Source organism: Chrysochloris asiatica, unplaced genomic scaffold (genome assembly GCF_000296735.1).
Source record: "Chrysochloris asiatica unplaced genomic scaffold, ChrAsi1.0 scaffold00228, whole genome shotgun sequence".
Lineage (NCBI taxonomy): Eukaryota > Metazoa > Chordata > Mammalia > Afrosoricida > Chrysochloridae > Chrysochloris > Chrysochloris asiatica.
The window spans coordinates 91,364-163,452 of NW_006408746.1; the positions used below are offsets into that span (position 1 = coordinate 91,364).

Below are 72,089 nucleotides of genomic sequence, written 5' to 3' on the forward strand. Positions count from 1 at the left end.
TCCATTTTGCAAGAAGTGCAGCCAGAGTGCTCCTTGGAGGCCATGATGGCCAAACTTCGTCTCTCATACGTAGGACATATTGTCATGAAGGCCCAGTCACTGGAGAAGGATATCATGTTTGGTAAGGTGGAGGGTCAGAGAAAAAGAGGATGACCCCCAAAGAGATGGATTGACCAAGTGGCAGCATTAATGGACTCAAGTGTGGCAACAGTAGTGAGATTTGTCCAGGATTGGGCAGTGTTTCGTTCTGCTGTGCATAATGTCGCTGTGAGTCGGTACCAACTCAATGGCATCTAACAACAAATATTTGAATATGAAGTCCTGGTGTGGCACTGTGGACTAATGCGTCAGACTGCAAAGTTGTTTGAACTGTAAGGTTGGTGGTTCAAGGTCGGAATTGCCTTGACAGCACTTAACAACAACATATTTGAATATATCTAATTACATGCATATTATAAGTGTACTTGTTTTAGGTCCATTTTGTAACATTCTCTATTCAGTCAACTCATGTTTATTCCAATATAACTAGTGTATTGAAAATCTGGATAAATTTCCATATTTTTTAAGCAATTCTATAAATTCTAGAAAGATGCACAAATGTTGTTGTTGTTGTTGTTAAGTGCCATCGAGTCGGGTCCGACCCATAGCGACCCTGTACAGGGTTTCCGAGGGTGTAAATCTTTACAGGAGTAGAAAGCCTCATCTTTCTCCCGCGGAGCGGCTGGTAGTTTCGAACCGCTGACCTTAAGGTTCGCAGCCCGATTCGTAACCACTACAAATACATTTTGATAATTTTGTTTGCTTTTTTATAACCTATATTTATAATGTTTGTGTCAAAATTAACTTGATTTTAGTATTTTATTATTATTAAAGTAATTGATCATTATACTTATTGGCAAACAAGAGTCCTGGTGTAGTGCTGTGGGTTAATATGCTGGAACAAAATGTCAGTTTGAACTGCAAGGTCAGTAGCTCAAACCCACTAGTCACTCCGTGAAAACCATATACAGGGTCACTATGGGTTGGAACCAACTCAACGGCACTTAACAACAACATTGGTAAACACATACAAATAATTCAAAATATTTTAAAAATTAAGTCATTTCAGTTTGTCATTGTTCATATGGAGTGACTGGTGAGCTTGAACACCCAACCTTGTAGTTCAAACTGACTTTGCAGTCAGCCCATTAACCCACAATGCTAAAAAAGGAACTGTGTATGATGGCTTCCTTTATAGATAAAAAAAAACAAAACTTGAATTTTAAACCAATAGAAGAGACAATTGAAAAATACCCAATTTACACTACAGACTCTACAGGCTCAGAATCTGTCAGATTTAACTAATTCTGGATTTGGGGAAGAATTAGCCCTAAATTTTGTGGGAATAATGAAAAACACTGCAGGGGCTGGTGGATTGTGAAGTAGTTAGATCAATAAGTATATCCTCATAGTCACATTGCAAGGAACTTTTCCTTTTCCTTATCGCAACTGATATTTGTGGATTTACTCTTTGGTTGGAGGGACATCATACATAGCTGAAAGCATACGTAGCTACCAGTAATTTCAGACTGGATGTTTAAATTCATTTTCACATCTGAAGACAAAGACTGTAATTTTGCTTCCAGAAATTCAGTACCCAGATTGTTACCCTGGTGGCCCTTTGGATAAACACTGGGAAGGAGAGGTGGCAATTCAAATCCACCATCCATTCCATGGGAGAAAGATGTGGTTTTTGCCCCCATAAGATTTATAGCCTCAAACGCCCTATACAGGGTCTCTATGAGCCTAAATTGACTCAATGGCAAAGGGTTTATTTGTTTTTAGTTTTGGTAAACAGAAATTGTATTGTTCTTCTCTAAAGAATATGACTAGTCCAAGAGGAAAAGCTTAGAGGTACTTTCATTAGTGATTTCGCCTACAATGTCCACCTAATTTATCCTGCAGTCAAAAAGTCCCACCTGTGGGACTGGAAGTTAACAACTTCCAGTCAGCACTGTGGAGCTCTACTTTTAATCATTAGCAGACACTCAGGGGAAAAACTCTAACCTAGAATGTAGTGACCAAACTCAAGCAGGAACAACAAAAGAAACAGGCCCTGTAATAAAAGAAAATCTTAAATGATTTGTTTACATTAGTATATTTGATCAGATGAAAAAAAGAGATTTCAAAACAGACTATAAAAAGCATCCAGAGTGCAATAAACTCTAGAAAAAAATTTAAATGATGGCAGAAAAATGAAAACCCATTGGAAGTATTTGTAGATTAAGAGGACAAAACGGTCTCAGAAAGTAGAACAAAGGACAAAGATGAAACATAGCTGTGAAAAGATAAGAAAATTAGGAAGAATAATTCCTAAAGTGCTACATTCAAATAATAGATGCTCCAAAGGATAACAGAGAAAATAGAGGGTAAGATATTACAAATAAAACTATGCAAGAAATTTTCCTAGAACTAAAAGCCTCAAGTTGTCAGATTTAAATGGTCCACTGAATACTCAGCACAATGAATCTAAAGAGGCGTATACCAAGATATGTCTTGATTTTGCAAAACATTAATAACAAAGAGAAAATTCACCATGTTTCTGTCGGGGTGAGGGAAAGCGGGTAAGAATGCATTTCATAGACAGAATCAGAAATCAGAATATCTTTGAATTTATCAACAGCAACCTTGAAAGGAACAAGGCAGAAGAGAAATGCCTTCAAAATTTGAAGGATAATGATTTTCAAAATAGAACTATATACCAGTGAAATTATCAATCAAGTATGATAGTAAGACTTGGAAGGTCTTAAAAAGTACAAGTTCCTTGTTTCTTCTCTCAATAAGCTACTAGTGGATATGTGATAACAAAACAAGAAAGAAAATACAAAGAAGCAAATAAAAAAAGAAAAAGTATTGAGAAACAGGAGACTAAACCCAGGAGAGGCAAAGAGGTGAAAGGAATCCTCAGGATAGAAAGGAGAGATCCCAGGATGGCAACTATGCAAAGGCATAGAGATTCTGGCTAGAGAAGAGTAACTAAATATTCAAGGTTTTAATCATATAGTCTCATTTACCAAAGGATAAAATTTCTGAATAATGCTGGCCCATCCATGTTTTTGCCTGGGAACCTTCATATAAAGATAATAGGTTTGTACTTGATACTCTATTTTAGCAGACCAAGCAATACATTGTTTAGGGGAAATACATAGAAAGTAAATCTTTTCTTTTCTTTTTTTAATTGAAGTTGAGTGAAAGCTTACTGAGAAAATTCATTTTTCATTCAACAATTTGTAGACATCTTTCTCTACGATGCTGGTTACAAACTTTTCAATATAATAGCACTCTTCCCATTTTATTTCCTCCCAGAGTCTCGCATTTCCATTCATCCTTCTTTTCTGCCCTTTTCCTTCCATTTGAGCTTTGTTCGGGGGCAAATGCTGCTGTTTTGGACTTGTATAGTTGATTGTACTGAGAATTACATTCCTCCCTGGAGTTATTAGTTATTTTACAGGCCTAGCTATTATTATGCTGAAAGTGGGTTCAGTTCCAGGCTGGAAGGGCCATAGTCTCCAAAGTTACACCAGTGTCTATCAGACCAGGAAGTTGGGCCTTTTTTTTTTTTAATGATTTTGAATTTTGTTTGTAATTTGTTTTCTTTCTTTGTGTCCAGGACTTTCTACTGTGATCCTGATCAGAGAAGTCCATAACCAGTCACCATCTAGTTCTGGTTTCTATATAGTGAAGGCTATTGTTTGTGTGGTATATTAGTCCTTAGGACTAAATGTTTCCTTGAATCTTTGATTTTCTTCACTCTTCTTTGCTCTGGAAGAAAAGAGACCAATATGGTTCAGATTCTTATCTGTATAGCTTGTTTGACTTTATTACGTATGGATAAAGCACCTATACCCCTCTAGATGGAGTCCTGATATGGTACTGTGGGATAAAGAACTGGATCACAAGATTGGTTTAAACCACAAGGTGGGTGGTTCAACTCACCAGTTGCTCCTTGAAAACCCTATACAGGGCCATTATGAGTCAGAACCAACTTGAAACACTCAGCAATAACTCCTCTAGATAATCTGTACCTTGGAGCAGCTAAATTTGTACATTTCATCTGCACTGTACTGTCCTGCTCTTACATAAACCTGACACCAGAAAGCAGGCCTTTTAAGTAAACTAAAAGGAAAAAATAAAATGCAGCCTACTGTCTGACTACAGTTTTATTGGGTATTCAGTAACAGTCCTGGTAGATGCCTTGATTGGAGTGTGAGAACCATTTTCCTAGGACTCAATCAGAATCTTGCAGAGTGACCGTTCCCAAACAGGGCTCTAAAAAACTATAAAAATGCCTAAAGCCAATGAATCAGAGACTATTCAGTTTGTTTTTGCCTGGGAGTCTTCACATAAAGGTAATAGGTTTGTGCTTGATACTCTATTTTAGCAGACCAAGCAATATATTGTTAGTGAAAATACCTAGAAAGTAAATCTTTTCTTTTTTTTATTTATTTTATTTTTTAGGGCAATTAGTCAGTCAAAAGATAAATAGTCATTACTTGGAAAGTAAGAGGCAGAAAGAGAGCAGTATTCATATATTTTTGTTTGCTTACATTTAAGAAGGACATAATGTGGGCTTTGAAAGTACTGGCAACCTGGGTGGGTGCACAATATGTTTGTAATTTATATATAACAGCATTTCTTTCTGAGTGTGTGTGTGTGTGCATTGAAATTTCTCGCCATTCCGATGTTTTCTTTTTTCATTTGACATTATATTATGGACATTTTTCCAGGTGAAAGCACATCCATTTATTTTAATGCAGTGTACAAATGGTACATAATTTATGTGACTGTTTTCAGTGGGCAACTCTTCATCTTGAGGTTTCCATTCTCTTGAGGTGGAAACAAGTATATCTGTCCCTTTCCCTCTTTTCAGAAATGCAGTAATCACCAAAAAGACATGACTATAAAGCACTGAGGTCTCACTGAAAGACAAACACTTTAGAAACGGCTAGTCCATTCACTGAAAGATGACTGTTAGTATTTATTTACTTAAAATTGTGTCTTTATACCCATACATTTCAATATTACAACTTTTTCAGGTTCTTTCTTCCTTTCTTTCTTTCATTCTTTCTTTCTTTCTTTCTTTCTTTCTTTCTTTCTTTTTTTCTTTCTTTTTTAAAGTTCAGAGGTTGTATAACACCAATAGCAAATGCTATAATTAATCTTCTTAGAAGAAAATAAAATTCTGTCTTTATGTCTTATTTATTTTTAATTTTTTCATATCCAAATATTAAAAAGTATAATTACAAAAGTTTATCTTCTTTTCTAGCACCAATGCCAACACTGTTTCTTTATATTCCCACTACTTCCTGACTTCCAAGGTAATTTGAGATAATAGTTTGCTATATATCCTTCCACACATTTCTCTATGAAATTTGCTGTTTTAAAGAAAAGAAACCACTTGCAGTACATATTATTCAACATAACCTCTCTGGAGGCTTCTTAGCATCAGCGATAACAAGAAACCTGATGTCAGCTGACACTACTGTAGAAACACAAAGGACTGTATAATAATAGCTTGTGCTCAGAAGTGCCCGTGATTCCTTTCATTTCCCTTTATATATCAATCTATCCAAATCACTAAGCAACTGTGCAGTTTTCTGTTAACAGATCCACTGGGTCCAATACCTTTGACAGAGACCATTTGAATTCATTCAGGAAATTTTTGGCAGGAAAATTCCTTAGATCAACTCAGACTACAAATCCTGGGAACTAAGGTTTTGTTTTTCTACAAATTTTTGCTAACCTCACAGTCAGAAGTTCAAAACTACCAGCTGTTCCATGGGAGAAAGATGAGGCTTTCTGCTCCCGTAAAGGTCTATACCCTCAGAAACCCTGTACAGGGTCGCTATGAATCAGAACCGACTCCATGGCACATAACAACAACAACAACAACAACAACACAACATCCAGAAGATATGATGACTACTATCAACTCCCATGACTCCACTGGCTTCAAATCAAACAGGCTTTTCATAAACCCAGAAACACATATTAAAGGTATTTACCTTTAATTTACAATCAGGACCTATTTATTACAAAGCACAGCATTTATAAAGAGGCACCAATCAGCCCTTGTTTCCACAGAAACACAATGTCCTTCTTGAGTGCATGTTTAAGAGAGTGAGAAAGCACTTGGAACCCAGAATAATGTCCATAACTCCAGTTCAGTGGGCAAATCTTCAACTTGAGGTTTCCATTCTCCTGAGGTGGAAACAAGTATATTAGTCTCTTCCCACACCATATGCTCTATTGTTTCCACCTCCTCTTCCTTCCTCCATCCTTCCTGTAGTTTAATAAAAGAGGCTAATAGGTTCACAAGATGTAGAGAATCAAGAACAGTTAGCCTTAGGACAATATTTTTAGAAATACTGCCAAGAAACAAGAGAATTGATCTGAGTCCAAGATTCCCAGACAACAACCAGGATTACACATACAGTGATCAGAATGAACTCAGACATTTTTCTTCTCTACAGACCAAGTGATTACAAAGAGAACATAACAAACTAATGTAAGTCAGGGCCAAACTTTGTAAGGTTACTTTCTAAAATCCTAATTATCCAATGCTTAGAAACATTCTGTGATCTGTGATGCAGCTAATTACTTAATATATCCCTTCTAGCTATAGTCTATATGACTCTAACACAATGTTTTGGTGGGACTATGAAGTGGAATTGGACAGCTTACTGCTAAAGTAAATAAACTGCATGGCACCCTTGTGGTGGTGGTACAATGCAAACAAGGTATATGGAACCCTAATAAGGGGATTGGTCAGTTTTGTCATCCAGCTAAGATTAAAATGAACTACCAGTGGATGGAAAAGGGCACTTCACTATCACCAAGAAAGAAGACCTAGAAGTACTGTGCATTCTTTTGACCTGGAGTCCCTGCACTGATGCAAAATGCTGTTAATACCAAAGATGGAAAAAGATGGCAGATAATTGTCAGCAGAACCAGGAGGTGGACCGAAGAAAAAATGGACCTTCCTAGCCCACAGAGTGACAAAGCTGTGTGGCTGTGAGATGTACTGACCAGAATAGGGTGTCTCTGTGAAATTATAGGTGGAGATAAGGATAATAAGTAGCACTTGCCCAAGTAGGGCAGAGGTAAGGTTGACCCAAAAAGTCTGAGGGCTGAGGCACAGGAGAGACCTGCCTCTGATCATGTTGAGAAGCTGTTCTAACTGAAGGACTACATTCCTGATACTTTCCTAATAAATCACATAATCATGAGTATTGTCTGAATTCTGGGTGTCGCTGTAGGATAAGCACTGGACTACAAAGTCAGTTTGAACTGCAAGGCCAAACTGCAAGGCCAATTTTTTTTTTTTTTTTGACAGTAAGAGGTCAGTTTATGGATAATACCATGAAACACACAGACTGGGATGAGATTTCCAGGGATAAAGGAACAGGAGTGGCTCCAGACAGGGGGACAGGGAAACAATGTCAATGGATGAGTAAGAGGCCCTGGACCAGCTTCCATAACTATGCCTTGACATCAGATCCAGCTGGACCATAGAAAGCTGGGGTCTGAGCAGGGCTGGCAGTGACCTCAGTTCTTGAAGGTCTCCCCTCCTCAGTCTCTGCTGTTCAGCATTCAGTGGGCTGGGACCTTCGGGAGGTGGTATTTTTGGGGCCAGGAAATGGTTGGTCTGGATGGGCAGAGGAGTTGAGGTTCTTGGAGTCTCCCTGGGGGAGGTGCACACCTGGATGATTGGGGTTAGCAGCACTGAGGGGGAGTTGGTCAGGTACCAGTGGTGTGAAGCGAGGCCACTGCTCAGAAGGGCCCCTGTGTTTAGGGCAGGCCCCCCACCCTGCCCACCACACCAACATGGTATAATAAATTAACTTTCAAGTAGTAAAACAGTGTCAAGCAAGAGACTTGGAGGCTGGCAGGTGGCTGGGGACTTAGGGAGGGGAAATTTCCAGGCACCTACTTTGTCCTCTTACACTCAGTGGGCTCCAGTTATATCAAGGCATGATGTCCACATGGGCACCCCACAGGGGCACAGCCCTCACACCAGTGCCAGAGCCTGCTCGGTGGGGCAGAAACAGAGCAGTAGGGTGCCCACAACATCTACAATAGTTGCCAGGTGCTCATCTTGAGCCTGAGGCCCACAGAGCTGCATGAAGTCCGCCAGGCACAGCAAGTACTCCAGGTTGTGGCCTGAGGAGCCACAGCAGGTGAGGATCTGTGTGGCAATGGTCTCCTCAGGCACGGGGCCCAGGTAGCCAGGGTTCTGTGGGGTGGTCACATAAGCCAATGCCTTGAGTGACTGCTCAGGGTTATCTTGTGGGTAAAAGGTGACCTCCTTGGTATCATAGCCACCGAGCACAGCCTCCTGCACATTTTGGGTACTTCAGGGCCTCGCTCACCTGTTCACCTTGAACTTGGTATGCCACACCCCAAGTGCAGCCTTCACGGTCTTCAAGGAGAGTCACAACATGGCCAGGCATCTTGTTGCTGCCCCGATGGAAGGTGTCTCCCTGCCAGAAGCAGCAACTGTAGCCATACACAAAGCTTTTGAGTTAGAACAGACTCAACGGCACTTAACAACAGCAACAATTGTAATAAATGACCTTGGTGTGACACTGTAGGATAAGCATTGGATTGACAACCACAAAGCTGGCAGTTCATACCCACCAACTACCCTCAGAAACACTATACAGGGTTGCTAAGAGTTGGAACGTATTCTGTGGCATACAATAACAGCAACAACAATTGCAATTAATTATTGGACCCAGAAGAGAGGTAGAGTACTGTAGGAGGGACAGCAAGTGTAGGAATAGAGAAAATGATTGGAGAATTCCTATGACCTCAGCTCCATAGGAATCAGCCTTACACTGTTGATGCTAATAATAATTCTCTTTCCTTCCCCTTGTGAAAACAGAAGAGGAGCCCTGAGGTTGCCACCATACAATTTTTACATAAGCAAAATGAGTCATAAAGCATTCCTATTCTAGAATTTGGTACACAGAAACATAAACACTTTTAACCAAAAAAAAATTTTTTTTAAATATTTTCCGAAAACTAAATGTGACTAACCATTTTTAAAAGACTCAATAATTTAAAAAAGATCATTGATCATTCTTTACTCAGTTGTCAGTGTTGGATACTGTGCTGTTTTAGTTTTTATTGTACAATAATCAGATTGTGTTTTCCTTGCATTTTATCATGATTGTTACACATAGATTATTAATTATTTGTGTTGCTGCCTTAGATTTATAGAATGTCACTACAGTAATAAGCTATGTGCCATGAGAAATATTAACCTATTAACAAGTAAGAAAGGAGTTTAAATTCCTTCTTAATCTGCAGAAGTTTCTCTATTTTAAAGTTTATTTTCTTTGATCATTACAGCAAGCTTTTGCCACCATACAATGAAAATGGTTGGTTATTTCTAATTTTCAAATTGAACAACTTAAGTTTCTATTTAATTTATTCAATAAATATTTCTATATTGGGTCTTGTGCAAATTTTTAAAAAAGAAACACTTCTCAGAATCATCATTATTGGATATTATTTAATTATATTCCAATCCTCTGAAGGTAAATGAGGGAAAAGCCTCTTCTACAACTACAAGCTCTCTGAGAATAGGAACTATGGCCTAGTCATATCCCTAAGGCCTACTACCACTTGTCTATCACTTTGTCATACTGTGGTGGCTTTTGTGGTGCTGTAATACTGGCAGCTATGTCACCTGTATTTTAAATACCAACAGGGTCATCCACGATGGACAGGTTTTAGAAGGACTTGCAGACTAAGACAGCCTAGAAAGAAGGAGCAGGAAACAAAATTCTGAATGTTTAGCCACTGAAAACTTTAGGAATAATAGTGGAACCTTTGTCACATATAGTGCCAGAATATGAAAATATTATGAATAGATAAACAATATCACCAGATACAGTGCCAGAAGGTGAGCTCTTCAAGTTGAAGAGCACTCAAAATGTGACTTGTGAAGAGGAACCTCCTCAAAGTAGAGTTAACTATGATGATGCAAATGGAGTAAAACTTTTGGGACCTTCATTTTCTAGTGGGGTACAGTGCAAAATGAGGAGAAACAGCCATAAATAATTGGAACATGGACTATATTAAATATGAATCAAGGAAAATTGGCAGTTTTCAAATTTAAATAGAATGCAAACACTCAATATCCTAGGCTTTAGTGAGCTAAAATGGACTGGTATAAGCCATTTTTAAGTAGGAAATCATAGAGTTTGCTATGCTGGGAATGGCAAACTGAAGAGGAACAGAGTTGCCTTCATCATCTAAAAGAACATTTCAAGAGCTAACTTGAATTACAATGCTGTCTGTATCAGGATAATATCCATATGCCTACAGGAAAACCAGTTAATACCACTATTATTCAAATTTAAGCACCAACCTCTAGCACCAGTGATGAAAAAATTTAAGAATTCTACCAAAGTTTCCCACCACTCATCTGTCGGTTTGTCATACTGTGGGGGCTTGTGAGTTGCTGTGATTCTGGAAGCTATGGCATCAGTATTTTAAATACTAGCAGGGTCACCATGGTAGACAGGTTTCAGAGGAGTTTCCAGACTAAGACAGACTAGGAAGAAAGAGTGAAGAACTACTTCTGAATATATAGTCACTGAAAACCTTATGAATAGCAGAGAAACACTGTCAGACATAGTGCCAGAAAATGAGCCCTTAAGGTTGGAAGGCACTCAAAATACAACTAGGAAAGACCTGCCTACTCAAAGTAGAGTTGAGCGTGATAATGTGAATGGAGTACAGCCCACGGGAATACAGCCCACTGGACCTTCATTTGCTGATTGAGCACAACTCGAAATGAGAAGAAACAGCTGTAAACATCCACTGAAAATTGGAACATGGAATGCACAAAGTATGAATCTAGGAAAATTGGAAATTGTCAAAAATAAAATGGAACACATAAACATCGATATCTTAGGCATTGGTGAGCTGAAATGGACTGGTATTAGCCATTTTGAATTTGACAGCCACATGGTTTACTATGCCAGAAATGACAAATTGAAGAGAAGTGGTGTTGCATTCATTGTCAAAAAGAACTTATCCAGATCAGTCACGAGGTACAACACTGTCTGTGATAGGATAGTATCCATGCACCTACAGAGAAGCAACAACCTCATATGTATGTGAAAGCTGGACAGTGAATAAGGAAGACTGCAGAAGAATTGATGATTTTGAGTTATGGTGTTGGAGGAGAATATTGAAAGTGCCATGGGCTGCCAAAAGAACAAACAGATCTGTGTTAGAAGAAGTGCAGCCAGAGTGCTCCTTGGAGGCCAAGATGGCCAAACTTTGTCTCTCATACTTTGGACATATTGTCAGGAGGGACCAGTCACTGGAGAAGGATATCATGTTTTGTAAAGTGGAGGGTAAGAGAAAAAGAGGAAAACCTGCCATGAGATGGACTCAAGCATGCCAACAATTGTGAGGTTGGCTCAGGATCGGGCAGTATTTTATTCTGTTGTGAATAGGGTCGCTATGAGTCTGACGGCACCTAACAACAACAAAACCAGAGTTTTTAGTCTGAAATTGATCAAATATTCAGAATGGTTTAAAATCAGGAAAGGTGTGTGCCAGGATTGTATTATTTCATCATACTTATTCAATCTGTATCTTGAGCTAGTAATCTGAGAAACTGGATTATTTGAAGAAGAACATGGCATGAAGACTGGAGGAAGATTCATTAACAACATGCAACATGCAGATAATAAAATCTTGCTTGTTGAAAGCGTAGTTGACTTAAAATACTGATGAAGATCAAGTACTTGAACATTCTATATGGATTTCACATCAATGTGAAGTAAACCAAAATTCTCCCAATTGGACCAGTAAATAACATCACAATAAATGAATAAAACACTGAAGCTGTAAAAGACTTCATTTTGCTTGGATCCTCAATCAATACTCATGGAAGCAGCAATCAAGAAATCTAATAATGTACTGATTTAGGCAAATTTTCTATATAAGACCTTTTTAAAACAAAACAAAGATGTTAATTTGAGGACTAAGTAACACCTAGCCAAGCTATGGTGTTTTCAGTAGCCTCATATGCATGTGAAAGTTAGACAGTAAATAAGGAAGACCAATGAAGAATTGATGCATTTGCATTGTGTTGTTGGGGAAGTAGCATAAAGTGCCAGAATAATAAACAAGACTGTCTTGGAAGAAGTACTGCCAGAATGCTACTTAGAGGCCAGGATGGCGAGACTTCATCTCTCATACTTTGGATATACTGTCTCATACTTTGGATTGTTGTTGTTGTTATGTGCCGTGGAGTCGGTTCTGACTCATAGAGACCCTGTACAGGGTTTACGAGGCTGTAAATCTTTACGGGAGCAGAACGCCTCATCTTTCTCCCGCAGAACAGCTGGTAGTTTCGAACACTGAAACTAAGCTCCCACTTGAAAACTTGCAAGCCAGTTACTTTGTGTCTTTGTAGGATCACCAACACCCCATTTTGGGTAGCCAATGTCTAAGTTGCCCATCCCTGTCAACCCTTTTTGCAGAGGGGTTGGGAATGATTCTTGCTGTAAAGATTCTTTCCCTCTTTTGAGCTACTACATTCGTAAGTATAGGTCAAGTTCATCGAATAGTAGTGGATTATACTTGTTTTCCTCTTCTTTCTTCCTCTAGTAAAGTTCGGATCATCCAGCCACTAAAGCTAGGTCAAATGGGTACTATCTGCAAGTATAGACGGTCTTGTGCATCGCCCCTCACTTCATATCAGCTAGATACTTCACTCTCTAGTAGTCTGTGACTATGTCCATGTCCATGGGCTCAGGAATCCCCAGATCTAGCTATACTGTTGGTCAACCAGGTCACGATCCAGGTTGACAGGAGGCTATTGAACATGATCAGACTTAGCTCACACCTTCATTGCTGTTTTTCCCCCACTTCCCTTTATTGGTAGACCAACGTGGTCACTGGCAAGATTACATGCCTGCTCATGTATTCCCTTGGAGTTTCAAGCTTGGAAGGGGGTTTGCCCTCAGGGGACTTGTTTGCTTGCCTTGAGGGCTCCCGGTGAGCAACATGCTTGTTCTTGTAGTAGTCAATCAGACTACCATTAATTTTTTTAAAATTTTTCCTGCTGGTCTTTCTTTCAAGAATTTCTTCTGTTTCTGTACCTATTCCAGGCAGGTCTACTTGTCTTTTCAAGTGGGAATTTCCCACCTCAGAAGATTTTGGAGTGAAATCAGGATTCCACCTATGGTCTTATGCAATGTAAAGGCTCCACAGGAAGCCACTTTCAATGGGCAAGTTCTAGTGCCATTTTAGGTATTCCATTCAGTTTAGGCTGAAGACAGACTTACAATCATTCTATGGTGATGTTTCTGGCTATTCCTTCCTCTCCCCCTCAAGTGTCTATTTTACAATACAAGGCAAGGGAAATCAAGATTCATAAGACAGTCAAGCATCTTAACATAATTTCCCCTCTTTTATCCATTCAAACCATGACTCAATCTATGTATCACAGAGCCCTGTTGTTCCAAGGTTGAGCATACATCATTATTTACCTCTGTCCCACTTAGCCCATGTAAACCTGTCTAAATATTCTGCCATATGATTTCTTCTTCCATTCCCCTTCCCCTTCTTCTGTACTGACCACCCCAGCACCGAAACTATCCTGTGTCTATTCCCTACCCTGAACTCCACCTTTCCCTCCCTCCACTTGCCCCTCCCCCTATACCACAGGAACCTACAAATAATTTTTTCCCCTTTTTAGTATGGATGCATTTTAAGTTTTTACAATAATGGCTTTATGCAATATTTGTCCTTTTGTGACTGACTAATTTTACTCAGCATAATGTCCTCAAGGTTCATTTATGTTATGCAGTGGCTTGCAGCTTCCCTGTTATTCTTCAACATAGCATAATATTCCATTGTGTGTATGTAACACAGTTTGTTTATCCATTCTTCCACTGATGGGCACTTAGGTTGTCTCCATCTTTTTTGTTACTGTAAATAGTGCTTCTATGAACATTGGTGTGCATATATCTACTCAAGTTAATGGCTCGTATTTCTTGTGGATAAATACCAAGTAGAGGGATTGCTTGATAATAAGGTATGTCTATTTCCAATCTTCTGAGGATGCGCCATACTGTTTTCCAGAGTGATTGGAACATTTTACAATCCCACCAGCAATGTAGGAGGGTCCCAGTCTCTCTACATCCTCACCAGGATTTAGTCTACTCTTTTTTTTTTTTTTTAACATTGCTGTTATTGCTGGTGTGAGATGATATCTCATTGTTGTTTTGATTTGCATCTCTCTAATGGCTAGAGATCATGAGCCTTCCTTCATATTTTGTTGGCTGCCTGGATCTCCTCCTTGGTGAAGTGTCTGTTCATGTCTTGTGCCCATTTTTTAATTGGGTTATTTGTCTTTTTCTTGTAGAGGTATTGTAGTTTCCTATATATTTTAGAAAGCAGTTCCTTGTCTGATGTGTCATTGCAAAATATTTTTTTCCCATTCTGTGGGCTCTGTTTTTACTATTTTTGTGAAGTCCTTTGATGCACATACTTTTTCATTTTTAGAATGTCCCAATCATCTATTTTGTCTTCTTTTGTTTGTGCAATTTTCACAATATTTTGTAGTCTGTGTGTGCTCTGTATTAGAGCCCTCAAATTTGTCCCTATTTTTTCACCGATGACTGTTATAATTCGGGGATTCACATTTAGGTCTTTAATCCATGCTGAATTGGTATTTGTATATGGTGCGAAGCAAAGGTCTTGTTTTAATCTTTTGCATATTGCTTTCCAATTTTGCTAGCACCATCTGTTGAACAGACTATCGCCTTCTGATGAAATATACTTAGGCCCTTTGTCAAAAATCAGTTGGTTGTATATGGATGGATTAATTTCTGGATTCTTAATTCTGTTCCTTTAATCCATGTATCTTTCATTGTGCCAGCGCCAAGCTGTTTTGACCACTGTAGCCATGTTGTCATGTTGATTCTTTTTATAGTTTTTCTGTTTTCTATCTCATTTATTTCTGCTCTGATCTTTATTATTTCTTTTCTTTTGATAACAACAGAGGTTCCCTCTGTTGGTCTATTTCTAATTGATGGAGACGCTGTATTAATGTGTTAATTTTGTTTCTTTCTTCTTTTTGGATGTGTGCATTTATTGCAATAAATTGTCTTCTCATCACCACTTTCGCTGTGTCCCAAATATTTTGGTATGTTGTATTTTCATTCTCATTTGTTTCTAGGATCTTTGTGAGTTCATGTTTAATTTCTTCTACCATCCAGTCACTTTTCAGCAGGGTGTTATTCAGTTTCCATGTTTTTTTATTTCATTTCTCTATTCTTCCTACTGTTGATTTCTAGTTTTATAGCATTGTGGACTGAGAATATGCTTTGAAGTATTTTGAAGTTTGTAAATATATGGAGGCTTGTTTTGTGGATCAACACCTGGTCAATTCTGGAGAATGGTCCATGTGCACTGGAAAATAATGTGTATTGTGCTGTTGTTGGGTTGAATGCTCTGTACACATCTATGAGGTCAAGTTGTTTAGTTCCTCTGTATCTTTGTTGAGTTTCTGGTTGTTCTGTCCCTTTTCTAATGTGGCATATTAATATCCCATTATAATTGTAGGTTTGTCTTTTGCTTTCTTCAATTCTTGTAGGGTTTGCTCTCTCTATAGATAGATAGATAGATAAATAGATAGATAGATAGATAGATAGATAGATAGATAGATAGATAGATAGATAGATAGATAGATAGATATGCACTGGGAGCATAGATATTTATTATTGTTATGTCATCTTTCTCAACTGACCCTTTAATCATGAGACAGTGTCCTTCTTTATTTCTTTGCTGGTTTTTGCCTTAAATTTTATTTTATCAGAGATAAGTATTGCCATTCCTGCTCATTTTTTATTGCAGTTACCTTGGTATATTTTTTCCATCCTTTAACTTTTAGTTTTTTTTATTTATTTATTTTTTGTCTTTGTTTGTAAGGTGTGTCTTTTGCAGGTAGTATATTGAAGGGTCTTGTTTCCTTATCCATTCTGCCACTCTCTTTCTCTTCACAGGTTCATTTAATCCATTGACATTCAGAGTAATTATTGATGGGTATGAATTAATTGTTGTCATTATGTTAGTTTTTTGTGGTGCTGCTCATTCCTTTGTTCTGCATGCCTTCTTGTGCTGAGTTCATGTTTTTCATGCTCCTTCTTGTCAATTTATTCTTAGTTTTAGTGTTTTCATGTTCTACTTGGATCTTCATTTTCAAGGTATGTTCTGAAGTGTTAATTTTCTGTGAGGTTATACTATAATCTACTAACTTTTCCCTCCATTTAACAGTCTATTATATCCTGCAATCTACTAGACCTCCTCACCACCTGGATGCCTGTTCCTATATTTTTCCCTTCTTTGACATTGCTATTATTTTGATCTTTGATTGAACTCCCAGGTTTTCTGAATTTGTTGTTGTAATTTTGTTCTGTTCTGGACTCTGTTATCTGTTGACTGAGTTCTGGTTGTGTTGCCATGTCTGTCAATCTCTGGTTTTTGTCTGTACTTCATAGTTTTCAGTCCAAAGAACTCCCTTTAGGATGTTTTGCAGCACAGGGCTGGCTTTCATAAAGTCTCTTAGCTTCTTTTTATTCTGGAATGTTTTGATTGCAGCATCATATTTGATTGAAAGCTTTGCTGGCTAGATCATTCTTAGTTGGCATTTTTTTCTTGTCGGGTTTTATATATGTCTCCCCATTGCCTACTGGCCTGCATGTTTTCTGCTGAGAGGTCAGAGCTTAATATGATTCCCTTGCTTTTGTATGTAACACTTCTCTTTTCCCTGGCTGCTTTTAGGATTCTCTCCTTGTCTTTGATTTTTTGGACAGCTTGATTATGATATGTCTTGGTGATTTTCTTTTGGGGTCTATCTTTCCTCGGGTTTGTTCAGCCTCTTCAATGCTTATCTTCTCAACCTTCAAGATGTGTGGGAAATTTTCTCCCAGTAGCTCCTCAACTATCTCCTCTGTGGACTTCTGTGATTCATCCTGTTCTGGAATGCCAATGATTCTTAGGTTATTCCTCTTCATGTTATCCAACATGAATCTTAGACTCTCTTAAGATTTTTTATCCTTTGTTCTGCTTGCTCTTCTATCTTAGCAGTATTATGAGATTTATCTTCCAGCTCGCTGTTGTGGCTTCCATCTCTTTAATTCTACACTTTTGCCCTTTCAATTTTCAATGTATTGTCCATTTCCAATATTTTATTATTAATCATGTGGACCTAGTTTTGCAGGTTTTGAATTGTTTCCAATGTTATATCTATCTTGTTTGTTTGCTCCTGTAACACTTTCCTGACTTCTGTATTTTCCTCCAACCCTATGTGAAGCATTAGGATTTGTGTCCATATCATTCTTCTGAATTCCTTCTCAAGCAGATCCAAAGCCTGCTCTTCTAATGAGAAGTCTATGTCTGCCTCTAGCTCATTTGTCTCTGTTACTCTTTTCTGTTTCTGGACATGTTCTCAGATCTTATGTTGTTTTTTCTTGGACATTTTCAATAGTAGGATGTATTTTCAATGATTAAATGAATGTATGTGCAGTATTGTTAAGCTTACTGAGTGTCTCCTGGTGGGTGTGATCCTGAGCTAGGCTTCCCCTTTCATGTCTCTTATTACTCAACTGTATGCTATCTTAGTTGTTGTGTTATTGTTAAGTGCCATCGAGTCGGGTCCGACCCATAGCGACCCTGTACAGGGTTTCCGAGGGTATAAATCCTTACGGGAGTAGAAAGCCTCATCTTTCTCCCGTGGAGCGGCTGGTAGTTTCGAACCACTGACCTTAAGGTTCGCAGCCCAATTCGTAACCACTACGCTACCAGAGCTCCTTATGCTATCTTAGTAGGTGTTGGCTATTCATATAGTGCTTATCAGCTGGTATTAGCTCCTTTCCAGATGGTGAGATATTATGAGACATGCTTGTAGCTTGGCTATATAGCCATGATTGCTATCTCTCCTTGGGTAATGTAAGGAGAGAAACCTCCCACCCCCAAGAATAAAGTGATACAAAAAGTATCAGGATCAGAAGCCATATAAAAGCAGAGACAAACACCAGTACAAAAAAAAACGAAATCAAAACTATAGCAGACTGTCCAGTAGCCTTTGCTGTGCAGGTCAGTGTGCATGCACATTAGAAACCGCCAGTGGTGGGTGGTGGTTTCCACTTGCTCAGTCCTCTCCCCCAACCCAATCATCATCGTGGAAGTGCACAGATAGATATAGAAAAATGAATGGAAGAAAGATTGTTCACAATTTTTATTTCTGGATGTCAGTTAGGTATCTGCATATGCACAGCATAATTCTGAAAATGACTGCATCCTTGTATATAGTAGCTGGTGTTGACTCTTGCCTTTTATGTTGGGGTTTTACAAGATACAAACACAGTTTGGCTGTGTGGCCAGACGTGCTGTCTCTTGTTAAGTAAGGCAGAAATAAAATCTCCTGCCCAAGTAAGAGAGTCAACTTTAGGCCTAAATTCCAGAGTCAGAAGTCATAAGAAGCAGCCAAAGGATTAGCTTGTGGGACTGTCAGGGTTTTCAGGGATTTCCTCTTTGCACCATGGAAAAATTGTTCCATTTGGGTGCAATGCTGGACCCTTTTGGGGGTGTCCTCTCACCTGCCTGAAGATGCCCTTGCTGGGCAAAGAGGGTGCAATAGGGGAGCGGAGGAAAGAAAAGTAAAAAAAAGTTGTAACACCTCTTTTTCCACAAGTTGCTCCTTGGCTTTTGCTCTGTATCAACCTGGATGTGGCCCTACCCTCTGGTGTCCACCCAGGCTGTGGGTTATAGGTAGCATTCTGGTTAATTCTGAAATTGCTGTTTATTCTTGCCATAGTCCTATTTCTCCACTAGTGTGCACCAAAAGCTGCTGCCCCTACTTTATATTACATCTAAATCTCTAAAACTGTTCCAGCAAAGCACCTTCTCTGTTTTTTTTTTTTTTTTTTAACCTCTGCCAAGGAGCCTCCACAGCCTGTCTCCTTCAAATTGATCTTGTGATGTAGCACATTATTCTGCAATGCCACACTAAGACTCCTGCTAAACATGTTGTTGTTAAGTGCCATAGATATGTAGTTGAAGGTTTGAATCACAGTGACCTGGTATAGGATTTCCCAGGAGCTTTGAACTGCCAACCTGTGGTTTGAAGTCCATTGCTCATTCTATAGCACCACAAGATCTGTTTTATAATGGGAAGATCAATTAATACCACTATTATTCAAATTTACACACCAACCAAAGCCGGTCAAGATGAACTTAAAGAACTCTACCACCTTCTTGTTGTTGTTGTTATGTGCCATGGAGTCAGTTCTGACTCATATACCCTGTACAGGGTTTCCAAGGCTATAAATCTTTACAGGAGCAGAAAGACTCATCTTTCTCCCGTGGAATAGCTGATAGTTTTTAAATGCTGACCTTGTGGCTCAGGAGCTTTGGTAGCCTAACCACTAGGCTACCAAAGCTACTTAATTAAGTCTGAAATTGATCAAACATGTAATCAAGATATAGTGATAATTACTGGATATTGGAAAACTAAGAGGAATGATCAGTAGTTGAAAAACATGACCTTGATGATAGGAGCAATGTTGAAGATTGCATGACAAAATGTTGCAAGACCAATGACTTCTTCATTGCAAATACCGTTTTTTAAAGAACATAAAAGATGACTAGGTGCATGGACCTCACCATAACAAATACATAAAAATTAAATTGAGTACATTTGTAGAAAGAAATGGTGGAAAAACTCCATATCATCAGTCAAAATAAGGCCAGGGGCAAACTGTGGAACAGACTATCAATTGCCTATATGCAAGTTCAAGTGAAGCTGAAGAAAATTAAACCAAAAACCAAAATATGAACTTGACCATATCACAACTGAATTTAGAGATCATTTCAAGAAGAGGATTGATGCATTAGACACTAAAGACCGAAGACCAGAAGATTTGTGGAATGACATCAAGAACACCATAAAGGAAGAAAGCAAAACATGATTAAGAAGACAAGAAACAATAAAAGTACCAAGATGATCTTTTAATTCAGATGTAATGCATTCAAGGTCATATTTTGACTCTCATGGACTTGTTTTAATATTTGCCAGCTGAGCTTGAACTGGCCCATGAGTACTGATAGTCTTTTCCAGTCTGCCCCTTGCCTAGCTTTGGCTAATGATATTGAGCTTCTCTGCTGACTATATCCCACAGATATAGTCAGTTTGAATCATGTATATTTCATCTGGTGAGGTTCATGTTATTCAAAAATGGTGTATTCAATGAATAATTGTTAGTGTTGCAAAATTATATCATGCAATCTTCATCATTTCTATCACCAAGGCCATATTTTCAAACTACATATCATTCCACTTAGTTTCTAATATTGATATAATAATTACCAGTAATAATCAGTACATTTGGAATTCATGTTTTGTTCTAGATGGACAAAATAGGTAGAATTCTTCAATTTCATCATCACTGTCTTTAATGGTGCATACATTTGAAAACAGTTGTACTAACTGGTCTTCCTTGTAGGGATATGGATATTATCATATCACAGACAGCATGGTACTTTAAGATAGATTTTAAAATCTTGTTTTTGATGATGTTATTCCTCTTCAATATGTTGTTCCCAACATAGCAAACCATATAATTGTCTGATTCAAATAGGACAGAACTAGTCCATTTTAGATCACTAATGCCTAGGATATTAATCTTTATGCATTCCATTGCATTTTTGACAATTCCTATTTTTTTAGATTCATATTTCATGCATTCCATGGTCTAATTATTAATGGATGTTTATAGCTGTCCTCCTTTTGGGCTGTGCCGCATGCCTAAATGAAGGTCCCAAAAGCTTTACTATTCACATCATCATACTCAGCTCAAATATGTATAGGCAGTTCTTCCTTATTCATATTTTGAATGCCTTCCCACCTGAGGTGCTCATCTTCTAGTACTATATTTGACAATTTTCTGATGCTATTCATAATGTTTTCATATTCTGGCACTATAGCTGACAATGTTTTGCTGCTGTTCGTGATGTTTTTAGAGTCCTGGAGTAGTTCCACAGGATAAGTACTTAATCTCAAGACCAGTTTGAACTGTAAGGTCAGTGGTTCAAATTCACCAGCCCTTCCTTGGAAGCCCTACACAGGGTCACTATGAGTCAGAATCAACTTACTGGCAGTTAACAACAGCATAAGGTTTTCAATAGCTAGTCATTCAGAAGTAATCTGCCTCTCCTTCTTCCTGTCTAAGTCTGGAAGTTCCACTAAAACTGTCCATCATGGGTGTTCCGGCACATAGTTAAAATACTGGTGTCATAACTGCCAGCATCACAGCAATGTGCAAGCCACCTCAGTATGACATACATATGTTTAGTCTAACCACACAGACCCATCTATAACCTAGTCCTTCAAAGCCACTTGGATGATTGCTATACAATCCTGAGAAAACCAATGACAAAATTTAAAATAGAAAAGTTGTTTCTTTTTTATTAATATTAAAAAAATAAGTTGTTGTTGTTTCCCTCCCCTCCTCCACGTGTGAGAGTAGAGAGGAAGTGTTTTTTGCTCATTCTATCCAGAGAAAGTAATCTGACATTTTTCCATTTGGTATAATCTCAATGAAAAATGGAAGTTTATTTTCAAACAGCATGTAGGTTAATTGCATTTTCAGTGAAGAAATAAAAAAAAAAGTTAATGGAGGTCAGACTGAACAATGGCCATTGTGCCTAGAAGCAAAAATAATAACTTGTGTTTTGAAGTAGAAGTAACTGCTGTTTTTGTTCTCTCTGAAAAATTTTTAGAATAATCTTTTGTATTATTGTTTTTATAAAACATATAACAGAGATATGAGATAAAAATGAGAATGAGAAAAGGAAAGCTAGAAAGTCACTTACCCTTTCTAATTATAATACCTGAGTTAAAATGTTTCAGTATGTTAAGTTTCCCATGCATAGAATTATTGTTAAGTGTCATTGAGTCAGTTCTGACTGATAGAAATCCTGTATAGGGCTCACAAGGAGTGGCTGATGGGTTTGAACCACTAACCTTGAGACTCACACTCCAGTACATTTCCTTCAGCACCACACCAGGACTGTTTTTAAGTTAAGTGCAGTTGAGTAGACTCATAGTGACCCTGCATAGTGTTTCCAAAGAGCAGCTGGTGGTTTTGAACTGCCCATTATTGGTTCTCAGTCCAGTGCTCATCGTAAAGACACCAGCCAGTCATAAAATGATCATTTCCTGGAATATTCAATACCAAAAAAAATTACCTAGAATGTCTCTAAGTTTTACACAAAGCAAAAGTAGATGATAAGTGAGGAGAATATATATATATTTTTTTAATCAGAAAAAAAGAAACGAATTTGGAATGGGGCAAGAAAGGAAATAGGGAAAGCTTAAAAAGAAAACAGCATATTATGAGATAAAACAGAAAAAAGGCAAAGTAAAAGCATAAAATCTAATTTTGAGTATTGTTTTTTCCCTACAAAGCTCACCATGTTCTAAGCAGCAATGTTTGTTACTATTTGCTTGTTCTAAGAAAGAATAAGAAAGAGACCACTGATTAAGACAAAAAATAGTTTGCCTTACCTGCATTCTCACAAGGCTTTTGAAAATAAAAAGAAATGTAAATATTTGTTTAAAAACAAAGTATAAACTAATTAAAATAAAATGAGAAAACACATTTAAAACATGTCTCTGCATATAAATTATTCATAATGCATAGATGTTACATGACAAAAAAATTCACACTGAAGCAGTGTCACAATTCATTCTCCATGTGTCCAATGTATTCAAGAATATATACTTAGACACACTACATACACAAATAAAGGAACACTGCCAATTATTTCAAACACAGAATTTTTAATGAAAATTATTTGAGAAGCACTTTAACAATCAACACAAAATAATAATAATTCAAAAATGATATTGAAGTGTTCTGAACAGGAATACATTTCAACAAGTTAGCAATAATCTGCTTTTGAAATCTGCTTTTCATCTCTCTAAAAAATAAATTGCTCCTGCATAAACAATATTTCAGTAACTGACAGAGTTGGCAGCTAGGCTGAAGACAGCAGGGATATTAGCAACCATGATTGATAGCAAAATTGGGGGTTGCAAAGACTGGAAAAAGTATACATTCAAATTTAAGGAATAGCTGTTGTACTTCAGATTCCTTTCAAAAATGTCGGATGACATATTGAGGTCACCACTGATTGAAAAGATGTATCTATAAGGGGGCTTTTGCCTCCTCTGAAATTTTCAGAGAAACCACTTGGAGACAAAGTAGCCCACTCTTTCCTGTTGTGGGCACACTATGAGTGCCTGCAGCTATATTCCTCAAAGTGAAGTTCGCCCACAGGATAGCATAGTTAATGAATGAAGGAATCCCAAGACTCAATCCTAACAGATCTGATGCCAATAGGAAGAAAAGGAAAACAGGCTCACTTACTTCAAATCCACTAAAGCTGAGTTGGAAGAGCAAGTTGGAAATAATTTGATGCAAATCCATCAGTTTAATAGTAAGTATTCCTCACCAATACCTCTAAATTATATTTAATGGGATAGACTGCTTAATATCTCCTTTCAATTAATTGAAAAAGGAGAACTCTTCTAAAATACAAAAGGCAAATGTATTATATTTCCTGGGATGCTTTCTCTCAGAAAGTTTTAATATATAGCTTGTCTCACTAGGAGTTGGAATCAACTCTACAGTAACGAGTTTTTAGCTTGTTTTGAAAAAGGACTACTTATTATGAAATAGATGAAATACAGTAGTTCTGTATGATAAGCACTGAACTGTGAACTACAAGGTCAGTTGTTCAAACTGATTAGCCACTCCTAGGGAGAAAGATGAGCCATTCTGCTTCCGTAAAGATTGGCCCCCTCTACTGGGTCACTATGAGTCAGAACTGACTTGAGGGCATTTAACAACAACAAATGATGAAATAGAAGAATGAAAAACAATATATTTCTCCAATTAACCCCTGCAAAAAAGCATTTTTTTTTCCTCTTAGTATGTGGAAAGGAGCCCTGGTGTCACTATATGATAAGTACGAGACTGCTAACCAGAAGGTTAGCAGTTCAAATTCACCAGCTGCTTCACAGAAGAAAGAGGAGTCTTTCTGTTCTTGTAAAGACTTACAGCCTCAGAAATCCAACATAGGGTCAATATGCATTAGGATCTACTCAATAAAAGTGGTTTGGATTTAAGTAGGCAGAAATTTTACTTAACTACTGTCTGCTTTCTTCAGTTTGTATGCTGAGCAAATAATCCAGAAGCTAGAGTATATGAAAACAAGCACAATATTAGAATTGGCAGAAGACACATTAACAATCTGCAATATGTGGGTTATACAACCTTACTTGCTAAAAGAAAAACTACTTGAAGCATTTACTGGTGAAGATCAAAGACTACAGTCTTCAGTATGAATTGCAACTCAACATAAAAAAAACAAAAATTGTCACAACTGGCCCAATAAGCAAATCATGATAAATGCAGAAAATATTAAAATTGTCATTAATCTCAGTATATTTGAATCTACACTCAATGCTCATGGGAAAAATAATCAAATGATGCATTTCATTAGACAATTATGTTGCAAAAAACCTCTTTAAGGTGTTTTTTAAAAAACTAAGATATTACTTTGAAGAATAAAGGGTACTTGACTTTGCTATTGTTGTTAGGTACTAATGAGTCAGGATCGACTCTTAGAGACCCTATGCACAAAAGAATAAAACACTGCCTGGAACTGTGCCAACCTCACAATTGTTGCTATGTTTGAGCCCATTGCTGATGCCACTGTGCCAATCCATTTAGTTGAGGGTCTTACTCTTTTTATCCAACCCTACACTTTACCAAGCCATTTAAACTGCAAGGTTGGTGGTTCAAGCTCACCAGTCACTCCTCGGAAATTCTATACAGGGTCACTATGGGTCGGAACTGATTCGATGGCACTGAACAACCAACAACCAACACTTTACCAAACATGACTCCTCCTCCAGGGACTGGTCCCTCCTGATAATATGTCCAAAGTATGACAAAGACTGTCCATCCTGGCTTCCAACTAGCATTCTAGCTGTACTTCTTTCAATACAGGTTTATTTATTCTTTTGACAGCCCATGGTCCTTTTAATATTCTTCTCCAACATCATAACTCAAATGCATCAATTCTTCTATGGTTTTCCCTATTCACTGTCCAACTTTCTCATGCATATGAGATTATTGAAAACACCAGACTTGGGTCAGACACACCTTAATCCTCAAACTGACATCTTTGTTCTTGTATACTTTAAAGAGGTCTTGTACAGCAGATTTGCCTAATGCAATATGTCATTTAATCTCTCGACTCCTGCTTCCATGATCTAGATGGTTGATCCAAACAAAATGAAGTCTTTGACAACTTCAATCATTTTTTTCATTTGTATGAATGTTGTTTATTGGTCCAGTGGTGAGGATTTTTGTCTTCTTTATATTGAGGTGTAACCCATACTGAAGGCTTCATCAACCCACACTTCATCAGAAAGCATTTTAAGTCCTCTTCACTTTCAGTGAGCAAGGTTGTTAAGGAGTCTTCCTCTAATCTTGATGCCACATTTTTCTGCATATTATTCAACTTCTTGAATTATTCATTCAACATACAGATTGAATAAGTATGTTGAAAGAATACAAGTCTGACACACACCTTTCCTAATTTTAAACCATTCAGTGTTTCCTTGTTCTGTTCAAATAATTGCCTCTTGGTCTGTGTACAGGTTCCTCGTGAGCACAATGAAGTGTTCCATAATACTCATTCTCTGCAAAGTTGTTCACATATTGTAATGATCCACACAATTGAAAGCATTTGCATAGGCAATAAAGCATAAGTAAACATCTTTCTGATATTCTCTGCTTTCACCCAGGATCCATCTGACGCCTGCCATAATATCCCTTATACTACATCCTTGGCCAAATCTGGTTTGAACCTCTGGCACTTCTCCTTCAATGTACATTTGCAGTTTTTGAATTAGCATTTGACCTAAGCCATATTTTCAGTCACTTCATATTCAAGCAACATATGGACAATTAATAAAGAAGATTGTATAAGAATTGATACCTTTGAATTTTGGTGTTGGCTAAGAATATCACATACACCAGGGAGTCCTGGAAGAACAAACAAATCTGTTTTGGAAGAAGTACATACAGAATGTTCCATAGAAGGAAAAATAGCAAGACTTCATATCATATGCTTTGGACATATTGTCTGTTGGACCAGTCTGTGGAGAAGGATATCATGCTTAGTAAAGTAGAAGGCCAACAAAAAAGAGGAAGACCCTTATTGAGATGAATTGATACAGTGGCTACAACAAGGAGATGAAATATCAGAATGAATGTGAGAATTGTATAGGAATGAACAGTGTTTCATTCTGTTTTACAGATCTCACGCAACAGAATCTAACAACTATCTGATTTGAAGGGAAATGTTTATATTCAGTCTGTGCTGTCCCTTAATACCAAGTCTTCCCTTGTTCCTATTATTAATAATCCCTGAGTTAAATGTGTCTATGTTACTACGTTCTGGGATATAATGAAAGTGATGAGTACAAATTCTATGCCATGTCCTTAAAAAGGCAGAAGCCACCTTTCTCTTCCCATCCTCACTTACTACTGTTGTTTTTTGTTTGTTTGTTTGTTTGTTTTACCATTTTAAATAGAGTAGCTAACTCACATGAGGTGATCACATGGTTTGGTTTTCCCAGTATACTCACATTTTGCTCCTGTACCTCCAGGGTTTAACATTTGTTCAAGACAAATAACTTAAGACTGTTAGGTGGAATCTGTATTGAAGTTGGTAGAATTTCAAAAATAGGAGAAGCTACTACTACTTTGGCCTCTGTTAGAGCCCATCAAAGGGCAGACAATATAAAATTAATATGGGGAAAAATTAGAAATCCTTGTTACTTTTCAGAATCCTATTGTGAGCTGTCAAGTAGATTTCTACTCTAAAAACTCTATATATGACAGAGTTTAACTGCCCTACAGGATTTTCAAGGCTGTAATCTTTGCAAGAGTCCTGGTATAATGCTATAGGATAAGTACTGGACCACAGGGTCAACTGGAACTTCAAGGTTGTGGTTCAAATCCACCAGCCACTCCTCAGGGATACAGGGTCACTATGAGTCAGAACTGACTTAATGGCATTTAACAACAACATTCTTTATAGGAGCAGGTTGTTAGGTCTTTAATTCCTTCTATGTAAAAGCAGTCCTGGTGTAGTCCTGTAGGATAAGCACTAGACCACAAGGTCAGTTTGAACTGCAAGGTCAATGGTTCAATGGTTCAATGGTTCAAATCCACCAGTCACTCCTTGGAAACCCTATACAGGGTTGCTATGAGTTCATTTGATGGCACTAAACAACAATATATAAAAGGCTGGTGAGTTTGAACCTACACTGTTGCATTTATTTAGCAGCTTATAACTTAATCATTTTAAGCACTTCAAGGTGCTTAAAATGTAGTGAAATGTTAAATATTTAAACAACTCCTTGCATAATAATATTGGAGTCCTGGTGTGGCTCTGCGTTTAATGCGCTGAACTACAAGTTGAGCTTTAGACTGCAAGGACAGTGGTTCAAACAAACCAGCCACTCCTTGGACATCATACACAGAGTCACCATTAGTCAGAACCTACTCAATGGCACTTAACAACAACAACAGTCTTTCCAAAGGCAGCAAAAGATAGTAGTGATAAATCAGCATGAAAGAAAATATAAAGGTAGAGATGTAAATGACATCTTTTAAGAAATGGGAGAGTATAGAGTGTCAGATAGGTAGAATACAGAAAAAGAAGAAACAAATATTGCAATTTGGGGTCCTTTTTTTTTTTTTAAATTATGCTTTGTTCTTCAACTGTACAGCATCCAATAACAAATGAAAAGTTTAGAATTCATCTACAGGAAATGTGATGCCACTAAAGAGTCTCTACACATTCCTATTTCCCAGACAAGAAGATGGCAATAAGACTGCAGAATTAAAAATTAATTTAAGAGACTGTATGGTGCTGTTGGATCATCACTGGACCACAAACTATAAGATCAGCAGTTCAAACCCACCAGCTGTACCCAAGAGTCCTGTACAGGGTTGCTATGAGAAAGAACCAACTTGACGGCACTTAACAACAAATATTAACATATGCTGGGATAATATTTGTGAAAGGACTTATCTCTTCTTGCATTTTCTGTTATCTCTTGGCCTGCTCCATATTTAGTCACCTAGATTACTTATTTACTTCTGAGTTTCAAAAGGAAAGTCCTGGGGGAACTCAAATCTTGGAGCAGGGTTGAATTAAATAGATTTGGAAGAAACCAGTAAAAGTAATGTTCAGGCTACAACTCTTCTCTTCCCTCATTATACACACATACCCAAGATTCCTTAGACTAGGAAGGAGGAAATTGGGAGTAGTATTCATCAGAACCTGAACATTTACAGCAAAAAATAGGCTCTACATTCTTTCTGTCTCTAAAAATCAGAGGAAGTTATGTGGGAACTTAGACTAGAAGACCTGTATCACTTTTCCTAGGTAGAAGAAAGCAGAAAGACCTGAGAAGTAAATAACAACATGCAGGGATGACAGCATCTTAGATTAATGTAAGGGTTCAGGAGAAACCATATAACCAGAGAGCAACTGAATGATTGCTGCATACTAAAGAATGCAGGAAAGTAGCAGAGATGTGGAGGAATAGTAAAGTCTTTCCAAACCAGAAGTTGGAACTTTCTAGGGTGACTTGCTTATCCAATGACCAAAAACCAGACAGGAGCATGGGTATGACAGTGGGTAACAACACTGACCCATACAGTGGGTCAGATGGATATATTCCCAACACCACCTATACTAGAATATAGATTCAATTTAGCAGAAAAACATTAGGGGATACTAATCAGAAAGAAATTTTCTGGCAATCCAGAGAAATAGTCTCTCAAAATAGATATTAAGTTCAATTGTAAAAAATAACTGAAGTCCAGAATTTTTCCCATCTGTATTTTGGGGAAATTGTTCAATATCAGATCACTATATAATATCTCTGGAATCTCTAATCCAGGAGAACTGAAGAGACTCTAGAACCAACCATGTCAGATAATGGATTTTTTTAAATCCTGCACCATTTAATTAATGATGACAATAATTTACTTAAGAAATTACTCTTCTTAATTTCCTTCTCTATTTCTTCAATGAAAGATGATTGATTAGATTTTCCTCATAGGCATTTTCTCTAAATTATATTAAATGAAAAGCAGTGAATTAAACTATTTAATAAACTGAAATTTTAGAATTGATAAAGAATCTATAGAAACCTCTAAAATTAAGTTAAGATTAAAGCAACATAAATTGCTAAAAGTTCAAAATTATCCTTGAAAAATCAAGTGTCTACTTTTAATTAAGTGATTCTAATTAGTTTAATTACTAGTATAGCTACAATGGTGTTTTATACTCTTAATATAGTTCAACTACACTAATAACTAAGCTTATGAACTAACATGAAATTTAATTACCATTTAAGGTATTTAATTGGAAAATACACTTGTTCCAACCTGGTTTACAAAGTAATTTTGAGGAAATTAAAGGGAGATGTTGAATTGGAGGAGAAAGTGAAAGCGAATAAAAGGAAAAGTGAAGACAAAAAAAAGAAGGGTGAATGAAGGAGGAAGATAAGTGATCCAACCATGTCATCTGAATGTGATTTTAACAATAGGGTAAATGAAGATTAGCCTCAAAAAATTGTCAAAATTTTCTATACCTGTGTTAATTCATACCATCCAATTAATGATCAGTTTAGAAAAATCTTGCATTTCAATAATCAATGAGAAGATAAGAGTATAAGTAAAGAGAGGAGAAGATGTAAAATAATCCCAGCATAATATAAGGAAGGGACTACTAGGGAAGCACTGTGGGTTAATGCGCTAGATTGCAAAGTCGATTTGAATTGCAAGGTCGGCAGTGCAAGCTCACCAGTCTCTCCTTAGAAACTTTATACAGGGTCACTATGAGTCAGAACTGACTCAACGGCACTTAACAACAACAATATAAGGTAAGCCATTTACTTTTTAATTAAAATACAGTTTGAAGAGATTTATTTTATTTAGAAATATTGCTCCTTCACCTTCTTAATGTTGTTGTTTAGTGTCATCAAGTTGGTTCCAACTCATAGTAACCCTATATAGGGTTTCTGAGGAGCAGCTGGTAGGTTTGAGCTGTTGACTTTGTGGTTCAAATTCCAGTACTGAATTGACTCAAGCAGGCAATGAGATACTTGCTCTATTAATTAGAGACTGTGAAACTTGCTTCTGAAGGTAGAGTATCTAAAACAAATGAGAAAAACAAGCAAATAAAAGAACTGAACAGATGATTTCAAAGGCCAGCACAAGTAGAAAAAGTAAAATATTATAATAAAATGGGAAAAGTCCTGGAATTGTAAAACCAAAATGAAAGAATATACATGTCATTTCTAAAGCTGAAAGAACCAAAGGAAAAAAAAAAAAAAATCAAGCCTCAAGTTGAATAATTAAAGGATTCTAGGAGTTTTGTTATGACACTGTAGAATCAACACTGGACTATTAACTCAATGTTGGTGGTTCAAACCCACCAGCCACTCCTTGGAAACCCTATGCATGGTCACTATGAGTCAGAACTAACTTGATAGCACTTAACAACAACAACATGGGCAAATATCCAATAATGCTGGTATATATAAAGAAAATGGAAGGAGTACACAGAGCCATTTACCAAAAAAAAAACACCAAAAAAACAAAAATAATTGATCAATGTAAAATCATTTCATGAAGGGCATTGCAGAATAATGCATTAAACCGCAAGGTCAGTTTGAACCACAAGGTCGACGGTTCAAACCCACCAATTGCTCCTCGGAAACCCTATACAGGGTCTCTATGGGTACATATCAACTTGGTGGCACTTAAAAACAACAACAAAAATATTATAATAAAATGTGAAAAGGCCTGGGATAAGGAAAGCACATGGACGGCCTTTCTAAAGCTAAAAGAACTGAAGAAAAAATTCAAGCTTCAAGTTGCAATATTAAATGATTCTAAGAGTCCTAGCATATGGAGTCCTAGTGGCACTGTAGGATAAGCACTGGACCACCAGGTCAGCTTGAAATGCAAGGTTGGCAGTTCAAACTCACCAGCTGCTACTTGGAAACCCTATACAGCACTTAAGAACAATATGATCAAGTACTGATGGTATTGAAGGAAGAAGTCCAAACTGCACTGAAGCTATTGGCAAAATACGAGACTCCAGGAATTGACAGAACACCAATTGAGATATTTCAACAAACTGACCCAAAGCAGGAAGTACTCACTAGACAGTACCAAGGAATTTGGAAGGCAACTGTCTGGCCAACTGACTGAAAGAAATCCGTATTTGTACCCATTCTAAATAAAAGTAATTCAAAAGAATGCTGAATTTTTCTAACAATATATTATAAAAACCACTTTCAAGTTAAATTTTGCTGAAAATAATTCAAAATGGTTGCAGCAACTTGGCACATGCAGATGATACAACCTTATTTGTTGTAAAAAAAAAAAAAAAAAAAAAAGATGGCTTGAAGCTAGCTCTTAATGATTAAGGTAAAATATTATAGTTTTTTGTATGGATTACACCTAAAAGATAGAAAATAAAAATCCTCACAACTGGACCAATAATCAACATCATGATAAATGCAGAACATTTTAAAAATTGTCAAGAATTTCATTTTACTTAGCTCCACAATCAATGACCATGGAAATAACACTCATGAAATCCAATGATGTCTTATTGGATAGTTCTGCTACCAATAAAAAATCTCTTTAAAGTGTTCAAAAGCAAAAATGTTCAATTTTTTTCAGGAAATAGCTTTTTATATGCTAATGAAAATGTATATACCATGAAAGATTATTTTAGAAATGTAAAGGAAAACATTAAAACCAAGTTTATGTCAAAACCAATTTTTAAAATAATTGCATATCTGGAGTAAAAGGAACCTGCCTTTGAAATATGCACTTACCTTGAAAATATGTAGTGAGCCCAACAATATATTATATATACAAAATTAGTTGAGTGGATGAGTATTTTTTGTATCCTATTTCTTCCCTGTGTTTCTTGCCTCCATTCCTCCTTCTTTCCTATGCCTTCCTGCCTTCTGGGTTCTGTCCTTGGACAAATGCTGCCCTCTTTATTTCAAACAGTTGTTTATTCTGAGGAGTGTGCAGCTAGCTAGTGTTACTTATCACCAAGTAGACAACTTTTGGTGTGGCCGAAAATTCAGCCAATGGGGTGAGTTCATTTCCAGACTGGAAGGGTGACTAAAGTTCATAGTCTCAGATGTTCCTCATGTGTCTATTTGCCCAGAATAATTGATATTTTTCATTATTTTGAGTTTTGTTCCACATTTTACCCCTACTCTATCCAGGACCCTTTATTATGATTATTTTCAGAATAGTCATCAGTGGTACTCAGGCACCATCTAGATATATATATATAAATATGTTTGTAGGAACATCATTGGCCAAACCTATTTATGGTCAAAGCCATGAGCATGATCTCATTTGCCTACTCATACCTATCCATTTTGCATGTCTGCTTATGTATCTACTTGTATATCACTGTTTATTTCTTATACTGGAGGATTGTGTATGTATTGATATTTATCTTTGTTGCCTGTAACTCTTGTGCACCCCTCCGTGTCTTCCTTTTCTTTAGTGATATTGTGTTGGTCATACCCGATTGTACATTGCTTTTCCTTTCACCCAAATTAATACATGGTGTAGTGCTTTAGAATAAGCTCTGGACTGCTAACCACAAGATTGGTGGTTTAAACCCATCAACCTCTCCTTGGAAACCCTATACAGGCTTGCTATGAGTTGTAACTGACTCGATAGCATATAGCAACAGCAACAACAATACTGCCTAGTTAGTAATTCTCCTTCCCTCACATTCAAAGATGTTACTTTGAAGACCTATGACTCAAGCTTTTTTTTTTTTTTAATCACCAAGTATACATATAAAAGTTGGACAATGAATAGAAGGAAAGTTGATGCCACTGAATGTTAGTGTTGGGGAAGAATATTGAATATACCATTGACCCTCAGAAGAATGCACAACTTTGTATTGGAAGAAATACATCCAAAATGAGCCTTAGAAATGAGGATGACGAGACTTCAAATCATGTGCTTTTAACATAAAGGAGATCATATTGATTGAGCACAGAATTATACCAGCTAGCATGACTACACCTCAAAAACCTTATCCACAAGTGTAATAACAACAATGTTTTTAAGACATTCAACTTACAAATGTTTTATTCTATGTACATAACTTTTCCCTACCTGCTATACTTGCTTTCCCATTGCATCAAAGGCATGAACTCTTCCATAAGAAGCTCAGAAACCCACCTAGAACTAAGGAGTCATTCTTAGCTTTCTATTTCCACTTAGATTATTATTTTTGGTAATATGAATAGTTCATGTTGAGAACAACAATAACAAAAAGTGTCCTCTAAATGTCCAATGCTCCACTTCACACATGGAAAGCAAGGAAGTCTAACATACATGAAACTTTATTAGGTGCCATAGTTGGAGTGTGATGGCTCTGTAGGGTAAGCTCTGGACTGCAAACCACAAGGTTGGTGATTTTAGCCTACCAGCCACTCTGTGGAACAAAGATGAGATTTTCTGCACACTCAAAGATGTACAACCTCCGAAACCATGTACAGGGTCACTATGAGTTGGAACCAACTCTACACAATTAAGAACATCAGGTGCTTTAGTATAGGGAGGCAGAGGCTAGAACAAGTGGGAAGTATCTTCTTAATTTAGTAAAATGTACTTCTAGGAAGAAAAAAAGTAAAGGGCAAATGTTTGCCCAGATTTCCCATCTCCACCCAAATTCCAAGGTTAAATGAATGTTGTCAGAAACGATCAGAAAGGACTTGAAAATTTCCTAATGTGGGGTGGGTGCTCATGAAAATACTTAGAAAGTTTTCAAGTGTTTTAAGAAAGGCTCTCAACAAAATAGGATACTAACAACAACATCGAAAATGTGGTTTGGCAGATAGAGATTCTGAAAAACGATGCTATGTATTGAATACTGAGAACTAGACGCATTTGCACACTCCAAGGATGCTGCAGAAATGGCTTATGTTTGTGACTTCCAGTTCATAGGAGACTGAACTACAGGGGACTGAGAGAAGTGGGGAGCCACTTAATGAAGGTCAAAGTGAACCTGTAGCAGAAGAACTTGGAAAGTCACAAAAAAGGACTGCCTCAAATAAGCAGCTTTATTTCTGCCCTTTTAGTCACCTTGTTCTTCTATAACAGAAATACCATAAGTGGATGGTGTTAACAAAATTTTTATCTCACTTTTGGGAGGCTAGAAGTCTGAATTTAGGGTGTGGCTCTAACCAAATGCTTTACTTCTCTACAGGTTCTGGGCCAAATCCCTTAATCATCAACTGGGTGTAGGAGATTCTCAGTCCAGGGACCCCAGATCCAAAGGACAGGTTCCACTCCCAGCTCTTCTTTCTTTGTTAAAGAAGGTTCCTCTTATCTCTGGTTATTTGTTTAATCCCTTTTCTATCTCAAAAGAGGTTAACTAATGTTTGCCCACATCTACTGGGTTGGGCATCTAATTTTGCAAAATCCAATAAAGAAAACATCACTCTAGCTAAAATGAGTACAAATTGGATTGCTTGAGGATTTATTAGTATCAACAATGCTTCTCACAAATTTGGGGGCCTGTCTGAGATTTTTGGCCCACTTGGAGTGGCAGCTCTGGTGGAAAAGGAACTGCATCCTGCCTTGGTTTTGGTGGCCTACTCCACAAGAGTGATTGCTTCCCAGTGAGAGCCAGAAAAAAAAAATGAGACTGTTTAAAAAAAAAGAGACAGGATTAGCAAGAGAGATATGAAGGACTGAGAACAGAGTTAACTGTGGCAACCAAGCAATCTTGTGCATGAGCCAGGGAGGGAAAATTGGACTGTAAGTACCCTCTGGTAGTTGGGCATTTTGGGGGGCCATTTCATGAAATTTAAGAGGAAAATGGGACCAGTGCATTTTCAGTTGTACATGTTTTAGTTATATAATGTCAGGTGCAAGTACAATGCAACCTAATATAGGTATAGTTAGCTATACTCTTAGGGGCATCCAGAGATGATACACTTTATGAAGAAGAGATCCAATAGATACTAGATAAATTTGAGAAGTATAAATGAAGATGATCAATAAGTGTAAAGAGAAAAGGGGAAGATTTGTGAGAAATAGCTCTTGGGGTGAATCATCTTCAGGACTAAGAGGGATCTTGGGAGTACAGGCTAAAATAACAAAAGAAGCTCAGAGGAAAAGAAGACACTAGTTCGACAGTACTTAACAACAACAATGGCTAATGATTGTGAACATTTCTTCATATGTTTGTTGGCTTCCTGAATGTCTTCGTTAGTGAAGTGTCTGTTCATGTCCTCTGCCCATTTTTTAGTTGGGTTATTTGTCTTTTTTTGAATAGGTGTTGTGTTGTTGTTATTGTTGTCAGTTGCTGTTTAATTGGTTCTGAAGTCCTTCCATCTTCTTTTGATGCATCATTCAATATTTTGACCATAAAATCCTTTAATACTGCAAGTCAGGCTTGAATTTTTTTCCTCAGTTCTCTCAGCTTTAGGAATGCTGAGCATGTTCTTCCCTTTTGGTTTCTAACTCTAGGTCTTTGCACATTTCATTATAATATTTGACTTTGTCTTCTCTAGTTGTCCTTTGAAATTTTCTACTTAGCTCTTTTATCTTCCCATTTCTTCCATTTATTTTAACACCTTTATGCTGGAGAACAATTTCAGTGTCTATTACGACATTCATTCTGGTCTTTTCCTTATTTCTTGTCTTCTTAATGACCTTTTGCTTTCTTCTTATATTTATTTCTTGATGTCATCCCACAACTCTTCTGGTCTTCAGTTTTTGTTATCTAATGCATCAATTTATTCTTCAGATGATTTCTAAATTCAGGTGGGATATGTTCAAGTTCATATTTTGACGCTCGAGGACTTGATTTACTTTTTTTTGGGTTCAGCTTGAATTTGCATATGAGCAATTGATGGTCTGTTACACAGTTTGACCCTGGCCTTGTTTTGGCTGATGATAAGGCGCTTTCCACTATCCCTTTACACAGATGTAGTAAATTTGATTTCTATGTATTCCATATGGTGAGGTCCATGTGTATAGCTATCTTTTATATTGTTTAAAACAGATATTTGCAATGAAGAAATCATTGGTCTTGCTAATTCTCTCATGTGTTCTTCAGTGTTGTTTCTATCACCAAGGCTATATATTCATTCCAACTACTGGTATTCCTTTTTGTTCCAACCTTTGCATTCCAATCACCAGTAATTATCAATACATCTTGATTGCATGTTTGATCAATTTGAGATTGAAGAAGTTGGTGTTTTGTTAAGTGCTGTCGAGTCCTTCAATTTAATCATTGATAGCTTTAGTGGCAGGCACATAAATTTGAATTATAGTGGTATTCACTGGTCTTTCATGTAGGCATATGGATATTTTCCTATCACATATAGCGTTGTACTTCAGGACAGATGTTGATTGTTCTTTTTGATGATGAATGCGATGCCATTCCTTTTCAATTTGTCATTCAGGGCATAGTAAATCATGTGATTGTCAGATTCAAATTGGCCAATACCAGTCCATTTCATCTATTGCCCAGGATATTGATGTTTATTGATTCCATTTAATTTTTGACAGTTTTCAATTTTCCTAGATTCATGTTTCTTATATTTGATGTTCTGATCATTAATGGATGTTTGCAGCTGTTTGTCTTCATTTTGAGGTGTCCCCTACAGCAAATGATAGTTCCGAAGATTTACTCCATTGAGCCATCACAATCAACTCTACTTTGAGGAGGCAGTTGTATTTTGAGTGCTTTTCAACCTGAAGGGCTCATCTTCTGGCTCTATATTTGACAATATTCTGGTGCTCTTCATCATATTTCAATAGTCAATATTCTGGTCCTGTCTGACAGTATTCCAGTGTCCTTATTCGTAGTCTGTCTTTATCTGGAAACTCACCTGAAACGTGTATGATCGACCCTGCTAGCATTTAAAATACCAGTGATATAGCTTCCAGAATCACAGCAATACTCAAACCACCACAGAATATATATGTGACAAATTGACAGATGAGTAGTAGAGATTACAATACACAGTCTAATTAGCACCACATCACAAGATGAAGGAATTTCATAGAGGATCATGACCCATCATAGTTGACACATATTTAGGGGCACAAAATCAGTCCACAATAGTAGCTAAAAAGTAAAATGCTTTCTTCTTATATTATTTTCATGATGTCATTGCACAACTCTTCTGGTCTTTGGCCATTAGTGTTTAATGCATCATATATATTCTTAAGATGGTCTCTAAATTCAAGTATGATATATCCAAGGAGCTCTGGTAGCATAGTTGTTATTAATCAGGCTGCAAACCGCAAGGTCAGAAGTTTAAAACTACCAGCTGTTCCGTGGGAGAAAGATAAGGCTTTCTGCTCCCGTAAAGATTTATAGCCTCGAAAACCCTGTACATATCCAAGGTAATATTTTGACTCTCATGGAAACGTTTTAACTTTTCTTAGCTTCAGTCTGCACTTGTGAATTAGCAATTTTCTATAGTCTGACGCTAACCTTGTTTTGGTTAATAATACTGATCTTCTCTACCATGTCTTCTCTTCAATCTTTTTTCTACTTATATGGATGTTATTTATTGGTCCAATGGTGAGGAATTTTGTTTTATTTACATTGACATGCAACCCATACCAAAGACTGTAGTCTTTGATCTTCATTAGTAAGCATTTTAAGTCCTCTTCACTTTCAAAAAGTAAAGTAGTATCATTTGCATATCACAGGTTGTCAATAAATCTCCCTCCAATCCTGATGCTACATTTTTCTTCATATAATCCAGCTTCTCAGATTATGTGCTCAACATACAGATTGAATAAGTATGGTGAAAGAATACAATTCTGGTACACACCTACTGGGCAATATCTTTGATATCCCATGTGAGTAAAGTTTTATTAAAGGTAATACAGAAATGTTGTTTATTGGTCCAGTGGTAAGGATTTTTGTTTTCTTTACATTGAGATGCAATCCATACTGAAGACTGTGCTCTTTGATCTTCATCAGTAAAGGTTTTAAGTCCTCTTCACTTTCAGCTAGCAAGGTTGTATCATCTGCATATCACAGGTTGTTAATGAGTCTTCCTCCAATCTTAATGCCACATTTTTCTTCATATAACCCAGCTTCCGAGATTATTTGCTCAGCATATAGGTTGACTTAGTATGGTGAAAGCATACAACCTTGTCGCACACCTTTCTTAATTTTAAGCTACTCAGTGTTCCTGTTCTGTTCGAAAAACTGCCTCTTGGTCCAGGTACAGATTCCTCACGAAAAGATTGAAGTTGTCAAGGGCTTCACTCTTCTTGGATCAACTATCAACACTCATGGAAGCAGCAGTCAAGAAATCAAACGACATATTGCATTAGGCAAATCTGCTGCACAAGACCTTTTTAAAGTGTTGAAGAGCAAAGATGTCAGCTTGAGGACTAAGGTACACCTGACCCAAGCCATGGTATTTTCAATAACCTCATATGCATGCAAAAGCTGGACATTGAATAAGGAAGACCGAAGAATTGATGCTTTTGAGTTATGGTGTTGGAGGAGAATATTGAAAGTGCCATGCGCTGTCAAAAGAACCAATAAATCCGTTTTAGAAGAAGTGCAGCCAGAATGCTCCTTGGAGGCCAAGATGACCAAACTTTGTCTCTCATACTTGGGACATGTTGTCAGGAGGTACCAGTCACTGGAGAAGGACATCATGCTTGGTAAGGTGGAGGGTCAGAGAAAAAGAGGAAGAACCCCCCCAACAAGATGGATTGGCCAAGCGGCAGCATCGATGGACTCAAGCGTGGCAACGGTAGTGAGGTTGGCCCAGGATCATGCAGTGTTTTGTTTTGCTGTGCATAAGATCTCTGTGAGTTGGTACCAACTCAATGACATCTTACAACAACAACAATACAGAAATGGTTGCAGGCATACATTGACAGAGAACTTCCAGAGGTTCAAGACAGATTTAGAAGAGGACGTGGAATGAGGGAGTGAATGTTGTTAATGAGTCTTCCTCCAATCTACAGAATGTTAAATTGAATAAAGTTAAGCACAATGATCAGCATAGCACAATTTATAATGCAAGAAGAAAAATAAAGAGAGAAGTAACAGTTACTAGTTCTTACAGTGAACTGCTTAAATCTTCAGATTCTAGCTCTTCCTAGAAAAACTTCCAGACACAGCTAGGAGAGGAAGTTCTTTCCATATCATTCCAGTGTGTACTTAGGAGTGAAAATCATAAAAAAAAAAAATTTTTTTGAAAATTAAAATAAATAAATTAAGATACATTAAGCATAAATATGGAGTTCTGGTATGGTGCTGTAGGATAAGCATTAGACTGCTAACTGAAAGGCTAGTCATTCAAACCCACTCGTCACTCCTTGGAGACCCCATGTTATTGTTGTTAGGTGTCATTGAGTCAGCACAACTCATAGCAATCTTATATACAACAGATTGAAACACTTTTTGGTCTTATGCCAACCTCACAATTGTTGCTACCCTTGAGCCCATTGCTGCTCCACTGTGCCAATCCATCTCATTGGAGGTCTTCCTCTTCCTCACTGACACTACATTTTACAAAGCATGTTGTTCCTGTCAAGGGACTCTTCCCTCCTGATACTATGTCCAAAGGATGAGAGGCAAAGTCAGACTATCCTGGCTTCTAAGGAGCATTCTGGCTGTACTTCATCCCAACACAGATTTGTTCTTTTGGCATTCTGTGGCACTTTTAATATTTAATATTCTCCACCAACACCATAACTCATTCTCCACAATGTTGTCCATAGCTTATTATGAACTCCACAACTGAAAGTCTTTGCATAATCAATAAAGCACAAGTAAATATCTTTCTGGTATTCTCTGCATTCAGACAAGTATCATCTGATGTCAGCAATGATATTCTTCTCACCACATCTGTCTGAATCCAGGTTGAATCTCTGGAAGTTCCCTGTCAATATACCATTGCAGTAGTTTTTGAATTTTCTTTAGCAAAATTTCGCTTGCATAGGATATTAATGATATTGTGTGGTGGTTTCTGCATTCTTTTGGATCACCTCTCTTTGGAATGAGCACAAATATGGAGCTCTTTCAGTAACTTGGTCAGGTAGCTGTTTTCTAAATCTCTTGGCTCAGATGAGTGAGCTTCTCCAGTGCTGCATCAATTTGTTAAAATATTTCAATTAGTATTCCATCAATTCCAAGAGCTGTATTCTTTGCCTATGTCTTTGGTGCATCTTGGACTTCCTCCTTCAGTATCATATGCTGCTTCTTGAAATGGTTAAACATCGACCATTTCTTTTTGGTACAGTGACTTTGTGTATTCCTTCTATCTTTTTGATGTTTTCTGCATCATTCAGTATTTTCCCCATAGAATCATTCAATATTGCAACTTGAGGCTTGAAATTTTTCTTTAGTTCCCTCAGCCTGAGAAATGCTGAGCATGTCCTTCCCTTTTGGTTTTCTAACTTCAGGTATTTGCACATTTCATTATAATATTTTATTTTGTCTCTTGAGCTGCGCTTTGAAATTTTCTACTCACCTCTTTTGCTTCTTCATTTCTTCCATTCGCTTTCACATCTCTATGTTGGAAAGCAAGTTACAGAGACTCTTCTGACATCTTTTCCTTCTTTCTTGTCTTCTTAATGACCTTTTGCTTTCTTCCTGTAAGATGTTCTTGAAATTATCCCTCAACTCTTCTGGTCTTCATTCATTATTGTCCAATGCATCAAATCTTTTATTGAAATGATCTCTAAATTCAGTTAGGATATATTCAAAGTCATATTTTGGCTCTCATGGACTTCTTTTAAAATTTTTCAGCTTCAGCATGAAGCTGAATATGAGCAATTAAGGTTATTTTCCAATGTCTGCCCTTGACTTTGTTTTCACAAAAGCTTTACTGTTGGGAGCAACTAAACCAAAGGTCTCAGACTTGGGGGTAGTTTAATTGAAGGATTGCAACTAAACAGTTGTGGTCCAGAAAATTGGGCTGCTCCTAGGTCAGGCTGCACCCTGGGGAACTTGCAAAGCCTTCCTCAGGGAACAAGGAATTTGCAAAGTCTTTCCTTCTACGCAGCCATGGCCTTCAGTTTAGTCTGCCAAAACATCTAGCTGTCTTAGCACCTACATTCTTCTGATAAGGTCCCGCTTACTGCATGCATCAACAACACCAGACGTATTTTGCATTCTTTTCCCTGCCCCCAGAACTTTCTTTTGATATGTGTATATAATAAACTCATGGTACTAGGTCTGTGTCAAATATCTCCATCAGAGTGCTGTGTCCCATCTGGTCTCAACTTTACTTAATTCTCTTTTGTCTTGTGTCTTTCTTTTTTCCTAATCTCCCATCACCCCTACTCAGGTTTAATCTCTCCACATGGGTCACAGAGTATATTTGGTTGTCAGACATGACACTTTACTCCATTCATGTCATCAGGGTTAATTTTTTGAGGCAGCAACTCTTCCCCATTCATATTTTAAGTGCCTTCCAACCTTAGAGGCTCGTCTTCTTCACTGGGTTACAGAGTCACGATGAGTCTGAACTTACTTGATGGCATTTAATAGAACAGAGATGTATAACTATAGCTATTTTTTAAGCAATAATCAATTATATTAAATTCATTTTTTAAAGTGAGACCTAAAGGATATTGGTGTTTTGGGGAGTCTTTTACTAATAAATTAAATATTGCTTGAATCACCAATGTAGCCCTAATATCTTATTAAGACTCCTGGTGTGTCACTATAGGATAAGCACTGGATTGCAAACCACAAAGTTAACAATTCAAGCCCACCAGATGCTCCTCAGAAATCCTACATAGGGTCATTATGAGTCAGAACTGACTCAATGGCACTTAACAATGACAAAAATCTTATTAGTTATATATACTGTCTTATTATTTATGGAAACTCAGGTTATTTTATCTAAGTAAATTCACATGCACATATATTATTCATTTGCATCTTTGTGACAATTAAAATATTATAGAAAGTGTGGGAAAATGAGGATCTGCTTTTGACCTAATAATCCCAGAGAAAGAAAAAGCACAAAACGTTTAAAAATAATTAATAAGTCAGGCCATAGGCAACTGGGAACAAATGCAAAAGGCAAAGGAGAAATTTCTTCTAAGAGTAATTCAAAGGAAATGGCCTCTGGATTGGATTTGGAATTTCAAAATGAACCAGAGAATTTCTCTGAGTTTGAGTAGATTTTAAAATTAGGATGTATGGCATAGGAAAAGATAATGGTGGTAAAGAGCAAGACTCCGAAGATCAACAGCCATGTTTACACTGAATAACTTAGCAGGTAAAAGAAATCATAATGTGTCAATCTCAGTGGGTTTTTCTCCTAAATGGAATTAATGGTGTTGTTGGTATTAGATGTTATCAAGTAATTTCTGACTCATAGCTACACAATGTAGAATAAAATGAAATGCTGCCCAATCATGTATCATCCTCACAATTGTCATGTTTAAGCCCATTATTGCAACCACTTGTAAATCCATCTCACTGAGAATCTTCTTTTTTTTAGTCCCTCTACTTTATTGTGCATGGTGTACTTCTTCAAGAACTGATATCTCCTAGTAATTTGATCAAAGTATGTAAGATGAAGTCTCACTATCCTTATAACAAAAAGGTATTCTGGCTGTACTTTTTCCAGGACAGATTAGCTCACTCTTCTAATACTCCATTGAATATTCAATATTCATCAACAAATGCACAGATTCTTCTCTGGTCATCTTTATTCAATGTCCAGCTTTCATATGCATTTATTTGAGGTGACTGAAAATGCTATGGTTTGGCAAAGAATTCTGATGGCACTGTGGGTTAGGTTTTGGGCTCCTAATTGCAAGGTCAGCTGTTCAAACTCACTAGCCACTCCATAGAGTAAAGATGAGGGTGCTTATTTTTGTAAAGATTTACAATCTTGAAAAACTTTATGGGGTTGTATAAATCAGACCACCACTTGTCTGTTAGTATGTCATACAGTGTTAGTTATGTTAATATGTCATACAGTGATGGCGTTTGTGTTGCAAGTATGCCACCGGTGTTTTAAATACCAGTAGGGCTACCAAGGGTGACTAAGTTTCAGTGGTGCTCCAGACTAAGACAGACTAGGAAGAAGGAGAGGCAGACTATTTCTGAGTGTTCATACGCTGAAAACCTTATGAACAGCAGAACATTTTTAGATATAGTGCCAGAAGATGAAAACATTACAAATAGCACCAAAATACTCAGATATAGATAGTGCTGGAAGATAGGAAGCCTCCTCAAAGTAGAGTTGAACAAGATGACATAAATGTAGTAAAGCTTTTGGGACCTACATTTGCAAACTGGGTAAAACTCAAATTAAGAGAAACAGCTGAAAACACCCTTTAATCTTGAAATTTCTTGTTGTTGTGACATGCTGTTGAGTCAGTTCTGATCTATAGTGACCCTATATATGGTTTACAAGGAGGGACAGATGAACTTGAACTGCCAATCTTGCAGTTTAAATCAACTTTGCAATCCTGCGCATTAACCCACAATGCCACACCAGGACTTCAAATTATTGGAATATAGAAAGTAAAGTGTAGGAATATAGGAAAATTGTAAGTTGTCAAAAGTGAAATGGAATGCCTAACAATTAATATCCTAAGCATTGTTGTTGTTGTTAGGTGCCATCGAGTTGGTACTGACTCATAGCAACCTTATACATAGCAGAACGAAACACTGCTCAATCCTGGGCCAACCTCACTATTGTTGCCACGCTTGAGCCCATTGAATCCTATGCATTAGTGAGGTAAAATGGAATGATATTGGCCATTTTGAATCTGACAATCATATGCCTTATGACAGTAACGCAGGAATGACAAATTAAAGATAAATGCTTAGCATCCATTGTCAAAAAGAGCATTTCAAAATCTATCTTAAAGTGTAACACTCTTTATAATAGGATAATTATCATATGCCTAAAAGAAAGACTAGTTAATACCAAGTTATTCAAATTTAACATTATTCAAATTTATACATCAACCAATAAAGCCAGTTATAATGAAACTGAAGAATTCTACTAACTTATTCAGTCTGAAATTGAACAAACATTCAATCAAGATGTATTAATTATTACTGGTGATTGGAATGCAAAGTTTGGAAACAAAGAGAAAGGATCAGTAGTTAGAAAATACGGCCTTGGAGATAGAAATGATGCTGCAGATTGTATGATAGAAATTTACAAGACCAATGATTCATTCATTGCAAATACCTTTTATCAGTAATATAAATGGCAGCTATGAAAGTGGAACTAGACAGATGGAATACACAAGGATCAAATTGACTACATCTGTAGAAAGAGACAATGCTGAAGTTCAATATTATCAGCCAGCTGATGTACACAAACTGAAACCTTTCAACAAATTAATGAAGCACTGGAAGTGCTCTCACATCTCTGCCAAGAAAATTGCAAGACAGTTACCTGGTCAACTGATTGGAAGAGATCCATATTTGTACCCATTCCAAAGAGGGTGACCCAGTGGAATTCAGAACTCATCTAACTATATCATTGATAACACATGCAAGTAAAATTTGGCTGAAACAATTCAAAAAGTCTGTAACAGTATAATGGCAAGGAACTTCCAGAAATCCAAGTTAGATTCAGAAGAGGATGTAGAATAAGGGATATCTCTGCTGACACCAGATGGATCTTGAGTGAAAGCAGAGAACACCAGAGAAATGTTTACTTGAGCTTTACTGACTAATGAAAGGCTTTTGACTGTGTTCATCATGACAAGCAAGGAGCTCTGGTAGCATAATAGTTATGAATTGGGCTGCTAATCTCAAGGTCAGCAGTTCGAAACTATCAACTGTTACGCGTGAGAACAATGAGGCTTTCTGTTCCCATAAAGATTTACAGCCTCAGAAACCCTGTACAGTGTCGCTATGGGTTGAAACCAACTCCACAGCATGCCACCACCATCATAACAAGCTATGTATAACATTGCAAAAATTGGGTATTCTAGAACACTTACTAGTAAAAATGAGGAACCTATACATAGACCAAGAGGCAATTGTTCAAACAGAACACGGGGATATGAAATAATGTAAAATCAGGAATGGTGTCTCTTGGGGTTGTATCTTTCCAACATACTATTCAATTTATATGCTTAGCAAATAATCTGAGAAGTTGGATTATATGAAGAATGTGGCATAAGGATTGGAGGAAGATTCATTAACAACCTGTGTTATGCAGATGATACAAACTGACTTGTTGAAACGGAAGAGAACTTAAAATACTTACTGATGAAGATTAAAGACCATACTCTTCAGTATGCATAACAAATCAATGTAAAGAAAACAGAAATCCTCAAAACTGGACCAATAAATAAATTTATTAATTTGTTAAAACCAATAAATAAAATGTTAAATAGAGAAAAGATTGAAGTTGGTAAAAGACTTCATTTTGCTCGGATCCACAATCACCACTCATGGAAGCAGCAATCAGAAAATTAAATTACCTACTGCATTAGGCAAATATGTTGCACAAGACCTCTTTAAATGTTCAGGAGCAAAGATATGTTTAAGGACTAAGATGTGTATGACCCAAGGCATGATATTTTCAATGGCTCATATGCATATGAAAGTTAGATAGTGAATCAAGAAGATCATAGAAGATTTGATGCATTTGAGTTATGAAATTGGAGCAGAATATTAAAAGTACCAAAGACTGTCAGAAGAACAAACAAATCTCTGTTGGGAGAAGTAAGTCAGAATGCATCGTAGAAGCCAGGATAGTGAGACTTGGTTTCTGATTTCTGAAACCTGTTAACAGGAGGGACCAGTCCCTGAAGAAGAGCATCAGGCTTGGTGAAGAGAAAGGTCAGCAAAAAAGAGGAAGTCCCTCAACTAGATGAATTTGAACAGTTGCAGTAGCTATGCTCAAAGATAGCAGCAATTGTGAGGATGATGCAGGACAAAACAGTGTTTTATTCTGAAGTGGATAATGTACCTTTGAGTCAGAACTGACTCTATGGCACCTAATAACAACAACATGAGTCAGAATCAAATTGATTTTAGTGGTTTTTAGGTAAGGCAAACCTTAGTCCTCAAAGTGAAATCTTTGCTCTTCAACATTTTTTTTTTTAAGTTTTATTGTGAATTATGTGATAGTTTCCATGGGAGAACATTAGTTTTACGTTCATCGTATCGTATATTGTTTGAAGAGGCCTTTTGCCTAATTCAATTTGTCATTTGATTTCTTGACTGCTGCTTCCATGAGCCATGAATCCAAATAAAATGAAGTCTTTGACAACTTCAACCTTTTCTCCATTTAATATGATGCTAATTTTTGGCCGATTTGTGAGGATTTTATTTTACAATGAGATGTAATCCATACTGATGACTATAGTCTTTGATCTTCATCAGCAAGTACTTCAATTCCTCTTTACTTCTAGCAAGTAAATTATTTCATCTGCATATCACAGTTTGTTAATAAGCCTTGCTTCAATCCTGATGCACCATTCTTCTTAAAATACAGTCTCTTGAATTATTTGCTTAGCATACAGATTGAATTATTACAGTGAAAATATAAATTCCTGACCTGCATCTTTCCTGATTTTAAATCATGCAGTGTCCTCTTTTTCTGATTAAACTACTACCTCTTGTTCTATGTACAGGTTCCACAGGAGCACAATTCATTATTCTGGATTTCTCATTCATAACAATGTTGTCTATAGCTTGTTATGATCCACACAATCAAATGCCTTTTCACAATTAAGAAAATACAAATAAACATATTTTTGGTATTCTCTGTTTTCAGGCAAACTCCATCTGACATTAGCAATGATATTCCTCATTTCACATGCTCATCTAAATCCAGTTTGAATTTTTGACTGCTCCCTGTCTATGTACTGCTACAACCATTTTTTTTAATTGCCTTCAGCAAAATTTTACTTGCAGGTGATATTAATGATATTGTTTGATGATGTCCCCATTCCATTGGCTTTCATTGGAATGGATACAAATATGGATCTCTTCCAATCACATGGTCAAGGAAATATCTGCCAAATTTTTTGGCACAGACAAGTGAGTCCCTCCAACACTGAATCAATTTGTTGAAATATTTCAGTTAGTAGTCTCTCAATTCCTGGAGACATTTTTTGCCAATGCCTTAAGTGAAACGTTAACTTTTTCCTTAAACAATCAGTTATTGATCATGTGAGACCGTGAAATTGTTGTACACTGATCAGTACTTTTGGTACCATGACTCTGTGTATTTCTTCCATCTTCTTTTGATGCTTTCTGCATCAGTCAATATTTTGCCCATAGAATATTCCCATAATGCAAATAGAAGCTTCAATGTTTTCTTCATTTCTTTCCATTTGAGAAATGTTGAGGGTGTTCTTCCCATTCAACTTTCTAATGCCAGCTCTTTGCACATTATAATATTTTATTTTGTCTTCGTAAGTTGCCATTTGAAATTTTCTATTCAGCTCTTTTATTTCCTCACTTCTTCCCATCACTATTGCCTGTCTATATTCAAGAACAACTTTCAGAGTATCTTTTGACACACATATAACTTTTCTTTCTTTCCTATCTTCTTAATGATCTTTTGCTTTTTTCATGTTTGATGTTCTTGATGTTATCCCACAACTCCTCAATCCTAGTAGTATAGTGGTTACACATGGGTTATTAACTGAAATATCAGCAGTTCAAATCTACCAACCACTCCATGAGAGAAAGATGAAGTTTGATGCTCCTGTAAAGAGTCACAGCCTCAGAACAACTTGATAGCATAACACTACCACCACCATCATCTCTGCTTTTCAGTCATTAGTATCCAATCATCAAATCCTTTATTGTTGTTGCTGTGAAGTGCTGTTGACTCAGGTATGACCCTGTATAGGGTTTCCAAGGAGTGTCTTGAGAGTTTGAACTGCCAAACTTGCGTTGAGACTAATTTTATGATCCAATTCTTTAGTCTCTAAATTTAAGTATGATATACTCAAGGTTAGGAACTCTGGCTTTCTACTCCCATAAAGATTTACACCCTCGGAAACCCTGTACAGGGTCGCTATGGGTCAAAACTGACTCAACAGCACTTAACAACAACAACAATACTCAAGGTTGCATTTTGACGCTCATGGACTTGTTTTAATTTTCTTCAGCTTCAGTCTGCACTTGTATATGTACAATTGATGGCCTGTTTCATAGTTACCTTCTGGCTCTGTTTTGAGTAATGATACTGAGTTTCTTTACAGTTTCTATCCAAGACATAGCTGATATGATTCCTGCATATTCCATCTCGTGAGGTCCACTTTTATAATTGCCATTTATATATTTAAAAAAAACAACCAGATATTTGCAATGAGTCAGTCTTTGGCTTTTCAAAATTCTATCGCATGATCTCCAGCATGATTTCTATCACCAAGGTCATATTTCCCAACTACCAATCTTTCCTCTTTGTTTTCAACTTTTGCTTTCCAATCACCAGTAGTTATGAATGCTTCCTGATTGCATGCTTGATCAATTTCAGACTGAGGAAGTTAGAAGAATTTTTCACTTTCTTCATCACTGGCTTTAGTGGTTGGTGTACAAATTTGAATATTTATGTTAACTGGTCTTTCTGGTAGACACATGGACATTATACTACCAAAGACATCACTGTACTTAAAGATTGATCTTGAAATTATTTTTGACAAAAAAAATGTGACAGGATTAATGATATTATTGTTGTTGTTGTTGTTGTTGTTGTTGTTGTTATGTGCCATGGAGTCAGTTCCGACTCATAGCGACCCTGTACAGGGTTTCCGAGGCCGTAAATCAGAAAGCCTCATCTTTCTCCCGCGGAGCAGCTAGTAGTTTCGAACTGCTGACCTTGCGGTTCACAGCCTGATTCGTACCCACTACGCTACCAGAGCTCCTTATAGAGCTTGTATTATTACTAAATGAAATAATAATCCATGTGGAACATTTAACATAATATCTGGCTTATTCCACCACACGTCTGTCAGTTTGTTGTGCTGTGGTGGCTTGTGAGTTTCTGTGATTCTGAAAGCTGTGCCACCAGTATTTTAAATACCAGCAGGGTCACCCATGGTGGACAGGTTTCAGATGAGTTTCCAGATGAAGACAGACTAAGAAGAAAGAGTGACAAACTACTTCTGAATATTTAGTCACTGAAAACCTTATGAATAGCAGATAAACACTGTCAGATATAGTGCTAGAAAACGAGCCCCTCAGGTTGGAAGGCACTCAAAATGCGATTAGGGAAGAGTTCCCTCTTCAAAGTAGAGTTGACCTGGATGACGCAAATAGAATAAAGCCTTGGGAGAAAGGCCCATGGGCTCTTCATTATTTGAGGGTGCACAACTCAAAATGAAAAGAAACAGCTGTAAACATCCATTGACAAACAGAACATGGAATGTAGGAAGTATAAATCTGGGGAAATTGGAAGTGGTCAAAAATGAAATGGAATGCAAAAACGATATATTAGGCATTAGTGAGCTGAAATGGACTGGTATTGGCCATTTTGAATCTGAAAACCACATGGTATACTATGCCAGGAATGACAAATTGAAGAGGAAGGCTGTTGCATTTATTGTCAAAAAGAACATATCCAGATCACTCATGAGGTATAACACTGTCTGTGATAGAATAATATCCATGGGCCTACAGTTAAGCCCAGTTAATACCATTATTATTCAAATTTATGCACCAACAACTAAAGCCAGTGAGGATGAAATAGAAGAATTCTACCAACATCTTCAATCTGAAATCGATCAAACATGCAATCAAGATGTATTGCTCATTACCAGTGATTGGAATGAAAAGGTTGGGAGCAGAGAGGAAGGATCAGTAGTTGGAAAATATGGCCTTGGTGATAGAAATGATGCTGGAGAATGCATGATAGAATTCTGCAAAACAAATAGCTTCTTTAGACAGCATAACAGATGACTATACACATGGACCTAACCAGATGCAATACATAAAATCAAATTAATTCTCTGCAGAGAGATGATGGAAAAGCTCCATAACATCAGTCAAAACAAGGCCGAGGGCAGACTGTGGAACAGACCATAAATTACTCATATGCAAATTCAAACTGAAGCTGAAGAAAACGAAAAAAAGTTCACAAGAGCCAAAATATGACCTTGAATATATTCCACCTGAATTTAGAGATCATCTGAAGAACAGATTTGATACATTAAACACTAAAGACCAAAGACAGGAGGAGTTGTGGAATGACATCAAGAACGTCATACATGAAGAAAGCAAAAAGTCATTGAGAAGACAAGAAAGAAGGAAAAGGTCAAAATGGATGTCAGAAGAGACACTGAAACTTGCTCTCTAGTGTAGGGATGTTGAACCAAATTGAAGAAATGAGGAGGTATAAGAGTTGAACAGAATACTTCAAAGGTCAGCTCGAGAAGACAAAATCAAATGTTACAACAAAATGTGCAAAGATCTGGAGTAAGAAAACTGAAAAGAAAGAATGTGCTAAGCATTTTTCAAGCTGGGGGAACTGAAGAAAAAATTCAAGTCATGACTTTCGCTATTGAAAGAGTCTCTGGGCAAATTACTGAATGATGCAGAAAGCATCCAAAGAAGATGGAAGAAATACATAGAGTCACTGTACCAAAAGGAAATGGTTAATGTTCAACCATTTCAAGAGATAACATATGATCAAGAGTCAATGACACTGAAGGAGGAAGTCCAAGGTGTATTGAAGGAATAGGCAAAGAACAAGGCACCAAGCACTGATGGAATAAAAATTGAAATCCTTCAAGAAAGTGAAGTGGCATTGGAGGCACTCATTCATCTATGCCAAGAAATTTAGAAGACAACTCTCTGGCTGACTGATTGGAAGAGATCCGCGTTTGTTCCTATTCCAAAGAGAGGTGACCCAATGGAATGCGGATATCATAGTTCAATATCTTTGATATCCCATGAAAGTAAAGTTTTGCTAAAAGTAGTACAGAAACGGCTGCAAGCATACATTGACAGAGAATTTCCAGAGGTTCAAGTTGGATTCAGAAGAGGAAGTGGAACAAGGGATATCATTGCTGACATCCAATGGATCTCGTCTGAAAGCAGAGAATACCAGAAAGATGTTTACTTGTGCTTTATTAACTATGCAAAGACTTTTGATTGTGCGAATCATCACAAGCTTTGGACAACATTATGAAGTATGAGTATACCTGAACACTTAATTGTGCTCATAAGGAATCTGTACATGAACCAAGAGGCAGTTGTTTGAACAGAACATGGGAACATTGAATGGTTTAAAATTAGAAAAGGTATGTGACAGGTTTGTATTCTCTTACCATACTTATTCAACCTGCATGCTCACCAAATAATCTGAGAAACTGGGTTATATAAAGAAAAACGTGGCACCAAGATTAGAGGAAGACTCATTAACAACCTGCGATATGTAGATGATACAACCCTGCTAGCTGAAAGTGAAGAGGTCTTAAAATATTTACTGATAAAGATCAAAGACCACAGGCTTCAGTATAGATAGCATTTTAATGTAAAGAAACAAAAATCCTCACCACTGGACCAACAAACAACATTCTTATCAATGGAGAAAAGATTCAAGTTGTCAAGGACTTCAATCTTCTTGGATCAACTATCAACACTCATGGAAGCAGCAGTCAAGAAATCAAATGTCATATTGTATTAGGCAAATCTGCTGCACAAGACCTTTTTTAATTGTTGAAGAGCAAAGATGTCAGCTTGAGGACTAAGGTGCACCTGATCCAAGCCATGGTATTTTCAATAACCTCATATGCTTGCAAAAGCTGGACAGTGAATAAGGAAGACCATAGAAGAATTGATGTTTTTGAGTTATGGTGTTGGAGGAGAATATTGAAAGTGCCATAGGCTGCCAAAAGAACCAACAGATCTTTGTTGGAAGAAGTGCATGCCAAAGTATTCCTTGGAAGCAGAATGGCCAAACTTCGTCTCTTATATTTTGGACATATTTTTAGGAGGGACCAGTTGCTGGAGAAGGATATCATGTTTGGTATGGTGAAGGGTCAGAAAAAGAGGAAGACCCCCAGTGAGATGGATTGGCAAAATGGCAGCATCAATGGGCTCAAGCGTGGCAACAATTGTAAGTTTGGCCCAGACTGGGCAGTGTTTCTTTCTGTTTTACATAGGGTCACTGTGAGTCAGTACTGAGTCAATGGCACCTAATAACAACAACAACAAGTACTATGACGGAAAAAATAAAGTAGCTTAGGGTGATAGAGAGAACCATAGGGAGTGGTAGAAAAAAATGGCAAGGGATGAGGTTGGAAAAGAAGTTAGGTGCTAAGTAAAATAAGACCTGTGGGCCATGACAAGAACTTTGAACAATATTCTATTCATTGTAACAATGAGAATCTGGTAATAATAAATAATTATTATTTTTATTTATTAATTATTATTACCTAAAAAAATGTTTCTCTGCTATGCAAAAAGAACCAATAGATCTGTTTTGGAAGAAGTGCAGCCAGAGTGCTCCTTGGAGGCCAGGATGGCTAAGCTTCGTCTCTCATACTTTGGACATATAGTCCGGAGCAAACAATCGCTAGAGAAGGATGTCATGCTGGGTAAGGTGGAGGGTCAGAGAAAAAGAGGAAGACCCCCAACGAGATGGATCAGCCAGGTGGCATCATTGATGGACTCAAGTGTGGCAGCAGTAGTGAGGTTGGCCCAGGATCGGACATTGTTTCGTTCTGCTGTGCATGGGGTCGCTATGAGTCGGTTCCGACTCGATGGCACCTGACAACAGCAACAACAACCTAAAAAAATAATTCTCAGCAAAATCCTTTGGGTAGAAGAAAATCCACACCTAGCTCAAGCAGCATGCTTGCATAGTATTGTCCACCTCCTTGTGCAAGGGATTGCTTCAGCAATAAACATGTAGTTCAATAAACACCAGTAAGACTTGCTTATGCGGGCTTTTGGAAAAGAAAAGCCTTTTCTTTTCTTTCTTTTTTTTCCCCAAACTCTAGATCTCTTAGATGTGAAGAAGGATATTTTATCCCTGAAACCGCTGACTGCCATCTCAAAACTTGAAGTGAAGTAAATCCCAAAGCTAATGTCTGAGCCAAGGAAATGAAGTTGAGAAGTTGAGAGAATGATATTGGTCATAGTGTGTCTTCCTGGAACAAACTTCCTTAAGTTTTGGAAGTTTCCATGACAAACACAAATCTTGTTGTTGTTAAGTACCATTGAGTCAGTTCCAACTCATAGTGACCCTGTATAGGTTTTCCAGGAAACGGCTGGCAGATTTGAACCACCAACCTTGCAGTTCAAACTGATATTGCAATCAAGGGCTTATCCTACAGTGCTATACCAGGACAAACACATATACATAGCCTTTAATATTTAAATCAGTAAATTGAGTTTTCTGTTACTACTAGAGAAATCAACCATTCAGTTTCCCCTAACTTTCAAATCAACAAGTACATACCTAATCTGTATTTCAGGGTCTCCTCTGCCTGACATTCTGCTTTAGAAAGGTACTAATCAAAATATTTGAAACTTTCCTTATAAAGACTGTTTTGTTAGTGTACTCTTGGTCTGACATTCTCCTGAGAAACACACAGGCATGAATTGTTTCCATGAAGCGAGCAGCTTTAGTTTTTCACTCAGAGAAGGAACCAGGGTTCCAGAATGAATAATGCCAGAATACTTTCTCACTACACCTTGTTTAGAATTTTTCCAATTTATTTTATGTTCTAAATTTCCATCTTCTGGCTACCTCCTACTCCTTATTTTTAAGTCCCAATTCTCAACAGCCAGGTTTTCCTTCCAAGTCAGACCACCTGAAGGCCTTTTCCTTGTTTATAGGAAGATAATCAGCTACCTCTGCTCACATTGAGTGGGAAGACTATTTTAAACAGGAAATGTCTTTGAAATCGCTTGCTAAAGCAGTCCAATTTAATTGTTACAAAAGTATGTCTGGAGGCCAAACACTTTGGTCTGTTTCATTCTGAAGTGTTTTTCTTGAGTGGACACAGGCTATACATGAAATTCTTAGTGGGGGTGGGGGTGTAGGGATGGGGAATCCTATTTAGTTTTTTGTTTTGTTTTGTTTTACAGTACTAATATATAACCAATTAAAAATTATAATCAATCACCTGATTCAGGTTTTTCTTTGGTGACATTCATAAGACCTATCACTGAGCAATAATATTACAAAGAAAATTAATTTTAGCCTTCATGTTTCCCTAGGACACATCTTCAAATCTCTTTATCTGAATGTTTTGTGTCTATTTAGACTTTCTGTAATTATTCCATCCTCCCTCTCAGGGTTTCTCAAATTTCTTGAAGAAATCACCAGGAAAAATAATACAAGGCAAATATTCCATCTTTCTAACAAACACAGTGCTAACATTGTGAATAGAATCAGATACTTTCTCTCCTTCATCGCTCTAAATAATAGAGCAGCAGCACTGGATTGCTAATCACAAGGCCAGCTGTTCAAACACACCATCCACTCCTTGGAAATCCTATATAGAGTTGAGCCAACTTAATGGCACTTAGCAACAATAAATCAACAATCACTCTCAATGTCTTATCGCATTATCACAACATTGGGAAGCTCAGCACCAATACTATCATGAACCAACCAGTTGCCAAGAAGTTGATTCCAACCCATGGAGACCTCATGTGTTAGAAGTATGTTTCATAGGGTTTTCAGTGACTAATTTATAAAAAGTAAGTCTCCCAGCATTTATTCTGAGATACTTGTGGGTAGACTCAAACCTCTAACTTTTGGGTTAGCAGCCAAGGATATGAAAACTTTTCTTTCCCAAGTATTACATTTGCAATTTCCCATGAATCATAAGGAAATGAGCTTTATCGTAAAATAATGAGGATACTACTAGTAAGTTTTAAGAATGATAGTTATAATATCAGATTTTTGTTCATAAATAACATGTAATGTACTGAGAAAAACCACCTATAAGAAAATAGGAATAGACTGGGAAAATCAGTTACCAGTCTGTTTTTCACTCCAGATATGTGATCAATATTGTATAATGGGAGTGGAAATACATGAGTATATTTTTGAAAATGTTAGTCAGAAAAATCACTAGGTAGAATGAAAGTTCTATCTTTAACCCAAATGGGAATGAATTAGACAGTTAGTTGTTTCAAGAATGGCACACAAATTTCACAGTGGAACAGCAAAGTAGAAAATAATATCTGAAATTCATTGATTCCTTCTATTTGCCTAGCAGTCTTCTTAGACTTCTGCATGTAGTCTCGTTAATCAATACTATTTTCGGAAACCCTGTACAGGGTCGCTATGAATCGGAACCGACTCCACGGCACATACAACAACAACAACAACAACATTTTGAGGCAAGAGTCCTGGGGTGGCACTGTAGCATAGAGCACTGGATCACAAGATCTATTTGAACTGCAAGGTCAATGGTTCAAATCTACCAGTTGCTTCTCAGAAAACCTATACAGGATAGCTATGTGACACAACCAATTTGACTGCACTTAACAACAACATTTTGAGGAAGGTTCAACTGATATTATTCACATTATATAAGTTAGGAACATGAGGCAGAGAAGATATGTAATTTGTTCCACATCATTTGTTGTTGTTTTCTATTGTTAAGTGCCATTAAGTAGCTCCTGACTCATAGCCACTTTTTATAGGGTTCTGAGGAGCAACTGGTAAGTTTGAACTGCTGACCTTGTGATTCAACCCAATCTTGTGATCCAGTGCTTCAGCTCACAGCACCACACTAAGACTCCACTCCAATTCACACAACTAGTAAAAGTGAGCATCAGGATTCCCAACCAGCCCTAGTGTTTCTGAACCCCTGCTTCTAATTTCTGTAATCATCAATGAAAACACACAGGAGGATACGATAAGAATAAGATGTTTACTCGTATTTTGAGCAAGCTGAGTTTCAAATGCTTTACAGATATATTAGGAGAGATGTATTTTGAGGGCCTTCCAACCTGAGGGGCTCATTTTCCAGCACTATATCTGACAGTGTTTCTCTGCTATTCATAAGGTTTCCAGTGACTAAAGATTCGGAAGTAGTTCGTCACTCTTTCTTCCTTTGTCTGTCTTTGTCTGGAAGCTCATCTGAATCCTGCCCACTATGGGTGACCTGTTGGTTATTTAAAATTCTGGTGGCATAGCTTTCAAAATCACAAAAACTCACATGCCACCACAGTATGACAAACTGACAGACAAGTGGTGGCCTTTTGGTTTTAAGTGGAAACTCTCACTTTAAATTTTGAGATCTGTGTGCATGCCTAGTAGAATCCTCCAAGGGTGGCGGTGGGGTATCCATTCGCTCAGTCATCCCCTATATTTACCAGAATGGAGCTACACAGACAGTGAGAGATCAATGAACTAAAGAAAAAAAAAAAAAAAAAATGAATGTCCACACCTGTATCTCTGTGGTTCTGTCAGCATTCATGGCTATTCTGATCCTCCCCCACTTGGTCTCTCCCCAGATGGTGGCTCTGGGAATAGCAGAGCATCTTGAATTAAAAAGCAATGGATTTCTTGATTCTGCTACAAATTCCCCTAGCTGTAAGCCTTCAAATCTTCTCAATATTCCTTTATATGTGGTTCAGAGTTCCAGCACCATCCCAAGAGCATACATGGCCTGGTATTCTGTGTTGTTGGTGATAGAGTTCCTCACTGCATGTCTACCAGATCCGTCAACTTGATTGAGGAAGAGCTGCCTCCTCAAAGTAGAGTTGACCATTATAACATGAATAGAGTAAAGCTCATGGGAGAAAAGCCCACAGGACCTTCATTTGCTGATGGGGCACAACTCAAAATAAACACAAATAGCTGTAAATATCCATTAAAAATTGGAACAGGGAATGTACGAAGTATGAATCTGGGAAAATTGGAAGTTGTCAAAAATGAAATGGAACGCATAAACGTTAGGCATTAGTGAGCTGAAATGGACTGGTATTGGCCATTTTGAATCTGACAACCACATGGTTTACTATGCCGAGAAAGAAAAATTGAAGAGGAAAGGTGTTGCATTCATCGTTAAAAAGAACATATCCAGATCAGTCATGAGGTACAACACTGTCTGTGATAGGATAATATCCATGTGCCTACAGGGAAGCCCAGTAAATGCCACTATTATTCAAATTTATGCACCAACCATTAAATCCAGTGAGGAAAAAATAGAAGACATGTACCAGCTTCTTCAATCTGAAATTGATCAAACATGCAATCAAGATGTATTGATCATTACTGGTGATTGGAACGCAAAGGTTGGGAATAAAGAAGAAGGACCAGTAGTTGGGAAATATGGCCTTGGTGATAGAAATGATGCTGGAGAATTCATGATAGAATTCTGAAAAACCAATGATTTGTTCATTTCAAATACCTTCTTTAGAAAGCATAACAGAAGACTATACACATGGACCTCACCAGATGGAATCCATAGAAATCAAATTGACTACATCTGTGGAAAGAGAAGATGAAAAAGCTCCATATCATCAGTGAAAACAAGGCCAGGGGCAGACTGTGGAAAAGACCAACAATTACTCATATGCAAATTCAAACGGAAGCTGAAGAAAGTGAAAACAAGTTCACAAGAGTCAAAATATGACCTTGAATATATTCCACCTGAATTTAGAGATCATCTGAAGAACAGATTTGATACATTAAACACTAAAGACCAAAGACCAGAAGAGTTGTGGGATGACATCAAGAATATCATACATGAAGAAAGCAAAAAGTCATTGAGATAAGACAAAGAAGGAAATGGTCAAAATGGATGTCAGAAGAGACACTGAAACTTGCTCTCCAGTGTAGAGATGCTAAAGCAAATGGAAGAACTGAGGAGGTCCAAGAGCTGAACAGAAAATTTCAAAGATCAGCTCGAGAAGATATAGCCAAATATTACAATAAAATGTGCAAAGATCTAGCATCAGAAAACCAAAAAGGAAGAACATGCTTAGCATTTCTCATGCTGGAGGAACTGAAGAAAGAATTCAATCCTTGACTTTCATTATTAAAGATTCTCTGGACAAATTATTGAATGATGCAAAAAGCATCAAGAGAAGATGGAAGAAAATGCAGAGTCACTGTACCAAAAGGAAATGGTTGATGGTCAACCATTTCAAGAGGTAGCATATGATCAAGAACCAATGATACTTAGGGAAGAAGTCCAAGGAGCATTGAAGGAATTGGCAAAGAACAAGGCACCAGGAATTGATGGAATAAAAATTGAACTCTTTCAAGAAAGTGAGGCAGCACAGGAGGCACTCACTCATCTCTGCCAAGAAATTTGGAAGACAATTATCTGGCTGACTGATTGGAAGAGATCCATATGTGCCCATTCCAAAGAGAGGTGACCAAACAGAATGCAGAAATCATCAGACAATCTCTTTGATATCACGTGCGAGTAAAGTTTTGCTAAAGGTAATACAGAAATGGGTACAATCATACAATGACAGAGAACTTCCAGAGGTTCAAGCTGGAATCAGAAGAGGCCGTTGAATGAGGAATATCATTGCTGATATCCGATGGATCTTGGCTGAAAGCAGAGAACATCAAAAAGATGTTTACATGTGCTTTATTGACTACTCAAAGGCTTTCGATTGTGTGGATCATGACAAGCTATGGCCAACATTGCAAAGTATGAGTATTCTGGAACACTTAATTGTGCTCATGAGGAATCTGTACCTGGATCAAGAAGCACTTGTTCAAACAGAACATGAGAACACTGAATGGTTTAAAACTAAGAAAGGTGTGTGACAAGGTTGTATCCTTTCACCATACTTATTCAACTTGTATGCTGAGCAAATAATCCGAGAAACTGCGTTCTATGAAGAGAAACGTGGTATCAGGATTGGAGGAGGACTCATTAGAAACCTGCAATATGCAGATGATACAATCTTGCTTGCTGAAAGTGAAGAGGACTTAAAACCTTTAGTGATGAAGATCAAAGATCACAGCTTTCAGTATGGATTACATCTCAATGTAAAGAAAACAAAAATCCTCACCAGTGGACCAAAAAGCAACATTCTTATCAACGGAGAAAAAAATTGAAGTTGTCAAGGACTTCATTCTTCTTGGATCAACTATCAATACTCGCGGAAGCAGCAGTCAAGAGACCAAACGATGTATTTCATTAAGCAAATCTGCAGCACAAGACCTTTTTAAAGTTTTGAAGATCAAAGATATCAGCTTGAGGACTAAGGTGTGCCTGACCCAAGCCATGGTGTTTTCAATAACCTCATATTCATTTGAAAGCTGGACAGTGAATAAGGAAGACTGTAGAAGAATTGATGCCTTTGAGTTATGGTGTTGGAGGAGAATCTTGAAAGTGCCATGGGCTGCCAAAAGAACCAATAGGTCCATTTTGTAAGAGATGCAACCAGAGTGCTCCTTGGAGGCCAAGATGGCCAAACTTCGTCTCTCATACTTCAGACACATTGTCAGGAGTGACCAGTAGCTGGAGAAGGATATCATATTTGGTAAGGTGAAAAGCAGAAGACCCCCAACGAGATGGATTGGCCAAGTGGTAGCATTGATGGACTTAAGCGTGGCAACAGTAGTGAGGTTGGCCCAGGATCGGGGAGTGTTTCATTCTGCTGTGCATAACGTTGCTATGGTTCGGTACCGACTCGATGGCACCTAACAACAACAACAAGGAGATATGTTGAGTATGTAGAGGCAGTCTTTGAGTTATGAACAAGGTCTGTCACTATATTCTAAGTTAGAACATGTGCATTCAGTTCTCATTAACCTTATTTTAGTACAAAAAAGGCTCAAAACCTTTTCAATTATTTAAAAGCTGCATGTGCAGCAAGTTAAAGTGATTGTGATAAAGAATTGGTTTTGAATAAGGGCAATCACTTCAAAGTGAGCACAAATTTACATAACACTCAAGGACAAGAATGAATTGTCAATAAGTTAATGCCTGTACTTGAAATATACAGGGATCAAATTTAGGTAGTAAATTATATGGAGGATAGAGATTTGAGTCATTAGCATGGAGGTAGAATTTGAAATCAAAAGGTTGATGAGATTGATTGCCCAAGGATAGTATACACAAATAGAAGAGCAATGCACCAAGACTGAGCCCTGAGGACTCAAATATTTAAATTGTAGGTAGAAGAGAAGAAGAGACAAAATAAATAAAATGAGTCAACTGAGATGTAGAAAGAAAAGTTGAAAATGTGGTATAATGAAGATCAAGAAGAAAGTGGTCTACAGTTCCAAGTGCTACTGAGGCAAATTTTAGGATTTAAAAGCGTCCTTTGTTTAAAGGAGGGGAGGCAACAAGATGGCAGCCTAAGCAGAAAGACTGTATGGGATTAAAAGATAAGGAAAAAAATCAAATGAAACAGATGTAGATGATAGTCCTGGAATTCTGATCTTCAGAGGAAAGTATAGAAAAGGCAATTGAATGCTTACTAGGAAAGGGAGCTGTACAGATGTGGCAAAAAAAAAAAAGAAGAAGAAGAAGAAACTGATGACTGTCCAGACCAACCAGATACAACATAACCGACTTGAGCTTGTGTAAGTAACTTCAGAGACAAGAAAATGTATTGGGGGCAGGCTTGATGGCAGATAGGGTAGACATGCAGTGAAGAGCTCCAAGAACAATAACACAGAATACCAGGAGAAGTGGGGTCAGGGGAGGACTGCAAAACTCTGAACCAAATATGTAGGATATTTAAAAAGTTTGAAGGCTTATACCTAGTGGAACTTGTAGCAGAAGCAAGAAATCTCATACTTTTGAACCTGCCGGGCTCAGTGGCCTGGAGCCAAACACTTGGGTGAGACCAAACAGCAAGACCAAATGGGGGACTAAGCAGACCCACCATGGACTAATGCCTGCAGGAACCTCAGAGACAAAGGTGGACAATTATTCTACCAAGTAGGTGCACAGATCCTCTCAGCATTTAAAAGGGCAGTACCCACTTAAAATCCTGGTGTGGTGCTGTGGGTTAATGCTGCAAAATCATTTGACCTACAAGATCGGTGGTTCAAGCTCACCAGCTGCTACTTCAAAACCCTATACAGGGTCACTATGGGTTGGAACAGACTCGATGGCATTTAACAACAACAACAACACCCACTTAAAACCAAATGGCACCACAAAATGGCTACAGCTGGCCCTGAACAGTTTATTAGTAGAGAAAAGACCAAAATGGGTTGTGAACATGTCCACGAAGCAAAAACAGATGACCATATCAGCACATGTCCAGAAACAACATACAGTGTTTGAGACAAATAACCTAGAGGTAGACCTAGACTCCAATCTGGAAGAAGGGCAGGCCTTGGAACTGCCTGAGAAGGAAAAATGATTATAAAATATTTCAAAACACTTTACAGTGGATATGATAAAAATAAGGAAGAAGTCAGGAAAGTGCTACAGAACAATCAAATAAGATAGATACAGCTTGGAAATAATTCAAAACCTACAGAAAGAGGTCCAAATGATTAATAATAAAATATCAGACATAGATAATACACTGAAAGGGCAAAGGTGTAGAACTGAAGAGATGGAAGGCAGAATTAGTGAGCTGGAAGACAAATCTCTCAATACTACTAAGATAGAAGATAAAGCAAAAAAAAAGGATAAAAAATATCGAAGAAGGTCTAAGATTCATGTTGGCCAACATGAAGAGGAATAACTTAAGAATTATCAGCATTCCAGAACAGGAAAATCACACAAGTCCACAGAGGAGATAGTTGAAGCGCTGCTGGAAGAAAATTTCTCTAACTTCCTGAAAAGTGAAAAGAAGCTCAATTAACCCCAGGAAAGATAGACCCCAAAAGAAAATTACCAAAACATATCATAATCAAGCTCTCCAAAATCAAAAATAAGGAGAAAATGCTGAAAACAGATAGTTAAAAGAGAAGTGTTACATAAAAAGGCAAACAAGTCAGATTAAGCTCAGATCTCTCAGCAGAAACCATGCAGGCAAGAAAGCAATGGGTAGACATATATAAAACCCTGGAAGAAAAAAATTGCCAAGAGTCCTTTATCCAATACAGCTGTCAAGAGCATATATACAAATCCAACAGCATACATTCATTACAGTGGAGAGAAACTGAAAGCCTTCCCTCTGTGAACACGAACCAGACAAAGAAGCCCTTTGTCACCACTCCTGTTCAATATTCTGTTGGAAGTCTTAACAAAAGCTATATGGCAAGACAGGGAAATTAAAAGCATCCAAATTGACAAACAGAATGTAAAGCTCTCTTTATTTGCAGATGATCTGATTCTATACATATTAAACCACAAATAGTAAAAAAAAAAAAAAGCTATTAGAACTCATTGGAAGATTCAGCAAAGTGACAGGATATAAGATGAACATACACAAATCAGTTGGATTCCTCTATACCAATAATGACAGTACTGAAAAGGAAATTAGGAAAGCAATATCATTTACAGTAGCTGCCCAAAGGATGAAATATCTAGGAATAAATGCAACCAGAGAAACAAAGGAAAAAATACAAAGAAAACTACAAAACACTAGTACTAGAAAACTACAAAAATGGAAGAATGTACCATGATCATGGATAGGAAGACTTTACATTGTGAAAATGTCAATACTCCCCAAAGCAATTTGCACATATAATGCAATCTCAATCCAGATTCCAACAACCTTCTTTCAAAGACATTGAAAAACTATGAAAAACTTTATATTGAAAGGAAAGAGATCCAGGATAAGCAAAGCACTGCTTAAGAAGAAGAATAAGGTTGGAAGGCTCTCAATCCCTGATTTCAAAATTTATTACATGGCTACCGTGGTCAAAGCAGATTGGTACTGGTACAATGAAAGATACATTGATCAACGGAACAGAATCAAGAATCCGGAAATTAACTCATCCACCTACAACCAACTGATTTTCGACAAAGTACCTAAATATATCTCAAGGGGAGGTGATAATCTCTTCAACAGATGGTGCTGGCAGAACTGGAAAGTGATATTCAAAAGGTTGAAACAAAACCTTTACCTCACACCTTATACAAAAACCAACTCAGCATGGATTCAACACCTAAATGTGAATCCCAGAATTATGAAGGTCATCAATGAAAAAATAAGGACACAGGTGAGGGCTCTAATTCAGGGTATACACAGACTACCAAACATTTTGAAATCTATACAAACAAAAGTAGACAAAATAGAAGATTGGGACATACTGAAAATTAAAAACTCATGTGCATCAAAAGACGTCACCAAAAGAGTAAAAAGGGAACCCACAGAATGGGAAAAAAATCTTATGCAATGACACATTGAGCAAGGGACCAATTTCTAAAATATGTAGGGAACTACAACACCTCTACAAGCAAAAGACAAATAACCCAATTGAAAAATGGGCACAGGACATAAACAGACACCTCAACAAAGAGGAGATCCAGGTAGTTAACAAGCATATGAAAAAATGTGAGTAGTCACTAGCCATTAGAGAGATGCAAATCAAAACAACACTGAGATACCATGTCACACCAACAATAACAGCGAAGATCAAAAAAGTAGAGGACAATAAATGCTGGTGAGGATGTGGAGACTGGGACGCTCCTACATTGTTGGTGGGATTACAAAATGGTCCAACCACTCTTGAAAGCAATATGGTGCTTCCTCGGAAGATTGAAAATAGAAATACCTTATGATCCAGCAATTCCTCTACTTGGTATTTATCTACAAGAAATACAAGCCATAACACAAATAGATAGATGCACACCAATGTTCATAGCAGCATTATTTACAATAGCAAAAAATGCAGACAGCCTAAGTGCCTATCAAGAATGGATAAACACACTGTTCTACATACACACAATGGAATATTATGCTACCTTAAAGATCAACAAGGAAGCTGTAAGCCACCACATAACATGGATGAACCTTGAGGACATTATGTTTAGTGAAATTAGTCAGTCACAAAAGAAGAAATACTGCATAGGACCACTATTGTAAAAGATTAAGAAAAAGAACCCATACTAAAAGGGGTGGGGGGATTCTTTTCTGGTTACTGGGCTGTGGTGAGGGGAAGGAGGGGAAAGTGGACCCTAGGGTAGGGAATAGTCACAGGATAGTTAGGGTGCTGAGGAGGGGGGCAATACACTAAAACATGGAAAGGAATGGAAGAACAAAGTGGATGGGAGAACAGTTAGGCAGGTTTGTATGAACTAAATAGGATGTTGTTGTTGTTGTTAAGTACCATGGAGTCAGTTCTGACTCACAGTGACCCTGCACAGGGTTTCTAAGGCTGTAAATCTTTAAGGGAGCAGACTGCCTCATCTTTCTCCTGTGGAACCGCTGGTAGTTTCAAACTGCTGACCTTGCAGTTGACAACCCAACTTATAACCACTACACTACTAAATAATGATATATGCGCAAACTTGGAACAACAGCGTTCTGAGATACAGGTATTGAGGCATGGTTTGAATGGGTAAGAGGGGGGAGATAATTTTATGCTGCTTTGCTATCTTTTGCATCTTGGTTTCCCTTGAATACCATTGTAAAATAGACACTTGAAGGGGAGAGAAAGGAATAGCCAGAAATATCACCATAGAAAGTTTGTAAATTCATCTTCTGCCTATAACTGATTGTTGTGTGCCATGGAGTCGGTTCCAACTCATAGCGACCCTGTACAGGGTTTCTGAGGCTGTAAATCTTTACGGGAGCAGAAAGCCTCATCTTTCTCTTGCGGAACAGCTGGTAGTTTCGAACTGCTGACCCTGAGGTTCGCAGCCCGATTCGTAACCACTAAAATGGGACTACAACGTGCCCAGTGAAGGAGGCCTCCTGCGGTGCCTCTGCATTACAATATAAGACCATAGGTGGAATCCTGAACCCTATCCAGAATCTTCTGAAGTGGGAAATCGCCGCTTGAAAACGGACCAGCCTGGAGCGGCTAGAAGAACCGAAGATACTAATTGAAAGAAAGAGCAATAAGAAAAGTAAAAAAACAATAACGACAATCCAACTGACTACTACAAGAACAAGCAAGTGGCTTCCCCAGGAGACATCAAGGCAAGTAGTCAGGTCCTTTCAGATCAAATCCCCTTCCAGACTAACACTCAAGGGGAATACAACAGCAGGCATGCTGTCTGACTGGTGACCACGTTGGTCACTGATAAGGGGAACTGAGGGGAAAACAACAGTGAAGCTGTGAGCTAAGTCTGACCATATTCAATAGACTCCTATGAACTCGGGTGGAGAAATGGTTGGCCAGCAGAAGACTGGAGACTCCTGGGCCCAGAGACAGTGCCATAGCCATAGAGGACTAGAATGGAGAGTGAAGCGTCCAGCTAATAAGAAGTGAAGGAATATGAACAAGAACACCTACCCTTGAAGATAATACCCACCTGACCTGGCTTTAGTGACTTCTTATGCAATGACACATTCAGTGACTGAATGATCAGAACTTGACTAGAAGAAAGAAAAGGAAAAAAAAACACACACACACACAGAGTAATCTGATAAAATTTGATAAACTTGACCTACACCTATGGATGCAGTAGCTCAAAAGAGGGAACAAATCTTTACAGCTAGGATCATCCCCATCCTTTGGTATACAGGGTAGACAGGGATGGGCAACTTGGACACTGGCTACCCAAAATGGGGGGTGGGCTACCAAGACAAGAAATGACTGGCTTACAAGCTTTCAAGAGGGAGCCTAGATCCAGAGGGTGCAAAGGAAGGTAGAATCTCCCCTGAACACTTTCCAATCTGTCTGGGTGAGGATGATGAAAGGAGATGGGGATAGGACTCTTGTGATACAATAGTGAATAAGGAGCAGTTGACGTTACAGTACAGGAGTGGAGGTCTCTGGGACCATCAAGGGAGAGGAGTGGAGTGCGGGGCACTATCCAGAGAAACAGTGATGCCAGAAATGGAGGTAGAGATGATGACATGGAGAGATGGAGCGGCTGGGGACTGTAGATGCAGAGAGGGAGAGGGACTGTGTGCTGATGACTGAGAGCAAGCTTGCAGGGTATAAATTTGGGTTGTTTGATGATGCATGGAGGGGATTGGAATCATAGCAATGAAATAATATATGACAGGATGAATGTAAAGCTAATGTTCTCCCATGTGAACAATCACTTAATTCACAATTAAAAAGAAAAAAATGAAAGAACGTCAAAAAAAAAAAAAAAAAAAAAAAAGAAGAAGAAAAAAAGAATGTAATAAATAGGAAAGGAAGTTTCCCTAATTATTGTCCTGCTCTGGGAAACTGCCTTCAGAGAGAGCCTGGATTTTGTTTGTTTCATGCAAATGGTTTGTACTGAAAATCTTGCTCAGGAAATAAAGCACAGCACTGGGGATTTTAAAAAAGAAAGAAAGAAAAGAAAATGTATTGGTGTTGCAGAAACATATCTGTGGCTAGTGGAGATGAAGATGTACTTGTTTTCTTGTTCCCCACACTCCTCTGTTGCCAGAGACATGGCTGGTCCCCACCTATATACACCCTCATGTAAGCTTCCACTTTCCAGTAGGTCAGAAATAGGATATTTTTACATGGATGTTTACTTTTGCTGCAAACACAACCATGAATGTGGTGGGAACATACAGTCAGCAAAATGATTAAAACTTCTTAGAGAAAATATCGAACATCATAAAGCAAGGAGTTGCTGGAGCTGGGGTCTAAGAAGCATAGTCTCAGTGGACACATTGGTCAATTGGTATAACATAGTCCACAAAGTCAATGTTCTACATCCTACTTTTGTTAGTAGCATCTGGGATTTTCAAAGCTCATGAGTGGCCATCTAAGGTACAGTTTTGGTCTTTCTAAGTGCAAAAGAAAGAAGACTGATGAAAATTAAAGATACTTGGAATTAATTAGTGCAGCAGACTAACTGAACATGTGCCATGACTCATACACCAGAATAACTCATACATCAAAATAACTACATAGTGTCCAGTTACCAATACCAACTGCTCTGAAAGGGACCACATCAGAGTGAGAGAAAATGAGTAAAATAATTAAAATTGAAAAAACAAAAACCTGGTTTACTGGTCATAAAGGCCCTGAAGGAACCTGAGACTGTGGTCCTCCACCACTCTTTAGGTCTGAAAAGGAACTCAACCTCAAGGTCCATTTTCAGCCAAGCATAGATAATTAATTATGGGGACAACAGCACTAGTAAGTTCACCATGGAATGGTCAATCATTCAAAATCAAAAAGGCAACATTTGCCTAAAGACAAAGTTGAGAAGGGATGGGAAGGTAGGTGAATGGAAATAGGGACCACAGCAGGGAAGTGGGAAAACTCTTGTTACCTGGAGGGGATTTCAGTCATAGAGATGAAACAAAGTATACGATTTGTTGAATGTAAAGCTGATGATCTTGTCTGTAAACTTTTCACTCAAATCACAATAAAAAGTTTTTAAAAAAAAAAAAAACATATGCCCATTGTTTTAGGTGTGAGAGAATTAAACATATGCAAAGGATGGCTTGAACATGACCAATAGGGGCTGGTTTCAGAGCATGGCATAGGATGATTCTAGGTTATAAACAAGGTACTTCATCTTTTTTTAAAAAGGCAGAAAAGATTAAACAGGCAGTTGAAATATTTCTGTATTTGGTTGCAAATATTCTAGAATAATGGATTTTATGTCTTCTAAACATTCACAGAATGTTTAAGGAGCTCTGGTAGCGTAGTGGTTACGACTCGGGCTGTGAACCGCAAGGTCAGCAGTTCGAAACTACCAGCTGCTCCGCGGGAGAAAGATGAGGCTTTCTACTCCCGTAAAGATTTACACCCTCGGAAACCCTGTACAGGGTCGCTATGAGTCGGTTCCGACTCCACGGCACATAACAACAACAACAACATAAAAAATGGAGTCCTGGTGTGGTGCTGTAGGTTAATGCACCAGACTGCAAAGCCGTTTGAACTGTAGTGTCTGTGGTTCAAGCTCACCAGCTGCTCCTCGGAAATACAGGGTCACTATGGGTCGGAGTTGACTTGACTCGAATCGACTCGATGGCACTTAACAAAAACAACATAAACATTCTCTTAACATTTTTAGAAAATTCCAAACAGCTTTCATTTATGTGGGTTATATTTTATCTACAATTATCATATTGGATATTAAAACAGAGATAGGCAGGGCAACAGGGCAGTATAAACATCTGCTCCCATTTATTCCCCCTGCAACTAACCCACTGAACAAGGATTAAAAATAGACATACCCTGAGATCTCAGAGTTACAGTCTGGAGTTGAGTTTTAGGAGTGCTAAGTTCATGAATCAGTGGAGAAAAGGAACAGAGTTGGCTGAGAAGCTGGAAGTTTTAGGCTGCTGACATCAGTGCAGGCTACAGTCACTTTGGGATAAGTGCAGCAACACGATGAATGAAGAACACAATTGCATTAAACTGAAAGAAGTGTAGTTCAATTAATTTGGCAATATTCCCTGGGGCAATTCACAAGCCATGAACATAGATGGGGCATAGGGAAGACATCTATGAGTGTAACTGAATCTCACTGAGACCATAGGCCACAGAGCAATAGAAAAAATACAGGATCTATTCTTCACCTCAGCAAGAAAGCATATTAAAGAGGCAACCTATGGGAAAAACTGCCTGTCACCCCTACATTCAGCTAAGAACCATAGGAAAGTCTGCTCAATATTACACATGAGGAAAGGACATAAAGCACTCCTTAATTTCCCTCCCTTGTCTCAGGAAAGACAAGTATCACCACTTCTACCCATAGACAACAGAAAAGTCCAGCACATGTACGATTAGTCACAGAGAGAAAGTCATGCTACAAACCTACAAAGTAAGCCATCTGGGGAAAGTGTCACCCAAATCTATAAAAGAAAGAGTGATCTTCAGACCAGTAAAGTTAACCACCTTACAAAAAACCAGTCAGAATAAGAACTCAGAAACTTAAAACTTGCCAAAACACCTAAAGTCTTTGGAAACAAACTAAACTACAATCATGATAGAGATAAATTCTCAAAGAGAACTGCACTGGAAGAATCAAATGGCCAGAATGCCTTCTAGTGGAATTCAGGAGTAGATACTAAGAAAAATTAATTCCTTGAAATATTGAGAACTCTTAATTTCAAATTACTATAGTAAGATATTAAAATGTCACAGGTTTAACACTAATAAAACATATAGTATTTCAAATGAAGAAAGCCAAATCAAAAGAAAAAACATGAAGAGTCAGAAATTTCTCCTACAAGGACCAGAATAATAGAAGAAGTATAACACATCTATGCAGCTTTATAAAGTGCCATTGAGTCAGTTCTGACTCATAGCAACCCAGTATAGAGTTTCCAAGGACTTGCTGGTGGGTTTGGACAGCCAATATTGTGGTTAACAATTCAGTGCTTGTCCTACAGTGCCACATCAGGAGTTCATGCTGTACTGTTAAATATATTTAAGCAAAGCAAAGATCACATAGATAACAAACTAATAGAGATTTGGATACAAAATGAGACACTAACAAAAATACTCAATAAGGAGGCTGAAAACAACAAAAAAGGAAGAAATGGAACTAAAGACTAAAATGATATTATTAGAAAATGCAGGAGAAACTTTCAACAATACATTCAAGCAGGCACAAAATAGAATAAGTGAAATACAAGAGAAAATAAGTGTTATTAAGTTTGAAGAAAAATAAGAGAAAAGAACTAAATAATGGGGACAAAGTCCAATGACAATGTGAGATTCAATGAAGAAATCTAACATTAGAATTTGTGAAATTACAGAATATCATGATAACAATAAAAGCATAGAAAAAAATTTCAAGAGAATTTCCCCATAGAGAATTTCTCAGACCTTAATAAGGAATCAAGCCTGCAAATGAGACTACGAGAACTATCAACAGAACAAATCCAATAAGATCCATTACAGAACACATCACAATAATATCCTTGAAAATCAAACACAATGAAGGAATTCTGAAAGCAGCATGAGAAAGGCATAATCTAGCATATGAAGTGCAGACCATAAGAATTAGTGTGAATTTCTCCCCCAGAAACTCTGGAAGCCAGAAGATAATGGAACAAATGTATAGAAAAAGTTGAAGGAAAACAATTGTCAACCAAGAATTGCTTATCCATGAAAGTTCTACTCAAGAGCAAGGGAATAACAAAGCCAAATAAGCAGAAGTTCTAGAAAGTTGTCACTAGCAGAAATCCCTTTAAGAATTACTTAAGTAAGTTTTCCAAATGAAAAGAACATTAAACAATTACTTGAAACTTGTTGTTGTGTGCCGTGGAGTCGGTTCCAACTCATAGCGACCCTGTACAGGGTTTCCGAGGCTGTAAATCTTTACGGGAGCAGAAAGCCTCATCTTTCTCCTGCGGAACAGCTGGTAGTTTCGAACTGCTGACCCTGAGGTTCGGAGGCTAATTCGTAACCACTACACTACCAGAGCTCCTTGAAACTACTCATGGGAAATTAAACAAGATGAAAGAAAGATCTTTAAAAAAAGAAGATGAAAGAAAAGAAAATATATAACTGCAAGGGAAAAAATAAAGATATACAAAATTCTCAGGGACTAAATTTACCAATTAATCTCCACAAGCAATACAGCATCAAGTAGATAGGAAATAAGTACCAATTAAACCAATCAGACACAAGAAAGATAAAATTTTCAAAAGAGACTCACAACAGAAAAGTGGGAGGGAGAAGCAAAACAGGAATAATTGTAGGATGTTAAAGTTCTATGTTATTTCTATGTATATTAAATGTTATATAATGCAATATTCGTGGTGGTGGTGGTTGTTCGGTACCATCAAGTTGACGCTGACTCATAGTGACTGTGTACAAGAGAACAAAACACCACTTGGTCTTGCACTATCATCACAATCATTCCTATGTTTTAGCCTATTATACTTGTAGTAATAATCTGGGGGTGAGGTAAAGGATCAAAAAGGATATTAAAAATGCTCATTACAAAACATAGGAGGAATAGAATAAATATTCAAAGAAGATATAAGCCACTGAAATGTCACTAAGCTAAATGAATGAAGTGTTATTATTGTTTGTTTTTAGGTGCCATCCAGTCAATACCAACCCACTGTGACCCTATACACAACAGAATGAAACACTGCCCAATCCTGAGCCAAACTCACAATTGTTACCACACCTGAACATATTGCTGCTATCACTGTACCAGTCCATCTCTTTGGGGGGTCTTCCTCTTTTTCTCTGTTCTTCACTTTACTAAACATTATATCCTTCTCCAGAGACTGGTCCCTCCTGATAATATGTCCAAAATATGAGAGATAAAATATGGCCATTCTGGCTTCCAAGGAGCACTCTGGCAGTACTTCTTCCAACACAAATCTGTTTGTTCTTTTGGCATTTCATGGTACCATCAATATTCTCTTCAAACACCATATCTCAAATGCATCAATTCTTCGATACTCTTCCTTATTTATTTGTTCAATATTCACATGTATATGAAGCTATCAAAAATACCATGGCTTAATCTTGGGAAGGGTGCAGTCACCTTGAAAAGGAGGCAGCCATCTTGAGAAGGGCACAGTTATCTTGAGAAAGGAGTAACAATCTTCTGAAGGTCACAGCAATCTTGAGAAGGGTGTAGCCATCTTGAAAAGGGGACAGGTATCTTGAGAAGGGCTCAACAATCTTGAGTAGGTCACAGTAAATATGGCCACAGGACAGAAATCCCATTGCAGAGACCTGATTGATCTTCAGAGATAAAGGTGTGAACAATTTTTTGTTTGCTCATTTCCCTTTCTTTGTCTGTGTACCACCACTCTGGTGACTAGAGGGAGTGCCTAAGTGAATGGATAGAGTTCTACTGCACATGTGCACAGATCTGCTCAGCTGTGAACTGTCTCCCACTAGGAGAAAAATCTAGACTATTTTGCTACAGTTTTTGTTTTATTTTGGGGTTTTTTTGCCCCCCTATTAAAGTAGA

General features: G+C 37.6%; 1 pseudogene; it reads right to left on the reverse strand.

The window, feature by feature from the left end:
• Positions 1-8,050: 8,050 nt before the first annotated feature.
• Positions 8,051-48,513, reverse strand: LOC102842303 (annotated as a pseudogene).
• Positions 48,514-72,089: the final 23,576 nt, after the last annotated feature.